At 48.3% G+C, this 64,501-nt stretch overlaps 1 protein-coding gene across 2 annotated transcripts; it reads left to right on the top strand.

Moving 5' to 3' along the window:
• The first annotated feature begins 7,048 nt into the window (after positions 1 to 7,048).
• Positions 7,049 to 54,243, top strand: LOC132383963 (heterogeneous nuclear ribonucleoprotein U-like protein 2). 2 transcript variants are annotated; one of them, XM_059955183.1, is made up of 15 exons: positions 7,049 to 7,777; positions 34,356 to 34,512; positions 36,646 to 36,722; positions 37,142 to 37,281; positions 38,667 to 38,766; positions 38,858 to 38,970; positions 41,096 to 41,359; positions 42,399 to 42,521; positions 43,667 to 43,795; positions 44,878 to 45,046; positions 45,902 to 46,087; positions 47,602 to 47,702; positions 48,508 to 48,615; positions 50,232 to 50,331; positions 52,682 to 54,243. In XM_059955183.1, the coding sequence occupies exons 1-14, from the start codon at positions 7,204 to 7,206 to the stop codon at positions 50,319 to 50,321; spliced, it is 2,331 nt and encodes a 776-aa protein (XP_059811166.1). In that variant the 5' UTR covers positions 7,049 to 7,203; the 3' UTR covers positions 50,322 to 50,331; positions 52,682 to 54,243. The 2 variants fall into 2 exon arrangements, with proteins under 2 accessions (XP_059811166.1, XP_059811165.1); XM_059955182.1 differs by having other exon boundaries at positions 7,050 to 7,777; positions 50,232 to 54,243.
• Positions 54,244 to 64,501: the final 10,258 nt, after the last annotated feature.

The raw sequence follows: 64,501 nt of genomic DNA, 5'->3' as shown, positions 1-64,501 counted from the left end.
CCCTACAGTCTGAACACAGGAACTCCACAATATCATCACCCCTACAGTCTGAACACAGGAACTCCACAATATCATCATCCTGACAGTCTGAACACAGGAACTCCATAATACCATCACCCCGACAGGCTGAACACAGGAACTCCACAATATCATCACCCCAGTCTGGACACAGGAACTCCACAATACCATCACCCCAGTCTGAACACAGGAACTCCACAATACCATCACCCCTACAGTCTGAACACAGGAACTCCACAATATCATCACCCCAGTCTGAACACAGGAACTTCACAATATCATCACCCCTACAGTCTGAACACAGGAACTCCACAATATCATCACCCCTACAGTCTGAACACAGGAACTCCACAATATCATCACCCCTACAGTCTGAACACAGGAACTCCACAATACCATCACCCCAGTCTGAACACAGGAACTTCAGAATATCATCACCCCTACAGTCTGAACACAGGAACTCCACAATATCATCACCCCAGTCTGAACACAGGAACTTCACAATATCATCACCCCTACAGTCTGAACACAGGAACTCCACAATATCATCACCCCAGTCTGAACACAGGAACTCCACAATACCATCACCCCTACAGTCTGAACACAGGAACTCCACAATATCATCACCCCTACAGTCTGAACACAGGAACTCCATAATACCATCACCCTGACAGGCTGAACACAGGAACTCCACAATACCATCACCCCTACAGTCTGAACACAGGAACTCCACAATATCATCACCCCAGTCTGAACACAGGAACTCCACAATATCATCATCCTGACAGTCTGAACACAGGAACTCCATAATACCATCACCCCGACAGGCTGAACACAGGAACTCCACAATATCATCACCCCAGTCTGAACACAGGAACTCCACAATATCATCACCCCGACAGGCTGAACACAGGAACTCCACAATACCATCACCCCTACAGGCTGAACATTGGAACTCCACGATATCATCACCCCAGTCTGAACACAGGAACTCCACAATATCATCACCACTACAGTCTGAACACAGGAACTCCACAACACCATCACCCCAGTCTGAACACAGGAACTTCACAATATCATCACCCCTACAGTCTGAACACAGGAACTCCACAATATCATCACCCCAGTCTGAACACAGGAACTCCACAATATCATCACCCCTACAGTCTGAACACAGGAACTCCACAATATCATCACCCCTACAGTCTGAACACAGGAACTCCACAATATCATCACCCCAGTCTGAACACAGGAACTCCACAATACCATCACCCCTACAGTCTGAACACAGGAACTCCACAATATCATCACCCCTACAGTCTGAACACAGGAACTCCATAATACCATCACCCTGACAGGCTGAACACAGGAACTCCACAATACCATCACCCCTACAGTCTGAACACAGGAACTCCACAATATCATCACCCCAGTCTGAACACAGGAACTCCACAATATCATCATCCTGACAGTCTGAACACAGGAACTCCATAATACCATCACCCCGACAGGCTGAACACAGGAACTCCACAATATCATCACCCCAGTCTGAACACAGGAACTCCACAATATCATCACCCCAGTCTGAACACAGGAACTCCACAATATCATCACCCCAGTCTGAACACAGGAACTCCACAATATCATCACCCCAGTCTGAACACAGGAACTCCACAATATCATCACCCCAGTCTGAACACAGGAACTCCACAATATCATCATCCTGACAGTCTGAACACAGGAACTCCACAATACCATCACCCCGACAGGCTGAACACAGGAACTCCACAATATCATCACCCCAGTCTGAACACAGGAACTCCACAATATCATCACCCCAGTCTGAACACAGGAACTCCACAATATCATCATCCTGACAGTCTGAACACACGAACTCCATAATACCATCACCACTACAGTCTGAACACAGGAACTCCACAATATCATCACCCCGACAGGCTGAACACAGGAACTCCACAATACCATCACCCCTACAGGCTGAACACAGGAACTCCACAATACCATCACCCCAGTCTGAACACAGGAACTCCACAATATCATCACCCCAGTCTGAACACAGGAACTCCACAATATCATCATCCTGACAGTCTGAACACAGGAACTCCACAATATCATCACCCCTACAGACTGAACACAGGAACTCCACAATATCATCACACCTACAGGCTGAACACAGGAACTCCACAATATCATCACCCCAGTCTGAACACAGGAACTCCACAATATCATCACCCCGACAGGCTGAACACAGGAACTCCACAATACCATCACCCCTACAGTCTGAACACAGGAACTCCACGATATCATCACCCCAGTCTGAACACAGGAACTCCACAATATCATCACCCCAGTCTGAACACAGGAACTCCATAATACCATCACCCCTACAGGCTGAACACAGGAACTCCACAATATCATCACCCCTACAGTCTGAACACAGGAACTATACAATATCATCACCGCTACAGTCTGAATAGAGGAACTACACAATACCTTCAGCTCTACAGACTGAACACTGGAACTTCACAGTACCATCTTACATTCACATCTACTGTTGAACGCATGAATTTGACAATACCATTGCTCATTCAGACTGAACACAGGAACTCCACAATATCATCACCCCGACAGGCTGAACACAGGAACTCCACAATATCATCACCCCTACAGACTGAACACAGGAACTCCACAATATCATCACCACAACCGTCCACTCTGCTTTTGACTGTAGGGGCAATTGGCTCATTTGCTGATAAAATTGGAGGTCATTGGTCAAAGTGGAAATGTGATAGGAGACTCCTGGCTAAAGGAAAGGAGTGGTTTGAAACTATTTTCTGAGGGGAAGGAGTGATTGGAGACCATTGGTCCAATGGGAGATGTGATAGGAGACTATTGGCTGAGGGGATGGAGTGAATGGAGACCATTGGTCCAAAGGAAGATGTGATAGGAGACTATTGGCTGAGGGGATGGAGTGAATGGAGACCATTGGTCAATGGGGAGATGTGATAGCAGACTGTTGGCTGAGGGGTAGAAGTACATGGGACATAGAACACAGAACAGTACAGCACAGTACAGTACAGGCCCTTCAGCCTGCGATATTGTGCCGACCTTTTAACCTACTCCACAATTATTCCAACACTTGCCTTTGACACAGCCCATCACCCACCATGTTCTTTACTCCCCTGAGATTCCCTTTCTTGCAGGCATTCACAGTAGAACAAAGAAACACAACAGAATCAATGAAAACCTACACTCAAAGAGTGACAGACGACGTGCAAGAGAGGACAAAACCAGCGGAGACACCAATAATAAATAAATAAATAATGTTGACGGCCTGAGTTCAACATGAACTTGAAAGAGAGTCCAAGAGCAAACATGAGGAAATCTGCAGATGCTGGAAATTCAAACAACACACACAAAATGCTGGTGGAACGCAGCTGGCCAGGCAGCATCTATAGGGAGAAGCCCTGTCGACGTTTCGGGCCGAGACCCTTCGTCAGGACTCACTGAAAGGAAAGATAGTAAGAGATTTGAAAGTAAGAGGGGGAGGGGGAAATGCGAAATGATAGGAGAAGACCGGAGGGGGTGGGGTGAAGCTAAGAGCTGGAAAGGTGATTGGCGAAAGTGATACAGAGCTGGAGAAGGGAAAGGATCCTGGGACGGGAACCCTAGGGAGAAAGAAAAGTGGGGAGCACCAGAGGGAGATGGAGAGCAGGCAGAGTGATGGGCAGAGAGAGAGAAAAAAAGGGGGGAAATAAATAAATCAGGGATGGGGTAAGAAGGGGAGGAGGGGCATTAGCGGAAGTTAGAGAAGTCAATGTTCATGCCATCAGGTTGGAGGCTACCCAGCCGGTATATAAGGTGTTGTTCTTCCAACCTGAGTGTGGATTCATTTTGACAGTAGAGGAGGCCATGGATAGACGTATCAGAATGGGAAAGGGACGTGGAATTAAAATGTGTGGCCACTGGGAGATCCTGCTTTCTCTGGTGAACACCCCCAACTTTGAGGGAGCTTTGAATGCGAACTCCAAGACCCCTCAGTTCCTTTACACTGTTAAGATCCCTGCCATTCATCCTGTCCTCTTGCCTTCAAGTTTGTCCTTCCAAAGTGGGTCTCTTCACATCTTTCCAGATCGAACTCGGTCAGCCAGGTCTTGGCCCATCTCTGCACTCTGTCGAAGAGCAAAGTTCAAAGTAATCAGAGTACGTACACGTCACCACATCCAACCCTGGGATTCATTTCCCCGCGGGCATCCTCAGCAAATCTATAGAACAGTAACTGTAAGCAGGATCAGTGAAAGATCAACCACAGAGTGCAGAAAACAACAAACTGTGCAAACGTAAATATAAATAAATAGCAATAAATAATGAGAACACGCGATAGAGTCCTTAAAGTGAGATCCACTCAATTTAGGCCTCCAAATATTCAATATGGTTCAATGAGATCCTCTCTCATTCTTTGAAACTCCAGTGAGTGCAGGCCCAAAGCCACAGGTTGATTGGTCATTTATAGGTGCACCGTAGAAAGCATTCTTCTCGGGTGCATCACAACCTGGTATGGAAGTTGTCCTGTCCAAGACCGGACGAAGCTGCAAAAGATCGTGAACACAGCCCAGCCCATCACACAAACCAATCTTCCATCCTCGGACTCACTTTACACCGCACGCTGTCGGAGCAGTGCTGCCAGGATAATCAAGGACACGACCCACCCAGCCAACACACTTTTTGTCCCTCTTCCCTCCAGGAGAAGGTTCAGGAGCTTGAAGATTCATACGGCAAGATTTGGGAACAGCTTCTTTCCAACTGTGATAAGACTGCTGAACAGATCTGGGTTGTACCTTCCAAATATCCGGACCTGACTTGCACTACCTTACTTTCCCTTTTCTATTTTCTAATTATAATTTAATTTTTTTATTATATTTACTTCGATTTGTACGTCAGGAAGCGCGAAGCACAGAAACAACTATCACTGTGATGATTGTACGCTCTAGTATCAATTGTTTGGTGACAATACAGTAAGTAAGTAAAAATTAGGCTGTGATTAGGCCTGGATTCGATCGGTGGTTGCTTTCCACCCTGTATCTCAATAATTTATTCGCTTCCTCCTCCTTCCACTTCCACATCCAAGTTTTTTTTTAAAAATCACAAAGAGCAGGTGTCCCAGAATGGATTTAAAAGAAAACTAGAGAACGTCTGCAGATGCTGGAAATCAAAGTAACACGCACAAAATGCTGGAGGATTAACCCCCACCCCCTCCCCTACTATTCTTCAATGGTTTTCCCAAACTACATCATGTTTAAGCTTAGAAAAAAATCAGAAGCGTCACTTCTGACCATTCGGTTAAATTTGAAGAAACTTGGAGACCACTTATTCAACATTTTCATATGATGTAACTTGATCTTTCTGAATTCCTTTGTCAACCTTAAATATATGGATAGAGGAGTGGAACTAACGACATTAATGATCCTACCCAATGTAATATAATAGCTCAGCTTTCTTCAGTTTAGTTTTGTTTAGTTCAGTATACTTTTTTTTTGCCTTTTTTCCGTTTCGGTTTTTTTTCTATTGATATGTTTTCACGTTATCTTATCATGTTTAATTACAGTAAGAATTTGGGAGGCTTAGTAAACTTCTGTTCCTTCTAGTTTATATCTGCATATGCTATTGTCAATGCTGTAATCCCAATCTCTTTGCACTATTACTGTTGTTATGTATATGAATTTGAAAATTAATAAAGCGATTGAAAAAGAAAGAAAGAAACAAAAGTTCTGGAGGAACTCAGCAGCCCGGGGAGAACTTATAGAAATGAGTAAATATTCGACGTTTCAGGCCGTGGGCCTTCGTCAGGACTGGAGAAAAAGATGAGAAGTCAGTGTAAGAAGGGGAGGGGAGGGGAGGAAGAAGTACGAGGTGGTAGGTGAAACTGGGAGAGGGGGGTGAAGAAAGGAGCTGGGAGGTCCATGGGTGAAAGAGATACATTGCAGGAGAAGGGGGAATCTGACAGGAGAGGACAGAAGGCCATGGAAGGAAGGGCAGGGGGAAGGAGGAGCACCGGAGGGAGGTAGTAGGCAGGTGAGGAGATAAGGTGAGCGAGGGAAACGAGAATGGGGGGTGAATGTTGAGGGATGGAGGCAAATATCGGAAGTTTGGGAAACCGACGCTCATGCCATCTGGTTGGAGGTGACCCAGACGAGTGGTGGCCCCATCGCGGCAGTAGAGAAGGCCGTGAACTGACCTGTCGGAATGGGAATGGGAAGTGGAATTGAAATGGGTTGCCACTGGGAGATCCCGTTTTTTTTCGAGGTGATCCCAATCTACATTGGGTCTCTCCAATATACAGGAGCACGGGACACCGTAGGTGACGTCAACGGACTCACGGGTGAAGTGTCACCTCACCTGGAGGGCTGTTAGGGCCCTTGGATGGTAGTGAGGGAGGAGGTGTAGGGGCAGCTGTAGCACTTGTTCCGCTTGCTAGGATGAGTGCCAGGAGGGAGATGGACAAATGGACAAGGGAGTCACGTAGGGAAGGCACAATGTAGGGAGGGGGAAGGGACTGGTGCTATCCCAGGGGGACAATAACTATAGAGATTGGGCTACAGTTCTCCCTGCCCATTGGCCGAGAGGGAGAGGTGTCGCATACCATTGGCCAAACGGCAAGGACTAGTCTGAGACCATTGGCCGAGAGTGAGAATTAGATAGTGACGATTGGCCAAGTGAGGAGAAATAGTTGGGGCCGATTGGGCGAAAGGGGAGAAGCAGTCGGTGTCTTATTGGTCAAGAGAGCAGGTACGGAGGCAGCCAGTAGGCGAGGGAGAAAAGTGGCGCCCACGGTGCCCATTGGCCGAGCCGCAGAGGCGGGCAGGAGGGACGGATGGCATTAGCGGGGACTGAGAAAGGCGGGCGGGCCGCGTCGCAGGCGATTGGCGGAGCTGGACAGAGGCGGTGTGGAAGGGCGCAAAGCCCATTGGCGGAGGTCGGGGGAGTGACAGGCAGCGCAGCCAACGGCGGCGAGAGGAGGAAGAGGGCCCGGGGAGCGGAGCGGGAGCTGGCGGCGCCATTTTGTTTTTTTTGAAAGTTGGGCCGTTAGCGGCGGTTAGGATTTGAACCTTTTCCCTCTTCCCCCCCCACGGGCCGGGCGGCAGAGGCCGGCACTCGGAGGCGAGGATGAGCGGCCTGGACGTCAAGCGGTTGAAGGTGGCCGAGCTCCGGCAGGAGCTGCAGGAGCGCGGGCTCGACACCCGAGGCCTGAAGGCCGAGCTGGCGCAGCGGCTGCAGGAGGCCCTGGACGCCAAGATGCTGAACGACGAGGCGGGCGGCGACGAGCCCAGGCCCAGCAAGACCTACGGGCCGACCCCGACCGACGGCGACGAGGAAGCGGGCGACGACGACAAGCTGCTGCTGGAGGAGGACGAGGACGAGGAGGAGGAAGAGGAGGAGGAGGACGAGGAGGAGGAGGAGGAGGAGGAGGACGGGCCCGAGCCGGCGGCGGCCCCACAGCCCGGCAGTGAGCCGCGGCCTAGCGAGGAGGAGGAGGAGGAAGAGGGGGCAAGGGTCGGCGAGGAGGAGCAGGAGCAGCAGCCCGAGGCCCCGCGGCAGGAGGTAACGGAGGCCGAGGCGCACCAGCCGCTGAAGGCCGGCCCGGAAGAGGAGGCCATGGAGCAGGAGGCCGCGCCGGAGCAGCAGCAGCCCGAGGCCGAGCAGCAGAACGGAGACAAGCCGCATGCTGCGGCTCAAGCCGGTGAGTACAGCCGGGACTGGGAGCTCGGAGCGGGCACCGAGCCGGAGTGTGTAGTCTGAATACGAATCCCAGTCTGGATTCAGAGTGTGTACTCTGAAACTCGTGTCAGTGTGAATCCCAGTCTGGATTCAGAGTGTGTACTCTGAAACTCCTGTCAGCGTGAGTCCCAGTCCGGGTCCAGTCGAGTTCACTCTGAAACTCGTGTCAGCGTGAATCCCAGTCCGGGTCCAGTCGAGTTCACTCTGAAACTCGTGTCAGTGTGAATCCCAGTCCGGGTCCAGTCGAGTTCACTCTGAAACTCGTGTCAGCGTGAATCCCAGTCCGGGTCCAGTCGAGTTCACTCTGAAACTCCTGTCAGTGTGAGACCCAGTCTGGATTCAGAGTGTGTACTCTGAAACTCGTGTCACTGTGAATCCCAGTCCGGGTCCAGTCGAGTTCACTCTGAAACTCCTGTCAGTGTGAGTCCCAGTCCGGGTCCAGTCGAGTTCACTCTGAAACTCGTGTCAGTGTGAGTCCCACTCTGGATTCAGTAGTGTGTACTCTGAAACTTGTGTCAGTGTGAGTCCCAGTCTGGATTCAGTAGTGTGTACTCTGAAACTCGTGTCAGTGTGAATCCCAGTCCGGGTCCAGTTGAGTTCACTCTGAAACTCGTGTCAGTGTGAGTCCCAGTCCAGGTCCAGTCGAGTTCACTCTGAAACTCCTGTCAGTGTGAGTCCCAGTCCGGGTCCAGTCGAGTTCACTCTGAAACTTGTGTCAGTGTGAGTCCCAGTCCGGGTCCAGTCGAGTTCACTCTGAAACTCGCGTCAGTGTGAGACCCAGTCTGGATTCAGAGTGTGTACTCTGAAACTCGTGTCAGCGTGAATCCCAGTCCGGGTCCAGTCGAGTTCACTCTGAAACTCCTGTCAGTGTGAATCCCAGTCCGGGTCCAGTCGAGTTCACTCTGAAACTCGTGTCAGTGTGAGTCCCAGTCCGGGTCCAGTCGAGTTCACTCTGAAACTCGTGTCAGTGTGAATCCCAGTCCGGGTCCAGTCGAGTTCACTCTGAAACTCGTGTCAGTGTGAGTCCCAGTCCGGGTCCAGTCGAGTTCACTCTGAAACTCGTGTCACTGTGAATCCCAGTCCGGGTCCAGTTGAGTTCACTCTGAAACTCGTGTCAGTGTGAATCCCAGTCTGGATTCAGAGTGTGTACTCTGAAACTCGTGTCAGTGTGAATCCCAGTCCGGGTCCAGTTGAGTTCACTCTGAAACTCCTGTCACTGTGAGTCCCAGTCCGGGTCCAGTCGAGTTCACTCTGAAACTCCTGTCAGTGTGAGTCCCAGTCCGGGTCCAGTCGAGTTCACTCTGAAACTTGTGTCAGTGTGAGTCCCAGTCCAGGTCCAGTCGAGTTACTCTGAAACTTGTGTCAGTGTGAGTCCCAGTCCGGGTCCAGTCGAGTTCACTCTGAAACTTGTGTCAGTGTGAGTCCCAGTATGGATTCAGTAGTGTGTACTCAGAAACTCGTGTCAGTGTGAGTCCCAGTCTGGATTCAGTAGTGTGTACGCTGAAACTCGTGTCAGTGTGAATCCCAGTCCGGGTCCAGTCGAGTTCACTCTGAAACTTGTGTCAGTGTGAGTCCCAGTCTGGATTCAGTAGTGTGTACTCTGAAACTCGTGTCAGTGTGAGACCCAGTCTGGATTCAGTAGTGTGTACTCTGAAACTGGTGTCAGTGTGAGTCCCAGTCCGGGTCCAGTCGAGTTCACTCTGAAACTTGTGTCAGTGTGAGTCCCACTCTGGATTCAGTAGTGTGTACTCTGAAACTCGTGTCAGTGTGAGTCCCAGTCTGGATTCAGTAGTGTGTACTCTGAAACTGGTGTCAGTGTGAGTCCCAGTCCGGGTCCAGTCGAGTTCACTCTGAAACTCGTGTCAGTGTGAGTCCCAGTCTGGATTCAGTAGTGTGTACTCTGAAACTGGTGTCAGTGTGAGTCCAAGTCCGGGTCCAGTCGAGTTCACTCTGAAACTCGTGTAAGTGTGAGTCCCAGTCTGGATTCAGTAGTGTGTACTCTGAAACTCGTGTCAGTGTGAGTCCCAGTCTGGATTCAGTAGTGTGTACGCTGAAACTCGTGTCAGTGTGAGTCCCAGTCCGGGTCCAGTCGAGTTCACTCTGAAACTTGTGTCAGTGTGAGTCCCAGTCTGGATTCAGTAGTGTGTACTCTGAAACTCGTGTCAGTGTGAGTCCCAGTCTGGATTCAGTAGTGTGTACGCTGAAACTCGTGTCAGTGTGAATCCCAGTCCGGGTCCAGTCGAGTTCACTCTGAAACTTGTGTCAGTGTGAGTCCCAGTCTGGATTCAGTAGTGTGTACTCTGAAACTCGTGTCAGTGTGAGACCCAGTCTGGATTCAGTAGTGTGTACTCTGAAACTGGTGTCAGTGTGAGTCCCAGTCCGGGTCCAGTCGAGTTCACTCTGAAACTCGTGTCAGTGTGAGTCCCAGTCCAGGTCCAGTCGAGTTCACTCTGAAACTCGTGTCAGTGTGAATCCCAGTCCAGGTCCAGTCGAGTTCACTCTGAAACTTGTGTCAGTGTGAGTCCCAGTCCGGGTCCAGTCGAGTTCACTCTGAAACTTGTGTCAGTGTGAGTCCCAGTCTGGATTCAGTAGTGTGTACGCTGAAACTGGTGTCAGTGTGAGTCCCAGTCCGGGTCCAGTCGAGTTCACTCTGAAACTTGTGTCAGTGTGAGTCCCAGTCTGGATTCAGTAGTGTGTACTCTGAAACTCGTGTCAGTGTGAGTCCCAGTCTGGTTTCAGTAGTGTTTACGCTGAAACTCGTGTCAGTGTGAATCCCAGTCCGGGTCCAGTCGAGTTCACTCTGAAACTTGTGTCAGTGTGAGTCCCAGTCTGGATTCAGTAGTGTGTACTCTGAAACTCGTGTCAGTGTGAGACCCAGTCTGGATTCAGTAGTGTGTACTCTGAAACTGGTGTCAGTGTGAGTCCCAGTCCGGGTCCAGTCGAGTTCACTCTGAAACTCGTGTCAGTGTGAGTCCCAGTCTGGATTCAGTAGTGTGTACGCTGAAACTCCTGTCAGTGTGAATCCCAGTCCAGGTCCAGTCGAGTTCACTCTGAAACTCGTGTCAGTGTGAGTCCCAGTCCAGGTCCAGTCGAGTTCACTCTGAAACTCCTGTCAGTGTGAGTCCCAGTCCGGGTCCAGTCGAGTTCACTCTGAAACTCATGTCAGTGTGAATCCCTGTCCGGGTCCAGTCGAGTTCACTCTGAAACTCGTGTCAGTGTGAGTCCCAGTCCGGGTCCAGTCGAGTTCACTCTGAAACTCGTGTCACTGTGAATCCCAGTCCGGGTCCAGTCGAGTTCACTCTGAAACTCGTGTCACTGTGAATCCCAGTCCGGGTCCAGTCGAGTTCACTCTGAAACTCGTGTCACTGTGAATCCCAGTCCGGGTCCAGTCGAGTTCACTCTGAAACTCGTGTCAGTGTGAGTCCCAGTCCGGGTCCAGTCGAGTTCACTCTGAAACTCGTGTCACTGTGAGTCCCAGTCTGGATTCAGTAGTGTGTACTTTGAAACTCGTGTCACTGTGAATCCCAGTCCGGGTCCAGTCGAGTTCACTCTGAAACTCGTGTCACTGTGAATCCCAGTCCGGGTCCAGTCGAGTTCACTCTGAAACTCGTGTCAGTGTGAGACCCAGTCCGGGTCCAGTTGAGTTCACTCTGAAACTCGTGTCACTGTGAGTCCCAGTCCGGGTCCAGTAGTGTGTACTCTGAAACTCCTGTCAGTGTGAGTCCCAGTCCGGGTCCAGTCGAGTTCACTCTGAAACTCGTGTCAGTGTGAGTCCCAGTCCAGGTCCAGTCGAGTTCACTCTGAAACTCGTGTCAGTGTGAATCCCAGTCCGGGTCCAGTCGAGTTCACTCTGAAACTTGTGTCAGTGTGAGTCCCAGTCCGGGTCCAGTCGAGTTCACTCTGAAACTTGTGTCAGTGTGAGTCCCAGTCTGGATTCAGTAGTGTGTACTCTGAAACTCGTGTCAGTGTGAGTCCCAGTCTGGATTCAGTAGTGTGTACGCTGAAACTCGTGTCAGTGTGAATCCCAGTCCGGGTCCAGTCGAGTTCACTCTGAAACTTGTGTCAGTGTGAGTCCCAGTCTGGATTCAGTAGTGTGTACTCTGAAACTCGTGTCAGTGTGAGACCCAGTCTGGATTCAGTAGTGTGTACTCTGAAACTGGTGTCAGTGTGAGTCCCAGTCCGGGTCCAGTCGAGTTCACTCTGAAACTCGTGTCAGTGTGAGTCCCAGTCTGGATTCAGTAGTGTGTACTCTGAAACTCCTGTCAGTGTGAGTCCCAGTCCGGGTCCAGTCGAGTTCACTCTGAAACTCGTGTCAGTGTGAGTCCCAGTCTGGATTCAGTAGTGTGTACTCTGAAACTCCTGTCAGTGTGAGTCCCAGTCCGGGTCCAGTCGAGTTCACTCTGAAACTCGTGTCAGTGTGAGTCCCAGTCTGGATTCAGTAGTGTGTACTCTGAAACTCCTGTCAGTGTGAGTCCCAGTCCAGGTCCAGTCGAGTTCGCTCTGAAACTCGTGTCAGTGTGAGTCCCAGTCCGGGTCCAGTCGAGTTCACTCTGAAACTCCTGTCAGGGTGAATCCCAGTCCGGGTCCAGTTGAGTTCACTCTGAAACTCGTGTCACTGTGAATCCCAGTCCGGGTCCAGTCGAGTTCACTCTGAAACTCCTGTCAGTGTGAATCCCAGTCCGGGTCCAGTCGAGTTCACTCTGAAACTCGTGTCAGGGTGAATCCCAGTCCGGGTCCAGTCGAGTTCACTCTGAAACTCGTGTCACTGTGAATCCCAGTCCGGGTCCAGTCGAGTTCACTCTGAAACTCCTGTCAGTGTGAATCCCAGTCCGGGTCCAGTCGAGTTCACTCTGAAACTCGTGTCAGTGTGAATCCCAGTCCGGGTCCAGTCGAGTTCGCTCTGAAACTCCTGTCAGTGTGAATCCCAGTCCGGGTCCAGTCGAGTTCACTCTGAAACTCGTGTCACTGTGAATCCCAGTCCGGGTCCAGTTGAGTTCACTCTGAAACTCCTGTCAGTGTGAATCCCAGTCCGGGTCCAGTTGAGTTCACTCTGAAACTCCTGTCAGTGTGAATCCCAGTCCGGGTCCAGTCGAGTTCACTCTGAAACCCGTGTCAGTGTGAATCCCAGTCTGGATTCAGTAGTGTGTACGCTGAAACTCGTGTCAGTGTGAATCCCAGTCAGGGTCCAGTCGAGTTCACTCTGAAACTCGTGTCAGTGTGAGTCCCAGTCCGGGTCCAGTCGAGTTTGCTCTGAAACTCCTGTCACTGTGAATCCCAGTCCGGGTCCAGTCGAGTTCACTCTGAAACTCGTGTCAGTGTGAATCCCAGTCCGGGTCCAGTCGAGTTCACTCTGAAACTTGTGTCATTGTGAGTCCCAGTCCGGGTCCAGTCGAGTTCACTCTGAAACTCCTGTCACTGTGAATCCCAGTCCGGGTCCAGTCGAGTTCACTCTGAAACTCGTGTCACTGTGAATCCCAGTCCGGGTCCAGTCGAGTTCACTCTGAAACTCGTGTCACTGTGAATCCCAGTCCGGGTCCAGTCGAGTTCACTCTGAAACTCCTGTCAGCGTGAGTCCCAGTCCGGGTCCAGTTGAGTTCACTCTGAAACTCCTGTCACTGTGAGTCCCAGTCCGGGTCCAGTCGAGTTCACTCTGAAACTCCTGTCAGTGTGAGTCCCAGTCCGGGTCCAGTCGAGTTCACTCTGAAACTCATGTCACTGTGAATCCCAGTCCGGGTCCAGTCGAGTTCACTCTGAAACTCGTGTCACTGTGAATCCCAGTCCGGGTCCGGTCGAGTTCACTCTGAAACTCCTGTCAGCGTGAATCCCAGTCCGGGTCCAGTCGAATTCACTCTGAAACTTGTGTCAGTGTGAATCCCAGTCCGGGTCCAGTCGAGTTCACTCTGAAACTCGTGTCAGTGTGAGTCCCAGTCCAGGTCCAGTCGAGTTCACTCTGAAACTCGTGTCAGTGTGAGTCCCAGTCTGGATTCAGTAGTGTGTACTCTGAAACTCATGTCACTGTGAATCCCAGTCCGGGTCCAGTCAGGTTCACTCTGAAACTCGTGTCAGTGTGAATCCCAGTCCGGTTCCAGTCGAGTTCACTTTGAAACTCCTGTCAGTGTGATTCCCAGTCCGGGTCCAGTCGAGTTCACTCTGAAACTCGTGTCAGTGTGAGTCCCAGTCCGGTTCCAGTCGAGTTCACTTTGAAACTCCTGTCAGTGTGATTCCCAGTCCGGGTCCAGTCGAGTTCACTCTGAAATTCGTGTCAGTGTGAGTCCCAGTCCAGGTCCAGTCGAGTTCACTCTGAAACTCGTGTCAGTGTGAGTCCCAGTCCGGGTCCAGTCGAGTTCACTCTGAAACTCGTGTCAGTGTGAGTCCCAGTCCGGTTCCAGTCGAGTTCACTTTGAAACTCCTGTCAGTGTGATTCCCAGTCCGGGTCCAGTCGAGTTCACTCTGAAATTCGTGTCAGTGTGAGTCCCAGTCCAGGTCCAGTCGAGTTCACTCTGAAACTCGTGTCAGTGTGAGTCCCAGTCCGGGTCCAGTCGAGTTCACTCTGAAACTCGTGTCACTGTGAGTCCCAGTCCGGGTCCAGTCGAGTTCACTCTGAAACTCGTGTCAGTGTGAGTCCCTGTCTGGATTCAGTAGTGTGTACTCCGAAACTTGTGTCAGTGTGAATCCCAGTCCGAGTCCAGTCGAGTTCACTCTGAAACTCCTGTCAGTGTGAGTCCCAGTCCGGTTCCAGTCGAGTTCACTCTGAAACTCCTGTCTGTGATTCCCAGTCCGGGTCCAGTCGAGTTCACTCTGAAACTCGTGTCAGTGTGAATCCCAGTCCGGGTCCAGTTGAATTCACTCTGAAACTCGTGTCAGTGTGAGTCCCTGTCTGGATTCAGTAGTGTGTACTCTGAAACTCATGTCACTGTGAATCCCAGTCCGGGTCCAGTCGAGTTCACTCTGAAACTCGTCTCACTGTGAATCCCAGTCCGGGTCCAGTAGAGTTCACTCTGAAACTCGTGTCAGTGTGAGTCCCAGTCTGGATTCAGTAGTGTGTACTCTGAAACTCATGTCACTGTGAATCCCAGTCCGGCTCCAGTCGAACTCACTCTGAAACTCGTGTCAGTGTGAATCCCGGTCCGGGTCCAGTCGAGTTCACTCTGAAACTTGTGTCAATGTGAGTCCCAGTCCGGTTCCAGTCGAGTTCACTTTGAAACTCCTGTCAGTGTGATTCCCAGTCCGGGTCCAGTCGAATTCACTCTGAAACTGCTGTCATTGTGAGTCCCAGTCCGGGTCCAGTCGAGTTCACTCTGAAACTCGTGTCAGTGTGAGTCCCAGTCCAGGTCCAGTCGAGTTCACTCTGAAACTCGTGTCAGTGTGAGTCCCAGTCCGGGTCCAGTCGAGTTCACTCTGAAACTCGTGTCACTGTGAATCCCAGTCCGGGTCCAGTCGAGTTCACTCTGAAACTCGTGTCAGTGTGAGTCCCTGTCTGGATTCAGTAGTGTGTACTCTGAAACTTGTGTCAGTGTGAGTCCCAGTCCAGGTCCAGTCGAGTTCACTCTGAAACTCGTGTCAGTGTGAGTCCCAGTCCAGGTCCAGTCGAGTTCACTCTGAAACTCGTGTCACTGTGAATCCCAGTCCGGGTCCAGTCGAGTTCACTCTGAAACTTGTGTCAGTGTGAATCCCAGTCCGAGTCCAGTCGAGTTCACTCTGAAACTCCTGTCAGTGTGAGTCCCAGTCCGGTTCCAGTCGAGTTCACTCTGAAACTCCTGTCTGTGATTCCCAGTCCGGGTCCAGTCGAGTTCACTCTGAAACTCGTGTCAGTGTGAATCCCAGTCCGGGTCCAGTCGAGTTCACTCTGAAACTCGTGTCAGTGTGAGTCCCAGTCCAGGTCCAGTCGAGTTCACTCTGAAACTGGTGTCAGTGTGAATCCCAGTCCAGGTCCAGTCGAATTCACTCTGAAACTCGTGTCAGTGTGAGTCCCTGTCTGGATTCAGTAGTGTGTACTCTGAAACTCATGTCACTGTGAATCCCAGTCCGGGTCCAGTCGAGTTCACTCTGAAACTCGTCTCACTGTGAATCCCAGTCCGGGTCCAGTCGAGTTCACTCTGAAACTCGTGTCAGTGTGAGTCCCAGTCTGGATTCAGTAGTGTGTACTCTGAAACTCATGTCACTGTGAATCCCAGTCCGGCTCCAGTCGAACTCACTCTGAAACTCGTGTCAGTGTGAATCCCGGTCCGGGTCCAGTCGAGTTCACTCTGAAACTCGTGTCAGTGTGAATCCCAGTCCGGGTCCAGTCGAATTCACTCTGAAACTCCTGTCAGTGTGAGTCCCAGTCCGGGTCCAGTCGAGTTCACTCTGAAACTCCTGTCAGGGTGAATCCCAGTCCGGGTCCAGTTGAGTTCACTCTGAAACTTGTGTCAATGTGAGTCCCAGTCCGGGTCCAGTCGAGTTCACTCTGAAACTCCTGTCAGTGTGAGTCCCAGTCCGGGTCCAGTCGAGTTCACTCTGAAACTGCTGTCATTGTGTGTCCCAGTCCGGGTCCAGTCGAGTTCACTCTGAAACTCGTGTCAGTGTGAATCCCAGTCCGGGTCCAGTTGAGTTCACTCAGAAACTCGTGTCACAGTGAGTCCCAGTCCAGGTCCAGTTGAGTTCACTCTGAAACTCGTGTCAGTGTGAGTCCCAGTCTGGATTCAGTAGTGTGTACTCTGAAACTCCTGTCAGTGTGAGTCCCTGTCTGGATTCAGTAGTGTGTACTCTGAAACTCCTGTCAGTGTGAGTCCCAGTCTGGATTCAGTAGTGTGTACTCTGAAACTCCTGTCAGTGTGAGTCCCTGTCTGAATTCAGTAGTGTGTACTCTGAAACTCGTGTCACTGTGAATCCCAGTCCGGGTCCAGTCGAGTTCACTCTGAAACTCGTGTCACTGTAAATCCCAGGCTGGATTCAGTTGAGTTTCCTCTGAAGCTCATGTCAGCTTGAATCCCAGTCCGTGTCCAGTCGTGTGTGCTCTGAAACTCGTGTCACAGTGAGTCCCAGTCCAGGTCCAGTAGTGTTTCCATTGTAACCTGTGTCACTGCGAGTCCCAGTCTGGATTCAGAAGTGTTTATACTGTAACTCGTGTCAGTGTTAGTCCCAGTCTGGATTCAGTAATGTGTACACTATAACTTGAATCACTGTGAGTCTGAGTCTGAATTCAGTGGTGTTTACACTGTAATTAGTGTCACTGAGTTCCAGTCTGGGCTCAGTAGTGTTCACACTGTAACCTGTATCACTGTGAGTCCCAATCTGGGTTCAGTAATGTTTACTCTTAAACTCGTCAGTCTGGATTCAGTAGTGTAACTCGTATCACTGTGCATCCCAGTCTCGATTCAGTAGGGTTCCTTCCAACCTGATGGTATGAATATCGATTTCTCCTTGCGGTAACCAAATGCCCGAACCCCAATTCCATTCCCCACTCCGACCTCCTTTCACTTGCTTATTACTTTCCACTTCCTTTTCTCCCATGGTCTGCTTTTCTCTCCTGTCAGATTCCTTCCTCTTTCCAACCTACCTATCACTGTAACCTGTGTCACTGTGAGTCCCAATCTGGGTTCAGTAATGTTAAATTCGTCAGTCTGGATTCAGTTGTGTAACTCGTATCACTGTGAGTCCCAGTCTCAATTCAGTAGTGTTCACACTGTAACTTGTGTTACTGTAAGTCCCAGTCTGGGTTCATTGTGTTTACACTGAAAATCGTGTGTCTGTGAATCCCAGTCTGGGTTCATTGTGTTCACACTGAAACTCGTGTGTCTGTGAATCCCAGTCTGGGTTCAGTGTGCTCACACTGAAACTCGTGTGTCTGTGAATCCCAGTCTGGGTTCAGTGTGCTCACACTGAAACTCGTGTGTCTGTGAATCCCAGTCTGGGTTCAGTGTGCTCACACTGAAACTCGTGTGTCTGTGAATCCCAGTCTGGGTTCATTGTGTTCACACTGAAACTCGTGTGTCTGTGAATCCCAGTCTGGGTTCAGTGTGCTCACACTGAAACTCGTGTGTCTGTGAATCCCAGTCTGGGTTCATTGTGTTCACACTGAAACTCGTGTTTCTGTGAATCCCAGTCTGGGTTCAGTGTGCTCACACTGAAACTCGTGTGTCTGTGAATCCCAGTCTGGGTTCAGTGTGCTCACACTGAAACTCGTGTGTCTGTGAATCCCAGTCTGGGTTCAGTGTGCTCACACTGAAACTCGTGTGTCTTTGAATCCCAGTCTGGGTTCAGTGTGCTCACACTGAAACTCGTGTTTCTGTGAATCCCAGTCTGGGTTCAGTGTGCTCACACTGAAACTCGTGTGTCTGTGAATCCCAGTCTGGGTTCAGTGTGCTCACACTGAAACTCGTGTGTCTGTGAATCCCAGTCTGGGTTCAGTGTGCTCACACTGAAACTCGTGTGTCTTTGAATCTTAGTCTGGGTTCAGTGTGTTCACACTGAAACTCGTGTGTCTGTGAATCCCAGTCTGGGTTCAGTGTGCTCACACTGAAACTCGTGTGTCTTTGAATCCCAGTCTGGGTTCAGTGTGCTCACACTGAAACTCGTGTGTCTGTGAATCCCAGTCTGGGTTCAGTGTGCTCACACTGAAACTCGTGTGTCTGTGAATCCCAGTCTGGGTTCATTGTGTTCACACTGAAACTCGTGTGTCTGTGAATCCCAGTCTGGGTTCATTGTGTTCACACTGAAACTCGTGTTTCTGTGAATCCCAGTCTGGGTTCAGTGTGCTCACACTGAAACTCGTGTTTCTGTGAATCCCAGTCTGGGTTCAGTGTGCTCACACTGAAACTCGTGTGTCTTTGAATCCCAGTCTGGGTTCAGTGTGCTCACACTGAAACTCGTGTTTCTGTGAATCCCAGTCTGGGTTCAGTGTGCTCACACTGAAACTCGTGTTTCTGTGAATCCCAGTCTGGGTTCAGTGTGCTCACACTGAAACTCGTGTTTCTGTGAATCCCAGTCTGGGTTCAGTAGTATTTACACAGCGACTCTTATCTCTCTGAGTCCCAGCTTGAATTCAGTAGTGTTCACACTATAAGTTGTGTCACTGAGAGTTGCAGTTTTAGTTTACTATTCCTTCTATTTAGCCTAGTTAGTAACATCATCTTGGATTCTGGGAATGTTTTTACCTTGTAACCAGTGTTGTGAAGTTTGGTTATGGTAATTCCCATGTCATGCCTGCTGTAATCAGCATGGTTGTTACTTTGGGTGTACTTAATATGGTTGGTGTCAGAACAACGAAGTGTGAAACACGTCCTCAGAGTCGTCGTGTGTTTGGGTGTCAAGCTGCTGCATGTCTGTAATCAGTGCACGTCCACAGAATGTGGGTAAAGTTCACACCGTATTGGTGCCGTTGAGAAATTCCAGGTGCATGTAGAGTACAATTAATTTCATTTCAATTTTGCAGCATGGTAGAACTGTTAATGTGGACTTCAGGAAAGTTTTGGACATGTTTACAATGTAACTGTTGTCATAATGAACGGCTGGTGCCTCTGACTGCTGTCATAGTGAATTTCAGAATGTGTCAAAGTGTAAACACTGTCTTAATGAGTGCCTTTGTGTTTTTGCAGCTTGGCTATGTTACACCGCCCATGTGCTCTCCCCTCTGGTCAACTTGTGTTTGTACACGTAACTGGTGTTATGAAGTTTGAATGGAGATGTTGATTTGGAAACACACTGGGGCTATATTTACACTCTAGCCACTATCCCAGTGTATTCAGGCTGTTTACGCTGTCGTGACCCATATCGTGTTTTCACCCTCTGCTCTACAATTTTTAGTATCCTATTCTTTATCTCCCTGATGTATTTATTTCACGCTTCCCAAAAGCAAGTGGCGGGCGGGGGGAAGAGTTTGTTATTTGGCCCATTGAGTGGATGCTGACTCCAGGCAATCCTCTCTCCCACGTTACGGTAACCTGTTCTCCACCTCATCCCCATCAACACACCTCACGCGCACACATACAAAAGGTGAACCGGAGAAGTGACAGGGAGAGTGTGTCAACTCCACCCACGGAGGCATTCCCATGGAGTTTGTGTTGCTGGAGTTGAGGTCTCAGAATGACTTGCTTTGTGTGCCTTTCTCAAACTCACTTCAGTTTTGCCAGATCAGTTGCTTTTGTGATTGAGAACCAGTTCATTAAGGGTTTCTTGGACCCCAGAACTAGTCACTTTCAGTAACCCTGCCAAGTTTGGGGAATCATCAGCTTGCTGCGTAATAGAACAAATGGACTGGGCATCAGGGCTCTGCAGAGAATATTCCGATCACTAAAATTGCTGCTGGTCATTAACCTTTCACTGATTTGTACTTACAGGCGTGGGGGATAGGTGAGCCTTTCAGCCCATTGAGTTTATGCTAATTACCACATTCACCTTTTTTTAATTCTCCCAGCATTATCAAATTTACTTACTGTGGCCAAATAAACCTACCAGCCTGTATGTCCTTGGTATGTGGCAGGAACCCCACAGTCCCTGGAGGAAGCCCAGACAGGATCTTGAGCCCTGCAGTGCTTGTTAGAATTTTGACTGCTTACTCCGCCCTGGGCTACTGTTTGTAAGATTAACTTTACTTGTCACCTAGAATGTAGAAGAGTACAGTACAGGAACAGACCCTTTGGCCCACAGTGTTATGCCGAACCAGCAAAAAAGTAATTTTTAAAAAAAAAAGCACACCTACCCATTGTCCATATCAGCCCATCTTCTTTATATTCAAACGTTTCTTAAAATCCTGTAATGCATTTACCTCTACCTACATACCGGGCAGCGCATTCCAGGCATCCTCCACTCTCTGAGTAAAAAAACTTGCCCCTTACCCCCTTGAACCTCCCCCCCCCCCCCCCTCACCTTCAATGCGTTGCCCTCTGGTATTAGACATTCTCCCTCTGGGAGAAACGATGCCTCTCATAATCCTGTAAATCTCTATCAGATCTTTCCTCAGCCTCCAGTGCTCCAGAGAAAACAACTCAAGTTTATCCAGCCTCTCGTGGTAGCACACACTCTCTAAACCGGACAGTTTCCTTGTAAACCTCTTCTGCACCCCCTCCAAAGCCGCAACATTCTCCCTATAGTGGGTGACCAGAACTGTACACAATACTGTGGATGTGGCCTACCGCAGAGTTGTATAAAGTTGCAACATAGTCTCTTGACTTTTGAATTTGATGCTGCGACTAATAAAAGTAAGCATTCCATAAGCCTTCTTAACCAGCCCATCATCCTGTGCAGCCACTTTCAAGGAGCTGTAAACTTGGATCCCAAGATCTCTCTGCTCAGCAACACCTGTACATCGAAACACACAATGAAATGCGTCGCCTGCATTAAGTACAAACACAAACAAGGGTCGCCTTGCTTCCAGCATCAACGTACCACGTCCAGCACTTGCTAAAACTGACGCTGCTGTTCATTTCATGACAGGGTTAATAAAGATGTATTATCATTGTCCCCCAGAGCTGCTGAATACTTCTAATTTCCCGTCCATCTGCTTTTCCATTTCTCACACTTCTGCCTTCACTTCCTCTGATACTCGGATTGAATGCTTTGCAGAACTTCTTTTCAGAAGTGGGGTGAATATCGGCGCTGATGTTACCAAAGAGTGGGGTTTATCTTCTTTAAATGTAGATAAATCACCAGTCCTGGCTAAAGTCGTTGGCTCTGTGTGACTGAGCTGCTAGTTTTTAATCAATTTGCCAATTCCCTTTTGATCTTTTACAATTATAATCAATCAAGTGGTTAAAAAAAATCCACTTGCATGTTGCCCTTCAGAGTTCATTTATTATCAGAGTATTTTGTCACGTACTCTGTGACCGGGTTAAAGAAGTGGGAAACACTTTGGAGTTTGGTATTGCCAATAACTAATAGTGTTTATTAGTAACTACGCAATACAGTACTATAAATGCAAATATATCAAACAGGTTAGCAATGATATAGAAATAGGAGCAAGACTAGGCTCTTTCAAACCTAGGGGTAAATGGATAGAGTCTTACGATGATGAAGAGAGTTCAGTTCAGTTCGAGGTAGTTGAGTAATGTTGGAGAGAGTGAGAGGTGAGCTGATGCCGTTGATCTTCCCGTTGTCTTCCGAAATCCTGTTGTAGTCACCGACTGTGACCATAACACATACGACCGTTCTTCAGTGGTGGAGTTATCACCCAGGCAAGGATGGACCCACAAATAATTCCCCACCGGTCGCACCTTTTCACACTGTGAGCTGCTGATCGGTTTCCCCGATTCGATCCTCCAAAAACCCCACCTTCTTGTGGGTGCAGCGAAGCTCGTTTAATGTCTGAAACTGCGTGTCTCATGGTGTCTCTCTCTGTGCAACAGCAGACCTGGTTTTTATCTCCACATGTTGGACACCAGCTGTCCATCAACCTGCTCTGTCCTCCTCTCTTTGCAGGAACTTTAACAAGCAGGGAAGTGTCCCTGCGGAAAGGTAAACAACTTTCAGAGAAACCATAACACCAATCTTTTGAGCAATTCCTGTCTCTCTTTCTCTCATTGTGCGATGCCTCCCTCTATCTCTCTCTCTCTTAATAGCAGCACAGTTCATAGGGTCAATTCTGGACCCCGTTCCCAATTAGGGTTACCTGTGACAATGTAAACTCTGAAATTCTTCTCCAGATAGCTACAAAACCAAGAAAGAAAAGAATGGCAGGATCACCCTTCAGATCCCCCTCCCGGCACATTCTCCAGGCAGAGCAGCAGTCAATACACTCTCCCCTCTCTGGCAGCAGAACGGTCCCAGCAGCAATCAACCTCCTTTTTCCTCTCTTTGACCCTTCTTTAACAGACTCGCATTTGCTGCCTTTGATTAACCTGCTTGGCTTGCAAACTGCTGATTTCTGCTATGCATCCAATTTCTCTTCCCCCCCCCCGTATGAAAACCATGCTGGCCAGTTTATAGTCATTGACCTGCCAGCAAATCATCACCTTCTAGCCATCTGTGGCCAAGAACTTTTGGTAATTGATCCAATCTCGAGCTATTATTTCCTCCCTTAGACTTGGGCCGAGAGCTGGGCCTGGTGATTTTCCTGCGCTTAACAATGTTAGTCTCACTAATTGGTTCTCTTTTTATTCCAAGCTGGGTCTGGAAGACCTGAGTTATATGGAAAGATTAAATAGGTTAGTACTTTATTCCTTGGAATGTAGAAGATTGAGGGGAGATTTGATAGAGGTATACAAGATTATGAGAGGTATAGATAGGGTAAATGCAAGCAGGCTTTTTCCACTGAAGTTGGGTGGGACTACAACCAGAGGTTATAGGTTAAGGATGAAAGGTGAAAAGTTTAAGGGGGCACGAGGGGAAACTTCTTCACTCGGAGGGTGGTGAGAGTGTGGAATGAGCTGCCAGCACAAGTGGTGCATGCCAGTCTGATTTCAATGTTTAAGACAAGTTTGGATAGGGACATGGATGATAGGGGTATGATCAATGGGGGTTGGCGGTTTAGTTTGGTATGGACTAGATGGGCTGAAAGGCCTGTTTCTGCGCTATACTTTTCTCCTATGTATTACCATAAGTTCTGGGAAGATAGATTCATTGTTGTCATTCGCAACATGATGTTTTCCACTTTTTCGCTTGGACATCGCTAGTAGGAATGTGGGAAATGGGACAGGTGAGGTTGAGAGTCCTGTCAGCTATGTTGTACAGGAGGGCAGAAGTATTCAGCAGGAGAACATTTGAGACTGCAGTGATCCCTTTCCTGTTTTAATCTTTCTTCATAATACCCCCTTTGCATTCCTAATTTCACTCTGTACAATTTGTGTGTGCAGAGCTGGGCTTCCCTTTTCCTACACAGGACATTCTGAAGAACAACCCTTCATGCTGATGAAGGGCCATGGGATCTTGGTCTGAAATGTTGACTGTTTATTTCTCTCCATGGATGCTGCCTGAGTTCTGGGATTTCGGGTGTCTTAGTTTGCTGGCATATTCTTCAATGTCAATGAGTGCCTACTAACCTCCCCTTTTTTATTGGGGAGGGACTGAAGCATTTCAATGTCTTGTTCTAATGCCTCTCGTTGCTCTGCTCCCTTTGTGCTCTTCCTAAACCAAATCTGGGCTCGTTAAAACTTAGTAGTCTCAAATGTTCTCCTGCTGAATACTTCTGCCATCCTGTACAACATAGCTGACAGGACTCTCAATCTCATCTGTCCCATTTCCCACAATCCTCCCATTGAGGGCAAAGATAGGTTACCTACACTCTGTGCTCATCTTCCATATGGCCAATCTCCATGTTCAACAGGTCATCTTTCCATTGATAACATCTCCAACATGATACCGCTACCACACGTTCCCTCCTGCCTTTGTTCTCTCTCTGACACCTCATTGGCTGCCGTGCACTCCCCTTCCTCTTAGCACCTTCCCACACAACCACAGGAGCTGCAGCATTTTATGTTTTAACCGATTCTCTTCCCTCCTGCCTGCAGTGCAGGTAAAAGTAATGAGCAACTTGTATTGTTCCCAATTTAGTATCCTGCATTTGGTGCTCATGATGCAGTGGCCTATTTGTTGGGGAATTCCTCCGTTTGCAGGACAATCCTGAGCTTCGGATAATTTCTACTATTTTTCCATTCTGAATGCGCTGGAGGCCGAGGAAGATGCTTCGATAACTGTATGTGCATGGGAGGGAGGAAAGGGACTTGTTTCTCTGTTGTTTCATCACTTCTGTTTGGTGGTGTTCTGCCAAGTGTTGAGGCTCTGCTGGCCCCGGAATGTGTAGTGACACTTGCCAGAAGCCCCCAGCACATCCTTGGCTTGTGTTATTTGTTAATGCAAATGACACATTTCACAGTATGTGTCGTAACCCCCGATTCTGAATCTCATTGACTCCGACCACACCCTTCCCCACCCCCAATCTATAGCCATCCGCTCAGCTCTTCAACATGCTCAGGCAAGCTAAAGGTGGGGGCTCACCTCCTGACTGGACTGATTTGAATCTGGCCATTTCAGATAATTGCTCTTTCCAAATGAAAGCTCAGTTCTTGTCTCCGCGGACGCTGCATGACATTGGGGTATTTCCATAACAACAATGAACTATATTTTACCCAGTGCCAACTTTTATTTTCTCTCGCCTCCAACAACTCGTACACCTCCTGTCAGATCAGCAAGCCTTCACCCTCCCTTGGCTGGTTCGTTACTCTCGGTCACCGACATCCCCATTGTTTCCTCTGTTCCTCCATCTTCTCGGCGACTTAAACCTGCTGGAATTCCTAGTTGTGATTGAAAAGTGTTTGACCTGAAAAATCAACTCACTCTTTTTCCTCGGGTCTCCAGTATTTTGTTTCATACTTCCAACATCTTCAGGTTTTCCTTGTTTCTCATTTTCCCTGACATTCAGTGAGGCCCTAGTCAGCACGAGGTCGTCATTAACTCTCGCTGACAAATAACAGCAGATGAAAAGGCTGAGTGTCCTGCAGCAAGTGTCTTCGATAATACCCACTTAACAGGCATCCCATTCTAAAATCCATTCCCCCTGCCGCCAGCAAACTGTGACTTCAGTCTGCGTTGTCTGCAAAATGCCCTGTGGCAACTTGATGGGGCCTCTTTTAAACCCGCGACCTTTTACCGCAACGAAGGGCATGAACCTCAGATTTGTTCACGCACTCTGACTTGCGAATACATTCCCTGGAATGCAGGGGAGCTTTGATAGGGGTGTACAGAAATGAAAGGTAAAGATAGGGTAACTGCAAGCAGTCTTCTCCCACTAAGGTCGGGTGGGTGGGACTAGAACTAGGGGCCGAAGGTTTAAGATGAAAGGTGAAATGCTGGGAGCATATGAGGGAGTACTACTTCACTCAGATGAAGGTACAAGCTGCCAGCGTAAGTGGTCGATGTGATTGCAACATCTAAGAGAATTCTGGTTAAGTAACTTAATTTTGGTGGATGATTAGATGGGAGGCCTACGGTGCAGGGGTGGGTTGATGGGATGAGGAAGTTTAACAGTTTGACGTGGATGAGACAGGACAAAAATTTCTGTGCTGTACCCTGTATGACTGTGTTCCTTGATCATTTCTGGGTAAAGTACTGTAAAATAATGATAAAGGGACTTCCTTATCCTTTTCTCTGTGACTATTGGCGGCTGAAGATGTGCCTGCCACATCCAGGTATTGTTGAGGAGTTTTGATTTAACTCTCTATGCTGCGTTTCCAGTATCAGTTTAATGAGTTTTGTGACTCCTGATTATGCCAGAAGTATTGTTTGCCCAGTTATCACAGCTCCCTCGAGGAACATGAGGCCAAGCACCCCAACTGACTTGGGTCCTCTTCTGGAGGAAGCAAACAACTTGTTTAAACAAATGTTTGGGAGCAGCTTCCCGATGATATAATGGTGTAAATTACCTGCTTTTTTTCCCTGACCGACTACTTTAACCTCCAAAACACCAGCAAGCATAAATCTGTCATTGTTGAGAGTAATCTGATTTGTTTTCAAAAATGTAGTGCCAATTTGGTGTTTTTTTAAATGCTCCCAGTGACAATTCTGACATTGAGAGACCCTGTGCAACAATAATAAAATAGTGACATTAATCACAAATGTTAGATATAATGATCAAACACTTTACTTCTGACTCCTGTTCAACATGTTGGTCCGTGGCCTCCCCTTGTACCAAGATGAGGCCACCCTCAGGTTGGAAGAGCAACACCTTATATTCCGTCTGGATAGCCTCCAACCTGATGGTATGAACATCGCCTTCTCCTTCAGGTTTAAAAAAAATCCCTCTCCCCTTCTCCTATTCCCAACTCTGGCCTCTTGCCTCTTCTCACCTGCCTATTATTTCCCCCTGGGGCCCTTTTTTCTCTGGGTCCACTCTCCTCTCCTATCAGATTCCTTCCTCTTCAGCCCTCGACCTTTCCCACCCACTTGGCTTCACCCATCACCTTCCAGCTGTCCTCCTTCCCCTCCTCCCACCTTCTTATTCTGGTATCTTCCCCCTTCCTTCTCAGTGCTGAAGAAAGGTCTTGGCCTGAAACGCTGACAGTTTGTCCATCTCCATAGATGCTGCCTGACCGGCTGAGCTCCCCCAGCGTTTTGAGTGATGTTGATACCATGCGTGAGGAATGATACCAAGCTGCATTTTCCTATATTTCTGCTTCAGAGCCCACAAACTCAGATTTTTGAACAGGTTATCTCTCAGAGGGAGCCTGCCCCTCCCATTTTTCTTTGGTTTGAGCTGTTTGTCTTGGTTTGCACATTATTTGTTTGTCATCCCTTGGCATAGAAAAGTACAGCACGAAACAAGCCCCTAGTTGGTACCGATCCATTTACTGCCTGCACTGGGACCATAGCCACTGCCATCCATGTAGCTATCCAGCCTTCATGTGTCATTTTTCATTGATTCTATTGTACTTCTCTGTTCTGCTGTGAATGCCCACAGAAAAGGAATCTCTATTGTATCTGGTGATATAGATGTACTTTGGTAATAAATTTGAGCTTGAGAACTGAAACAACAGGCCATTTATGTCCTTGCACCTTCTCTGCCAGCAAGATCTCAGATAGTCTTTAGCTCAGCTCCCCTTTCCTACATTAGGCCTACATCCCTTTGTTACCTTAATATCGTAGGATCTAACACCTTAAATATGCTGTTGTTTGTATAATGGATTCCAAAACTCCATACTTCAGTGAAGTGGTTTCTTCCTTATCCTTGATTATTAAAATTTAATAAATAACCTTTTGAATCTGGTTCCTGTATGGTGGCATAGTGGCTAGCATAACGCTTTACAGTACAGTAGACCCGGGTTGAATTCCCAATGCTGCCCTTAAGGAGTTTGTATGTTCTCTCCCCTGTGTCCGCATGGGTTTCCTCCGGGTGCTCAGGTTTCCTCCCACAGTCCAAAGACGCACCGGTTGGTAGGTTAGTTGGTCATTGTAAACTGCCCCCTGATTGGGCTGGGGTTATTGGTGGATTGCTGTGCAGTGTGGCTCAAAGGGCCTAATCAAAGTTCAAAGTAAGTTTTATTATCAAAGAACAAAAATGTCACCTTGAGGTTCATTTTCCCGTGGACACACTGAACAAGTATATAAAATATTAACTCATCCAGAGTATGGAAGACAACAAACTGTGTAAATGTAAATATAAATAAATAGTAATGAATAATGAGAACATGAAATAACGATAATGAGTCCTTAAAGTGAGATTATTAGTTGCGTATCTCAATAAAGAAATTGATAAACATTCCCAACACTTTGCATCTACCCCAAGTAAAGATGTTGTTTGCTTCAGCCAGATCAGATTCTTCCAGGCTCCAGGGAGTACAGGTCTAGTCAGCTTAATCTCGTCTTGTACAACAAGCCAGTCTGGTGAGCCCTGACTGCAAGTATACCCTCTCTCTCGCCAGGGAGGACAGATCTGTACACAGTAATCCACATGTGGTCTCACCAGGACTCTGTGTAATTGGGGTAAGGTTTCTTTGCTGTGGTACTCAAATCCACTTGTAATAATGACCTTCCTAATTAGCCAGTGAGCCTGCATAATTAATGTACAACAGCTCCCTCTGAGCACCAAGGCCTTTCAATCGCTCTCATTTAAAGGATACTGCACCTTTTAATTTTTCTCCTACCAGGGTGAGTGGCCCCACTTTATTTTTCCATATTACAGTCCTAGCCCTGTCCTTGCAGTCACACCGCCACCTAGCTTTGTAGCGTAATCCCAAAACACTTTAGCAGCTGCATAACAACACTGGATCCACTGGGAGGCTTAAGACAAATAAAACCAGCACTTTGCTGAAGTCTCTGCAGCGTCCAAGTACCAGAGGGAGTCTCCTGAAGGCAGCCACCTGTGTAGAGCTCCTTTATGTGAAATAAATTAACATAATTTTGTCTCCTTTTAGTTCTGTTGTTAATATTCCATTCTATTCTAATGAGGCTGTGGCGGGTTGGTGCTAATTTAATTAGATTTCTGATGAGATTTATAAACGACGCGGGGGCTTTTCCCTGCAGCGAGTGACTTCGGTGGAGCCCCGAGCACCAAGCAGCGACTGACCACTTCGCTCAGTGATGTCATGACTGAGTGTTGTAAATCTTCAATAGCCTGTCCAAGTGACTGCATTGTGAAGTGTCCTCAATGTCCTGAGCTTGGCAGAGGCACTTTCAGCCGAGTCACTTTTGCCCATCCGTTGGGTCTGGCCAGCTTGAGGTATTGGGGAATGCAGTTCTAGTCGTAGAATAGCACGGCACAGATACAGCCCTTTAAGCTTATCTGGTCTGTGCCGAACCATTTAAACTACCTACCATATATTCCATACTTCTACTATCCATGTACCTATCTAAATTGCTTTTAAATGTTGAAATCGACCTCACGTGCACCACTTGTGCTGGCAGTTTGTTCCACTCTCTCACAGCCCTCTGAGTAGAAAAAGTTTTCCTTCATGTTCCTCCTTTCACCCTTAACCCATGACCTCTAGCTCTAGTCCCACCCAACCTCAGTGGGAAAAGCCTGCTAGCATTTACTCCATCTATACCCCTCGTAATTTTATATACCTCTATCAAATCTCTCAATTTTCTACATTCCTAACCTGTTCATTCTTTCCTTATGGCTCAAGTCTTACAGTCTCAGCAACATTCATGTAAATTTTCTGTCTCAGAAAGGCAGCGTCCATTTTTAAGGACCTCCTGCACCCAGGGCTTGTCCTTTTCTCACTGTTACCATCAGGGAGGAGGTACAGGAGCCTGAAGACACACACTCACCAATTCAGGAACAGCTTCTTCCCCTCTGCCATCAGGGAGGAGGTACAGGACCCTGAAGGCACACACGCAGCAATTCAGGAACAGCTTCTTCCCCTCCGCCATCAGGGAGGAGGTACAGGAGCCTGAAGACACACACTCAACGATTCAGGAACAGCTTCTTCCCCTCTGCCATCAGGGAGGAGGTACAGGAGCCTGAAGGCACACACTCAGCAATTCAGGAACAGCTTCTTCCCGTCTGCCATCTGATTCCTGAATGGACATTGAACCCTTGAACACTACATCACTTTTTTTTAAATACACAGTATTTCTGTTTTTGCATTTTTAAAAAATCTATTCAATATATAATTGGTTTACTTATTTTATTTTTTTGCTAGATTATGTATTGCATTGAACTGCTGCTAAGTTAACAAATTTCGCATCACATGCCAGTTTCTGATTCTGAATTTCCTCTGTACTTCTCCAACCTTATTACATCTTTCCTGTGAGTAGGTGACCTAAATACTCAAGTTAGGCCTCACTAATGTCTTATACAGCCAAACCTTCTTGACCAACCTCCCATGTAAGACCTTGTCACATACTTTGATGAAGTCCCTGCTGACAACATCCACTGCCTTGCCTTCTTCCACTTTCCTGGTAACTTCCTCAAAACTCTACCAGGTTGGTGAGACATGACCTCTCACACATGAAGCCATGCTGACTGTCCTTAATCAATCCACGTCATCTGATCAATCCAGTCCCTTAGAATACCTTCCAAAAACTTTCCCACTACAGTCGGCCCTCCTTATCCACGGGGGATTGGTTCCGGGACCCCTCACTGATACCAAAATTCACGGATGTTCAAGTCCCTTATTCAACCTGTCTCAATGCGCTGGACCTTAGAACGCTGACCTTATTTAACCTGTCTCAGTGCAGTGGACGTTAGGACCTGGCGGCAGAGATCTGAATCCGCAGTGTTTCTGTTCGCAAAAATAATCACGAACACGATTGAAAATAAAGTGGAAATAATAAAACAATCGGAAAGAGGTGAAACGTTAGGCTACGTCAGTCAGCATTCGGAACAATTTTAAAGGATAAAGTGAGAAAGGCTCTGCCCCGATGAAAGCTACAGTTATTACTAAGCTACACAGTGGTTTAATTATTGGGTTTTGGGTTTTTGATTCTCCACATCAACCCGGCACGGTGGAGAGTGTACTCAGGAGTGATCTGTCCTGAGAACTACCGTTCCCAAGCCTGGTGCTGAAACATACGTTCTTAAGTGTTTTATGTGGATAAAAAGGTAAAATATATACTGTATACCAAGACAAGCGTTTGACTAACTGACGCTAAATAATACCGGATGTACCCGTTCCAACTTACTTAGTAAGAGAACTTCCAATTTTTTTCGATCCTGATCCGCGGTAACCTATGCACATCCTCCCGTATACTTTAAATCATCTCTAGATTACTTCTAATACCTAATACAATGTAAATGCTATGTAAAATAGTTGTTATGCTGCATTGTTTAGGGAATAATGACAAGAAAAAAAAGTCTGTACATGCTCGAACAACAAGTGTCGGAAGAGCACTTCCGGGTTTTCACAATTCACGGTTGGTTGAATTCACGGATAAGGAGGGCTGACTGTACTGACGTTATAACTAGCCTGTGGAAACACAGTGAAGAGTAGGTGGCCTGTGGCGCTCACAGTGTTGACGAAGTGAGTGAGATGATCGGCTTTATGTGAAGCGTGCCTCCAGCCTGAGGGGTCTTCCCATTGACATAATTCTTACTGCGAGTCTTCAGTGGTTTCTGGGTGATTTTATTTTGTTCTTTCCCAATCGTAGATGGGAACATTAACTGCCCTCAGGCAATTTGGTTAGAGATACGGCTAGTTCTGAAGCGTGGGTTTTCAATGCTGCAGTTGGAGTGTTGTCTGGTCGCACGGATATCAAAAGCACCTTTTCTTAAATTTCATTGGCTAAAGAAAGGCTTCAGGGATGATGGGGACTGCAGGGACCATGGCAACTTCAAGAGGAGGGTGAGGTCATAAATTAGTTGTGGATGTGAACACTTTGAGGATGAAAGCATTAGAAGAAGAGTTTAAATCAGCGATATATGTCTCTCTGTCACTGATATGCAGGGTGATTTGGGGCTCGATTAAAGTCAGCTGGGAAAATAATGAACATGGTGCAATGCTCCTTGGAAGGATGAATGCGTGCAGCGGGCTATGGAGACCTGTACTCGTGGGCTGTTGTTAATGACAGTGCCCAGTGAACAGATATGTCACCTTTCCTTATATAAGGCATTGCTGTTCATATTTAAAGTGACTCTCCCCTCCACATTAAATGAATCAGACTAAGTAGAAAGGCATTTCTGCTGTTATTTGTGCTAGCTTGCCAGTGTAGTACTGTACATGGTTCATACGATCCAAAATCAGTTTTGGTCCTGATCCTGGTGGTGGTCAGGGCTTTCATTAGCTTCCTTGAAGACTTCTCTTCCCCCTAATTTGTAAAGACCAGTGTGTGTAAAGATCTTGAGCTGTGCAGTTTTTGTTTGCCCAGTGACAACAACATGTGCGCACTGAATAATTTCTTCAATAAGAACAGTATAAATAAGCCAATTCTAAAATCTGTAGACAAATCATCCAAAACACCACGTTGTCAAGATTGTCCACATCAGAAACTGGAAAAGGAAATGAGATTGTGTTCAATCGCGCAATATACTTGACATGCTGATGGGGTTGAGGGTGACAACCTTTTGTGTGCAGTCTAAATTCCTTTGTGCACTAGTAGCAAAAGATGTGTGCACGAACACACCTTAGAGTGCAAGTCCTGGCTGTCAACTTGGGAATACAGATCTCACAGATAAAGATGCTGTTTCCATAGCAAAGATTTTTTTTGACCGGTCAGAGTTGTTAGCCCTGAGCTAGAGGACTGGTGGGCCACTCTTAGTCTCTCTTACTCTTTGACCTGTCTACAATGAGTGACCATAGCAAGAATCAAAGCACAAGGCCCTGATGTTAGCAAACACAGTTCTCTGGGTCATTGAGACACGCAAGCCTCCAAACCCTATGGCAAGATTGTGGTCCTCTTGGAAGTAACAGGATTATACAGTAGTTTAGATTTGGAAGGGCAGAAGATAAACCATTTCAAATGCAAACATAAGCCTGGGTTCATTTTTGAAAGGATAACGGGTGTTGGGTTACAAGAAATGCACAGCCAAGGTCATATGTCCAGAATTTAGAGCAGGAGTTCCCAACCTTTTTTATGCCATGGACCAATACCATTGGGAACCCTTGATTTAGAGGGTCGTAATTTCATTAAATCTAAGCATACAGCTTTGTTAACTAGAATACTTAGAGCTACGTGTTAGATTAGCTATGATTTCATTAAATGCCAGCCCACTGCTTTCCTTCCAACTGTTTCCAAACCTACACCAATGTAAACACCTGCTGTTCGGTGAAGCAAGTCCCAAATATAATTGGACTGTGACTGGCTTATGCTGGCTGACCAGCGTTCAGATTGTCATTGGGACTGATTGCCGTCAGCCTTAATAATAAAGCTGCTCAGTTTGTGTAGATTGAGCTATGATAACAAATTACTGGAGTCTTCATGGTTTTGAACTGCTACTTTGAAGGCACGGGTCACTTGTCATCGAATCGAACGGCTTGTGCTCGATGCCAGCAAGGCCAAGGAGCTGATTGTGGACTTCAGAAAGTGTAAGATGAGGGGACACACACCAATCCTCATTGTGGGATCAGAAATGGAGAGGGTGAGCAATTTCAAGTTCCTGTGTGTCAGTATCTCTGAGGATCTAACCTGACGCCACATATCGATGCAGCTATAAAGAACGCAAGACGGTGAAGGGTTTCAGCCCAAGACATTGACTGTATTTGTTCTCCAGGTGCTACCTGGCCTGCTGAGTACTTCCAGCATTCTGTGTGTGTGTCTATACTTCATTAGGAGTTTGAGATAACACTTGAAAACTTCTACAAATATACTGTGGAGAACATTCTGACTGGCTGCATCGCTGTCTGGTATGTTGGGGTGGGTCGCTACTGCACAGGATTGAAATAAATTGCAGGAACTTGTAAACTCAGTCAGCTCCATCATGGGTACTAGCCTCCGTAGTATCCAAGACATCTTCAAGGATCGTAGCCTTAGGAAGGCATTCCTAAGGGTCCCTGTTAAGGGCCCCCACTGCCTAGTACATGCCCTCTTCTCATTGTTACCATCAGGGAGGAGGTACAGGAACCTGAAGACACACACTCAGCGATTCAGGAACAGCTTCTTCCCCTCTGCCATCAGGGAGGAGGTACAGGAGCCTGAAGGCACACACGCAGCGACTCAGGAACAGCTTCTTCCCCTCTGCCATCAGGGAGGAGGTACAGGAACCTGAAGGCACACACTCAGCGACTCAGGAACAGCTTCTTCCCCTCCGCCATCCGATTTCTGAATGGATATTGATACGTATTTTGTGTGTGTGTGTGTGTGTGTAAAGTATAACAAATTTCACAACATGTGCCAGTGATGTTAAACCTGATTCTGATTCTGATTCTAAACTGTCTTGAGGACCTAATTCGCTTCGTTATCCAGAGACACAAGACTGAAGTTGCTGGAACCAGGAGCAGCAACCAATCTGCAAGAGGATTTCAGTGGATCGCTGCTTGACCTGCTGAGCTCCCCCAGATTGTTTGTGGCTTCTTTTTCTTATACTCTTATCTTAATGTATTAGTTATCGATCTGTCCTTTTCGTGCTTTTTCCAAAATCAGTTGACAGATAGTAGAGGTGTAACTCCAGGATGTGCTGGAGCTAACTTCCACTGAAACTCTGCAGTTGATTCAGAAGCCCTTGAGCAGTAACTTAGAACCCTTATTCTTGTTGCCAGGCAAACAGAACAGCGAAGCTGGAGAGGGTGCGAGTGAGCAGCGCGCCTCGGGCAGCGAGGGACGGCCACCCGAGTCTGAGCGCCGGGGACAGAAGCGGCGCCACGAAGACCGTGGTCGTGGCTACTATGAGTTCCGGGAGGAGACAAACTACAACCGGTGAGAGTTCGCGGTCGGGGTTAAGTCGCTGCAATTGCTGCCTTTCCTGGCCCAAAGGTTAATCCCCAGTTGTGGTTTGTATCGTCTACTGCACTGACGATTTAAAAGCCATTTCTGAGGCTCCCCCACCATAGAAACATCCGCTCTATCGAGGCTTTTCAAATGTCTAATACTAGAGGGCGTGCATTTAAGGTGAGGGAGAAGATGTGCAGGGTAAGTGTTTTCTTCAACACAGTGTGATAGGTGCCTGGAATGTGCTGCCAGGGGTGGTAGTGAGAGAAATACCATTGGGCATTTCAGAGGCTCTTAGACTGGGGGAAGTATGGAGACAGAAATGATAAGTTAAGTTAAGCATTTAATTAGTTTTGTATAATCTCATAGACAGAAGGCGTTGTTACTGGACGGTGCTGTTCTGAGGTTCACTGGATAATTTGTGGGACGAAGGGGATTTTCTTAGGGGCAGCTGAGTGTCTCAAGCCCGTATTGTAACTGCTCGAGACACTCAGCTTGAATGTGGGTTGGTTGCTATTGTTTCCCCTAGCGATGATATCTAGAACCGCCAGCCGTAGCTTCTAGATCCTAATAAGGAGACAGGTGTTTAAGCCTGAGGAGGGAGGGAATTTCTTTCTCTGAGGACCATCGTAGCTCTCTGGAGTCGATGGAGTCATTCAAGGATGAGAGTGACAAACACCTGAACTGCAGGGGAGGCTTGGGGGTCCTGGGAGAGAAGGTGGGAAATCATCGAGACCAAAATTGGATCAGTCACAGTCTTACCAATTGCTACAAAAGTTTTGGGGGGGGGGGGTGCAGATTGGGTGGTGTCTATTTTGAGCAGGGTTTTTCTGGAGGGTTTGGAGTGTAGCGAATTGACACAAGTTGGCAAACGTAACTTTGATTTGCTTCAGTGTTCTGTCTCAGGCTTTAATCTGATTGTCCGGAAGCGATGGCAGCAACCCGTTGAGGCTTTGGGTCAGGTGTTGGTAACTGACACATACACAGATACTGTAAAAGGGTTTTGTTCTCTTGTCATTCATTCTGTATGTGAGTATGTTGGGATGGTACAAACGGGAACAAAAGCTCAGTATAATATTGAAGTGCAAGGGGTATGGTGAGGCTGATTGAAAAATTGAGTTTCTTTTTATCTTACAAGAGGGCTTTTCGAGAGTCTGCTGACAGTCTCCTTGAGCATGGTGGTACATGCTTTGAGGCTTTTGTATCTTCTGCCCATGGGGGGGCAGAACTGGGCTGGGAGAGGTCCTTGATTGTGTTGGCAGCGAATGTGTAGACGGGGTGGGGAGGTCTTTCTGTAATGTTGTCACACCTGCCTGTTCCAGATTTGAAAACAAATGACACAACAGAGGGATCTGGGAATATAGGGCCAGAATTCATGTGACCACAGCATATTGGCCTTCATAAATCAAAGTACTGAGTACAGGAGATGGGATGTTATGTTGAAGTTGTATAAGACGTTGGTGAGGCCTAATTTGGAGTATTGTTTGCAGTTTTGGTCACCTCCCCACAGGAAAGATGTAAATAAGGTTGAAAGATGCAGAGAAAATTTACAAGGATGTTGCTGGGCCAGGAGGGCCTGAGTTATAATGAAAGATTGAATAGGTTAGGACTTTATTCCTTGGTACATAGAAGATTGAGAGGAGGTTTGACAAAGGTATAGAAGATTATGATGGGTACAGATAGGGTAAGTAGGCTTTTACCTCTGAGGTTGGGTGGGACGACAGCTAGAGGTCATGGGTTAAGGGCAAAAGGCTGAAAACTGTAAGGGGAATGTGAGAGGAGACTTCTTCACTCGGAGGGCCACAAGGGAGTGGAACGAGCTGCCAGCACAAGTGGTGCATGCGAGCTCGGTTTCAGTGTTTAAGAGAAGTTTGAATAGGGGTATGGAGGGCTATGGTGCCAGTGCAGGTTGAGGGGAGTAGGCATTTTAAATGGTTTTGGCATGGACTAGATGGACCCAAGGGTACTTTTGCTGCACTTTTCTACGACTGACCCTCTTAACTGCGAATGTTCCTTTTGTTGAATGCTGAAATTCAGTTCTCACCAAAGTCTGTCCACTTTGTTGCTGCCCCATGCCCTGTTTTGCTACTCTTTCTAAGTTACGTCTGTTCATCCCTACAGGGGCAAGTCCCCCGTGCCTGCGGCAAATGAGGAGGCTGAAGAAGAATTCGATGACAGTTTAGTTTGTCTCGACACCTGTAAGTCTAATGTTCTGAGTAGGACTCTAATATTTTTAACTGTCTCTTAATTGTGTCATTGAGTCTGGAGAACAGATGCTGCAGGGTGGGATCGGGGTTTGTATTTGTTTGTGTAACCTGAAGACATGACGATGATTTGCCTTGCTGGGTTTGCCGCTAATTTTCCCCGGTAGACCCAGGCTATTTTACTGGCACGTCACTCATCGTATGTACCATTTGTCGCTGCATGATAAATCTCTTGTCAGAGCTTAAAACTAACTTCTTGGGTTTACGTTGGTCGGCAGAACAGACTTTGTACCTTACTGGTTCTGCAGTGGGGAGCAGCTTGGGTTGATTACAGTGTGGCTAGTTGTGTAGTTACTGACTAGCAGCTCAGCCAATGCTGATTACTTGTCTTGCATCTCCTTCCTTTTGAACAGATAACTCCGATCTTCACTTCCAAGTGTCGAAGGACCGCTACGGTGGGCAGCCTCTCTTCCCTGAGAAGTTTGTCTACCTCTGGGGCGGTGCACGGGCGACCTATGGCGTGTCGAAGGGCAAAGTCTGCTTTGAGGTGAAGGTGAGTCCTGACTGGGCCCCCGCATCAGCTGTGACTTGCAGTTGACTCTTGGATGTGCTCAGGCCCCTAACACTGCTTAAACATCAGAGCAACAGCTGGCTCATGCTGTTTTGTTCCAACGTTATTCTTCGCAGATGCGTAAATGTGCAACTAATTTGGTTTTATACCAGTCTTGTGTTGACGGCTGACAGGGTTCAAAAAGGATTCAAAGTACATATATTGTCAAAGCACGTATGCAGTATACAGCCCTGAGATTCATCTCCCCACAGACAGTCACAAAACAAAGAAAACCATGGAACCCGTTCAAAGGAGTAAACATCCACATGCAAAAAAACGGATCAGGCAAACACGACGAGCAGAAGCACAGAAAATAAAACACAAAATTGAAAGGAGGCCATATTCAGGGCAGCTCAGTGTTCATTATCTACAGCATCCCTCAATTCAAAGTCGAACAAAATAGCAGCAGACAGTCAGGAACCAGGAACGACAGTCAAATCCAGAAGTCGCAGACCCGGAACTTCGGTGCAATCCTCTGGCATTGAGGGAGAGACCATTCGAACGCAGTGGCCTTCCCTCGGGAGCAGAGAGACCATCATGCAGGCGCCTTCCCCTCGGCAGCAGAGAGTGAAGGCTGGTGGATAGTGCTGAACACTCGCTCACCTTCCACACTCCCCTTGAAGGTTTCAGTCTTCCTCAAAAATTTTTTCGGCGGAAAGTGGAATCGATCCTACATGGGTTGTAGGTAGATGCAGTGCCTTTTCTTCTGGGTAACTCTGCATAAGGAGTGAGCTCAGGTTGAAGATGGGTTGCATGTTGCTCAATAACATCACCTGAGAGTGATCGCCTTTCCGATCTCTGCCATAGGAATGGCTGAAACCCTGTATTCTCTGCTGGAAATTGTGTGCCTGTGGACTGCCTCCGTTGTCAAGCAGGTTGCAGGCACGTGCAATCCTGCCCCAGAGTCACAGAGCTGCTGCTAAATTGACGTAGTAGTCATAGCAAATGCCAAGAGGTCGGTGCTATCTTTAGGGAAACAATTATCACTCTTCAACCATCAGAGCTGACTTTACAACCTATGAACCCTCTTTTGAATAACTCTACACAACTCGTGTTGTCAGCATTATTTATTTAGTATTTATTTATCATTAATAAGATTTTTTTTGTATCTGGACAGTTTGTCTTTTGCATGTTGGTTGTTTGTCAGTCTTTGTAGTTCTATTGTATTTCTTTTGCTGTGAAGAGAATGCATCTCTGGGTAGTATATGGTGACAGGCAGACTTTGAAAATAAATTTGCTTTGAACTTGGTTTGGTTTCAGGAAATATTGATTGCATTAGCAGCCATTGGAGTCCATATTAACCAGCGTTGTATTGTATTTATTCACAGATGACCCAAAAGTTTCCTGTGAAGCAGGTGACTGAGAATGAAAGTGAACGACACCTTGTGCGTGTGGGCTGGTCGCTGGATAGCTCCTCACTACAGCTGGGTAAGCTGCTGTGCTCTCCTGTTCCATTATTGGGCTGCTGTCTCGGCTCGTTTCTTCATTTACACATTTACCTTTTTTTTAAACACTGCAGGGGATGGAGAGTTTTCCTTTGGCTACGATGGAGCTGGGAGGAAGTGGAGAAACTCCGTGTTTGAGAAGTACGGAGAAAAGTTTGATGAAAATGATGTCGTCGGTTGTTTTGCTGTAAGTACTGATATCCTTGAGCTGTGACCTATCACAGCATTAGGAACGAGCTTGTTCTGTCATCTGAATTTCTCAGTACTGAGATCCATCCCAGAAATGAACAACAGTCAGTGGGAGAAGCAGGCGTTGGTAGAACAGCCCCCCAATAATAGCAGCTTGGAGTTCAAGTTTAACCGTACACATTTTTATTTATTGTTCGAGATGTGGCGTGTGAACAGGCCTTTCAAGCCACACTGCCCAGCAATTCCCCGATTTAATCCTAGCCTAATCACAGGAAAATATATAACCACCAATTAACTTCCCAACTGGTAGGTCTTTGGACTGTCGGAGGAAACCGGAGCACCTGGAGGAATGTACAATTACAGGCAGTGTCGGGAATCGCACCTGGGTTATACTGTTTATCATTGTGCTACCATGACATATGTATGCAACCAAATGAAAGCACGTTCCTCCAGGACCAAGCTCAAAACACAGTAGGTGTATCACAACATGTAAAATATTATTAAAGGAGTGCTGAGATGCCTCATTCCCACCCATCCCGCCCCGTCTCCCTAACATTCAGTGATATATATATATATATGTCTGTCCTGTAAGTTGGCTGTTGGAGTCTCTGCTGTCCACCATTATTCAACCCCAAGAGCAGTAGTGGGATTAGCTTAGATGCAGAGTAAAGCCCCCTGTGCATTGCCTAAGCCGGTCATCTTGTGGTTGTGGTAGCACCCTGGGGAGAATTGGTGAACAGAAGGACCATGTGGCTTATGTCCCTCACTCCCCGAGAGTAACAGTGCAAGTGGATAAGATGGTAAAGAGATGCGCGCCAGGGCAGAGAATGCCAGTCGGGATCAATGTAGACGGGTGATGCACATCGGGGAGTATCCTAACTGGTTGCATGACGGCCTGGAATGGAAACACTAATGCCCAGGAGGGGACAGAGCTACAGAGAAAGAGATCCACCATTAAACACATTTACATGGAGCGTTGCCACAAGAAAGCAGCGTCCGTCATCGAAGAACCGCACCATCCAGGCCACTCTCACCCCTCTCTAGAATTCAGAAGCCTTGGGTCCCACGGTTATTAACATGTAACAGGGGTTCCCAAACTTTTTTTTAAGAAATGGACCAGTGTGAAAGAAGGGACCCCAGGTGGGGAACCCCCTGACCTAAACTCCTTGGGTTTCTGGACCAGTTTCATTCCCCGTTACTCTGGACAAGCTGCAGACTCACATTCAAGGACTGTACACCTTGTGTTCTGAATATTATTTTTATTTGCAGCCATCTTCTGTACATTGGTTGTTTATAGCCTTTCATATTCAGTTTTGTTTTATACCTGTAAATGTCTGCAGGAAAGTGAATCTCAACTTAGTACCTGGTAACAGTGGTACTCACTGGAATTCGGATGAATGAAGGGGGGATTTCATTTGAAACTTATCAAATATTGAAAGGCCTAGATAGAGTGGGTGTGGAGGGGATGTTCCTAAAATCAGGGAGTCTATGACCAGAGGGCACGGCCTCAGAATTGAAGGACCTCCCTTTGGAACAGAGGTGAGGAGGAATTTCTTTAGCCAGAGGGTGGTGAATCTGTGGAATTCATTGCCACAGACAGCTGTGGAGGCCAAGTCATAGGGTATTCTTAAAGCAGAAGTTAAAAGGTTCTTGATTAGTGAGGGTGTCAAAGGTTATAGGGAGAAGGCAGGAGAATGGGGTTGACAGGGATAATAAATCAGCCATGATGGAATGACAGAGTGGCCATGATGGGCTGAGTGGCCTAATTCTGCTGTTTCTATGGGCTTTGATAATAAAATTAACTGGACTTTAGCGTGGATATGATGGACTGAAGTGTCTGTTTCAGTTTTCTGTGCAGTACAACTCAACGTTGCCTTTCCCCATACCAGCTCTCTTCTGATCTCTGAGTGAGAGAGCCAGTTTTCCATGTTGACCAAGGCTTGTATTGAGCCTGCAGCCCTTCCCTTCTCCTCCTCAATCTGAGCTTTGGTTAAACTGTTCATGTCTGGGAGATCAGAAAGACTGTGTGTGGGAGGTAACATGACCAGTCTAATTGGGAGCAATAGAACTAGCTGGGCTCCTGGCAAGTCCGTTCTAACAGGATTCTTACTTTGGCTTCACAGAACTTTGACGGCGAGGATGTGGAGCTCTCTTTTTCGTTGAACGGTGCATGTCTTGGGGTTGCCTTCACAGTCAGCAAGGAGTCTTTGGGTGACAAGGCGTTGTTCCCACACGTCCTGACTAAAAACTGCGCGTTGGAGTGTAACTTCGGTCAGAAGGAGGAACCGTTCTTCCCTGTCCCAGAGGATTACACTATCATCCAGAACGTTGCCCTGGAGGACAGAGTTCGTGGAGCAGTTGGGCCCAAGACCAGGGATGCGTGTGAGGCAAGTACTGAAAATAACTATTACTCTATCGGTACCAACCCATAGAGAGCAGTAGTTTCTTGTGTTAGTTCCCAGCCCTGACTTAAGATGGACATAGAAAGGGGATGCTTCCTTTTGTAAGAGAATCTAGGACTTCAAGACCACTGTTTGAAAGTAATGGCCCCTTCATTTAAGACTGGTAAGACCATGCCTTTTTCTTTCTGAGGGTCCTGAGCCTTCAGTACTTCATCCTCTGCTTTAAAAGGTCTCCATCACCTTTCCAAGAAGGCAGGGGTGAGCTTGCAGTCTCATCGCACAGCTATTCAATCTGTTAATGATGTCTATTGACTCCGATAGAAATCAAAAGATGCTGCCAGACCTGATGGATATTTCCCAGCTCATTGCTTTTAATTTACTTCCCAGTATCTGCTTTTTTATTTCCCCCACCCCAGCTACAATCTTACTTTAATCAGAGACCAGGCATGAACAGCCTCTTTGTTCTGCTCGTTGAATCGCGGTTGTGGTTGGTCCCCCTGATCTTTGAGAAAGTAGCTGCCACTTCTGCCAAAGGTGTCCCATCCGATTACAATGCCTGATGAAACAATAGATTGTAATTCATTGGTATTTAACTCGATGCTGTGAAATGGGTAACTGTGCTCGTTGGACGAGGACATTGGCAGGTGGGCACCAGTTGGTGTTGGATGCTTGACCGTATTTTGAGAAGTAAAAGCCTCGCTATTCTTCTGCTCCAAGAATCTTCCCGGATAAATTCTGCTACTAAAGGGTGAGCACTGACAGCCCACTTAGAACCGGAGCGCCCGGAGGAACCCCACATGGTGAGGGGGAGAACGTACAGACTCCTTATGGGCAGCGGTGGGAATCGAACTCCACAGTGCGCTACCGTGCTGCCCACTTTTGCAAACTTTTTTCCCCCTTTTTGTCACTGTGATATTGGGAATGTAACAGTGTTGAATGCAGGATCTTTAGGACTCTGAATTGAGTTCACGTCCCGTGTTGAGATGAATACTGGTCGTTAAAATGCCGCTCTCTTCTCCTCCAGGTTCTACTGATGGTTGGCATGCCAGGGGTTGGTAAGACCACCTGGGTGAAGAAGCATGTGGCTGAGAACCCAGACAAAAGATACAACATACTGGGAACCCTCAACATGCTGGATAGAATGAGGGTAAGAAATACTAGGTTTCAGTTTTCCTCCCCAATCAAGACTCTAATTTTGTAGGATCTGGGCCTGTGCTCAAATGAATTCAGGAGAATGGGGCTTGGGGGGGGGGGGGGTGGCGGCCTCAGTAGAATGGATGCGTTGTGGATGTTTCCTATGGTGGGGGTGTCTTAAGACCGGAGGATGTCCAATTAGAATGGAGATGCAGGATTTCTCTAGCCAGGGAGTGGTGAATCTGGATTTCATTGCCGTAGGCGGCTATGGAGGCCAAGTTTGTATGTATATTTAAGGAGAGGGTGATAGGTTCTTGATTAGTGAGGGGATGAAGGGGGAAGGCAGGAGATTGGGGCTGAGAGGAAAAATGGATCAGCCATGACAAAATGGTGGAGCAGACTCGATGGGCGGAATAGCTTAATTCTGCTTCTGTATCTTACAGTCTTACTGCATTTCAAGAAAGTTTGCTGACTAAAATTCATGCCTCAGGTCAAGGGCAGAGTTAATCCCCAGTTTAGTATCTTGTCTTCCACAAGATAGCCTTCTCTACAGAGTCTATTGAGCTTACTAAAAGGACTGGCCTGACATTAATAGCTAGTGCTGATACCCCAGGGCTCCAGTGACCTGTGGGGCTTACATATTTCTATCGCGACCACTTAGGTTTCCTCTGGGTGCTTCAGGAATAAGAATTTATGGAGTCAACTCTTTGGTCCGGCAGGCATCGTGTGTCAAGGTTGTTGTTTGGATCGTATTTTAGGATGGGCAGTGGACAGGCAGTCAGTTCAGCGGGTTGAAATGCAAAGTGTATTGGGGACAAGGGCTGTGAGCAATGGAACTACGACGTTGTGGCTACTGCATGTTTCAAAGGGAGGAAGTTAAAGGAGGTGGGGTAATGGCATTACGTGGAGGGCTTGTCATTGGTGTGTTTTATTTTTACAGAATGGTGGGTGTGTGGAATACCCTGCCAGGGGTGGTGGTAGAGACAAATACCTTAGGAATATATAAGAGACTCTTACTTAGGTGCATGGATGAAAGAAAAATGGAGGGCCATGTAGGAGGGGAGCTCTAGATTGATCTTGGGGTTGGTTGAAAGGTGGTGAAGGGCCTATTCTATGTTCTATGTACCTCACGGTGGTGCTCTTTGGATTTTTTAATAGGTCAAGGGGCAGGATGGTCCCGAAATGAGCGTGGCACTTCGGAACACTCTCATCCAGCAGGCGACCCAGTCATTGAACAAGCTGATCCAGGTCGCTGCTTGCAAGAAGCGCAACTACATCCTCGATCAGGTACTCCTCGTCCTCCTGTCCCGGCAAGGGCCAGTTAGTCAGGGAGCAGGCTTTACTGGAATCTTGTTTAAAAAGTCTGTAAACACAACGTGTGACCAGCACTTGATAAGAGTAAAATAATTTATTGGAATAGCTAGTAATGCAAATCTCCAGACACAGTACATTAGCAAGCTAATAGAGCCACTTGCTTGCAGCTCCGGCAAGCAGGGTTCAAGTCTGACCTTCGCATATTCTCCCTGTGGCTGTGTGGTTGCCCCTTGGATGCTCTGTTTCCTCCTACATCCAGAATAAAAATCAGGATTACTATCACCATCATGCGAAATTTGCTGTTTAGCGGCAGCAGGACAGCAAAGTGCATAAAACACACTCTATGTTATAGCACGCACGCAGAGATGTAAATAAACGGTACTGAAAAAGAGCAGAATGGTGAGATGATGTTTGTGGGTCTTCAGGCCCCTTACCTCCTCCCTGGTGCTAGTAATGGGTTGAGGGCTTGTCCTGGGTGGTGGGGGTCTTTGATCATGGACGTCGCCTTTTGGACATGTCCTCAATGGTGGGGAAGCTAACTGCCCGTAATTGAGCTGGCCGGGTCTACGACCAGCTGTAGCTTTTTCCAGTTCTGTGCTTGGCTCCTGGCGGTCCTAGAAATAATCAGTTGGTAGTTAAATTGGCTATTAAGTTATCTCTTGGGTAGGCTGTAGAAAACAGCAAGCTGTTGCTGAAGTGGATTTTGGGAATATGGGTTTTAGGGGAAATTGGTGGGTTGCTGGGAATTCCCTGCGCCAGTTCAGTGGGCTGAATGTATGCTGTGTGGAAGTTGGAGACCAAATTGACAGAAGTTGCCCAATCATCTCCAGCTGAAGCTTCACAGACGCTCTGAATCAGCCGTTCCCCTTTGTGGTCTCCCTTGAGCAGAGCTGCTGTCTCCACCCCTTCCCTCAGGAAACTCTTGAGTGAAGTTTCCTTTCACTTGGAGTGGATCACAAAGTGGCAATGGCTCTGGGTAGCATCCGGAGAAGGGGCAAGTGCAGAGGGTAAGAGGTAACATTCGTGAACAGCTCCTGTGTCCTCCTCTCCTTCAGAGCAACGTGTACAGCTCGGCCCAGCGGCGGAAGATGATCCCGTTCAAAGGCTTCTCCCGCCAGGCGGTGGTGATCTGCCCGAGCGACGAGGACTGGAAGGTCAGAATGAAATTGCGGCTGACGGAGGAGACTGAGGACTTGCCGGACTTCGTGCTGCATGAGATGAAAGGTGAGGGGGACAGTTGGGGTGCGTTTGTTGTGGTTCGCTGGGCTGTGCTGCTCCTTCCTGTCTCCGCTGTACCCAGGAGATGCAGCTAGTGTGCCAAGTCCGTGTGCCAATGTTGATTGCTTCCTGATTGGTCAGGAATTCAAGGGATTTGGCGAGAAGGCAGATGTATGGGGTTGAGTGGGATCCGGGATCAGCAATCAACCATGCTGGAATGCAGAGCAGACTCGATGGGCTGAATGGCCTAATTCTGCTCCAGTGTCTTATAGTCTAAGCTGCCTGGAGCCAGGTCTTCCTGGGCTGAATGAAGAAGTGTGGGGAGTGGGCTGGTTGTGGGAGTCACTGCAGGGTGTGGATGGTTGGTCAGAAGAACTGTTGAGGTTCACTCTGTTCGGAGGGGGAGGCCCTTGGGTTAAGGATGAGGAGTGGAGAGTGGAGATCCACTGGTAGAGTAGTGTGTCAACTCAAGGGTCCATGCCTAATGCCCCTCCCCAACTCAGAGACCCCTCTCTACCCGCCCGCCCACCATCTCAGTGACCCATATGTTCATCGCTCTCCCTGTAATCCCCTTACCCGTAACATCCCTGATCCAACCCTACCTCTGGCGTCTACAGCCCGTACATCACTACCTAATTTTATAACCCCGACAGTCTGTCTCGCCCTCCGGTCTCCTACTAACATAACACCCTTGGCCCCTGAACAAGTGCCCTGTCCCATGAAAGAGCAGGCCAACAATGGCCCTTCAGATTTTTTATGATATCCTATGGTTTATCTCACACTATAATGCTGCCACAAAGCAACAAACTTAATAAACCTGATCCTGATTCTGACTTGCTGGGTTTTGTGTGCTGCTTCCAGTGAACTTTACATTTCCGGAGACAAGTGACTTCCTGGACAAGGTTACTTATGTGGAGCTCGAGAAGGAGCAAGCCAGCAAGCTGATGAGCAAATACAAGGAGGAGGCGAAGAAAGCCCGGCCACAGCAGGAGAAGCGGCAAGATCGGCGTAATTACCGTAACCGCAATGACCGCGACAGGAACTACGGTGAGATTCGGGAAGCCCAACTGCACTTCTGGGCAAAAATCAGTGTCCTGATCTGCAAATCCAGGATCGGGGGCGAGAAACTGTCCTGGGCCAAAACTCTCCATGGGTTGGAGTCTTCTTGTCTCACTAAAGAGAGTGTGGCTGTCAGGGGTTCCTCGAGGCGTTGTCCTCGACCAGGCCACCTTCTGCAGCCTCCTAAGGTCAGAAGAAGGGGCTGTTTGCTGGTCTCACCCCTTCAACCCCTGCCTGAATGCTTCAACACCTGGACAACATGTCCTGAGAAATGACAAGTGTGGTGAGCAGGTAGCATGACTCTTTACCAAAGTGTCAACAATCGATCTGAAGATCGGAGTTCAATTCCCGCCACCGTCTGTGAGGAGTTTGTCCATTCTCTGGGTGCTCTGATTTCCTCCTGCATTCCAAAGACACGTGGGTTAGGTGTAAGTAAGTTGTGGGCATGTTGGCCCTGGGAGTGTGACAATACTTGCGGGTTGCCCCCAGCTTACGGTGTTGGTCATCGAGGCCAACGACGCATTTCACTGTGTTTTGGTGTGCATGCTAATCTTTAAGTGCCGGGCAATAACCGGATCAGACAAGGTGCCTAACTATGTTAGACCATACTTGGTGTATTGTGTTCGTTCTGGTCACATCCTTGTAGGAGGATTTAGCAGGATGCTGCCTGGATTTAGAGAAGATGTCTTGTGTGGCATGGTTGAGCAGGACTTCCTAGAGGTGTATAAGATAAGAAGAGGAATAGATTGAGTGGGCAGGCAGGACCTTTTTCCTAGGGGTGAAATAGCTAATATGAGAGGGCATAATTTTAAGGTGATTAGAAGAAAGTATAGGGGATGTCAGAAGTAATTTTTTTTTCACAGAGAGCGGTGGATGTGTGGAATGCCCTGCCAAAGGTGGTGGTAGGGTAGACACGTTAGGAGCATTTAAGGAACCTCGCATTAGATAGGCACATGGATGATAAAAAATGGAGGGCAATGCAGAAGGGAAGGGTTAGGTAGGTGTTGGCCTGCACTACATGGTGGGACCATCTGCCTTGGCATTGCTGAAACCAGAAACTCAGTCTGGGCGGCTGGAGCAGATGTGGGTATGCAGTGAGTCTCCTGGCATTCCAAAGCACAAAGGAAATGGAGACCCAGTGGCTGGAATGTGGAGCAAACTCGGTGTCAGGCAGCGTTGTGGTGAGAGGGTGGTTTCCTGAAATGTCTACTGTCCATTTCCCACCACGGATGTCTGACCCAGTGAGTTCTTAAAGACTTTTTGGTTTGTTTCTCTATAAAGTACACATTCAGAATTGTGATTTAATGCCCCTCTCTTGCCTCCATGTCCACAGCATCAACATCCTAGGGTTCAGCATCTTCCAGGGTAAATGTAGCTCTCTATTCTCTCCCCACCCCCCACTATTTTTGTGCAATTGTGAGGACTTAAGCCTTTGTTCTTACTCAGTTTGTTTAGCATGTTGGTGTAGTACCTACCCTACCCTAACCTCTGTTTCGCTGCAGGTGGCAACCGCATGGCCAGATGGGACAACAGGAACTACGATCGGTCGCCATATGGTCAAGGCTGGGGTCAAGCCTATGGCAACAACCCGGCATACAGGGAGGTAAGAGGCAAATCGAAATCCCCTCAAGCTCATTCCGCCATTCTGTTACATCTTATTTGGTCTGTATAGTAACTCCCTTCAACTGTTAGCTCCACAGTGTGCACAAGGCCAAAAGAACCAGGGGCAGAATTGGGCCATTCATCCCATCAAATCTGCTCTGCCATTTCATCACAGCAGATTTATTACTTCTCAACCCCCTTTTCATGTCTGCTGGTAACCTTTGACACCCGTACTAATCAGGAATCTTATCAGCCTCCTCTTTAAATATACCCAAAAACTTGGTCTCCAATGAATTCTGTACTCTTTGGCTAAAGAAATTCCTCCTCGTCTCAGTTCTAAAGTGGCGTCCTATTCTGAGGCTGTGCTCTCTGGTCCTAGACTCCGGTATTGAAAATATCCTTCCCACATCCATTCTGTCTAGGCCTTTCAATACTCAATAGGTTTCAGTGAGATTCCACACCCCACCCTATTCTTCTAAACTCCAGCGAGCACGGGTCCACAGTCATCAAACTCTCCTTGTGTTATCCATTTCATTCCTGGGATCATTTTTGTGAACAACATAGATGCTCCCCAATGCCAGCACATCCTTTCTTAGATATTGGGGCCAGAAGACAAGCAACCTGAGAGTCTGGTGTAAGTGTAACCTGTGGCCCAGTAATTTCTTTGGTGTCACCTTGAAGTCCAGTGAGATGAATTGCAAGTTCCATTGTGCAGGCTCCCACCCTTTGGTTAGCAATTTCCCCACCCACGTCACAGCAGGCGGCCAGTGCTGAACTGACTCACTGAATGTTTCTTGTTGTCGCAGGATTACCACAAAGCCTACGACCGCTACAGGCAGCAGTATGACCGGGGTTACACGCAGGCCTACGACTACCCCAGATATCGGGACTATTATCGCGAATACACTCGTGAGGTAGGTTCCCATTTCTGTTCATTGAGGTTCACGCTGCACCATAGGGCTGCGTGGGACGGAAATGACTTGTCCTTGCTGACCAAGATTCTAGTCCCATTAGCCTGCATTTGACCGACCTCCCTCTCTATCCGTGCACCTGTCTTTTTAAACATCATAATTGTACCCAGCTCTACTGCTTCAACTGGGCAGGTCGTTCCATAAATTGTGTGTGAGAAACCTACCCCTTGGGCTGGGCCCCCTATAAACTTTTCCCCTCTCACCTTAAAGTCCCAAGTACATGTACGTCACCAAATACCGGAGATTAATTTTCTTGTAGGCATTCACAGTAAAACAAAATAAAATAGAATCAATGAAAAACTACACACAAAGACTGAAAAACAATGTACAAAAGACAAACTCTGCAAATACAAAAACAGAAACTAACAATAATTGATAAGTAAATGATAAAAATAATGTTAACATTATGCTCTTTAATGTAAATACAGATTTCCCCCGCTACCCGAAGGTAGAGCGTTCCTGTGGAACTGTTTGTAAGCCGAAATGTCGTAAAGTGAAGAGACAATTACCATTCAGTTATATGGGAAAAATTTTTGAGCGTTCCCAGACCCAAAAAAATAACCTACCAAATCATACCAAAACACTAACATGTAGTAAAAGCAGGAAAGATATGATAAATATACAGTGTTATATAAAATAGAAATATTGTATGTATGGTGTAGTTTCACTTACCAAAATCAGGAAGACAGCAAGCCAAAATCGATTTGGAGGGAAAAAATTGGCACGTACACGTATGCGCACACAACTGCCCACACAAGGCTTCACGGTCGTGGTCGTCTTTCTCGGGGTAAGCACATGTATAAAGTGGTCGTCTTTTTCTCGTAAAAGTGAAAATCCTCTTTGGTTAGCAAAAATGGGTACTAGTGTAGGTGTTTTGTAACAGCGAGCTGTCGTAAAGTGAACGTTCGAAAATGGGGGCCACCTGTAATGCTCTTTAATCTTAGATTCCTTTACCACTGGAAAATGACTGTGTCTATCTACCTTATCTGGGCCTCTCCTGGTTTTATAAACTTTGATAAGATTACTGCTCAGCCTCGTGTTTCAGGGGAGCAAGGTCCCAGTCTTATCTACCCAGTCCTTCTAACTCAGGCCTCCTGTACTCAATGCATCTCCTGCTCATTTTTTTTTAAACATTTGCAGAGTTTGTCTTTTGCACATTGATTGACAGTCTTTCTAGTTTTCATTTGTTCCGTTGTATTTTTGTTCTGTGAATGCCCGTGAGAAAATGAATCTCAGGGTGGTATATGGTAACGTATGTGTACTTCGATAATAAATTTACTTTGAACTTTGTTCTAGCAAACTTTGGCCACAGGAGAGCGTTGTGACACCACTTGGCTGGAGAGGGTCACCGCTTCCCCTGTCTGGTGCTGAATTTGTGTGTAGGGAAATGGGGTGGGGGGGGGGGTTGCAAAGACTTGGGATGCATCTTTAAGCTGAGAAAACCCAGTGTCCCCAGGCATGTGCATGGTGAACGTCGGGCTAAAGTAACGGGTGGGGGGGGGGGGGGGCGCGATACACCAAGCCCAAACTAATGTCTGCCTTGTTTGCCCTGTCTCCAGTGGAACCGCTACTACGACGATCGAAGCCGCTACTACGATGATCGAAACCGCTACTACAACAACTACAACAACTACTATGGCTACCGATGAAAGTGTGACTGTACGCGTGCGTCCCTAGCCCGTCTCCGACATAGTTTCATTCCAGTGGAGCGCCAGGTGGCTGTGGGGCTTTTACTCATCCTTTTTGGCTAGTGTTAGATGTTCTGTTTTTAATTTTATTTTTTACTCCTTTTAACAAAGTGAGTGCCTGGCTTTACGGGGCATTTCAGCTTCTTCTTCAGCAGACAAACCGCAGTATCTAATCTGGAATGTATAAAACAGGCTGGCCCACTTCCCCTGATTGTGCACATGCCTACGTTATTACTCTCTCTCTCTCACACACACACCACACCCACACAGTCTCCCCCTCATACATATAAATCCTTCATTGACTCTCCCTTTGTCCTGCTCTGTGGGTGAATTATCCCCCCCCCCCCCCCCACCACCCCTTTCCCTGGGAGTGACGTTCCACAGCACTGGCAGATTCCTGATTTCTGGGACGGGATGATGGAGGTTCAGTGGGTGGGGGGGTGGTCTTTCCTGTGCTCACTTCTGTGATTATCATTGGCTTTGGATCCTTGGGTGGGAAGCGGCCCCCATCCTGTGCCAGCGGGCCCCGTGGTACGGAGCCAGGCGGACAGCTACCGCCGAGTCAACCTGGCTTCCGGTGAAGAGGGCATGCCGCGGCTGGGAAGCCGCACAGGCCTGCCTGACCTTCCTGTGCCGTCACTCACCCCAAAGGTTTTCAGGTTGGCAGCCCGAGGCCTCCACCTCACTGGGACGGTCCGGCAGCTCTGCTGGGAATCCTGAAGCCAGGGAGCCGTTTTTCTCCTTTTGGTTTGCAGCGTGCCCTGAGGCAGGCTGTGGAAATCTGCTGGCCTCTCTTCACCACCACCCCATCCACATACCCCCCCACCCCATTCCAAAACCACATCGAGCTTCCAGAAACAGCAGAACCACCCCCCCCCCCAACCCCAAATTCCCAGTGGGGTCTACTCAACCAGCACTTACACAGACCGTCTCTAACTCTGAGTCTGGTCTCACCAACCTGCTCAGGTTTAGCTGAACCTGACGCTGGCACCTCCCCCTAAAGCCGGCACCCCCTGCAGCTCACGGCTCGGAAAATCCAGAGCTTCCCGTGTGAGCCCGTCACAAGATGGCAACATCTGTACCCCTTCACTGGCGGAGCAGATCGGGGGAGGGGGGGGTGGTTAGCGCACTGACTGCTTTGTTGTTGGGACTTAGTACTTGAGCTCAAGTTTGGTGGCAAGTGGAGAGGGGTCTTAAAAATGGCCGGTCGTGAGAACGCACTGTCAGTTTGCATGTCTCCGCTCGCTAATAGATGTGGCTGTAGAGGCGCCGAGGTTTTTTCTTGAGTAGCCAGTACTCAAGTAGTCAAGATCAGGGTGGAAGGGATTCAGATTTGCCCCCTGCCAGTTTGGGATGGGTTTGTTTCCGGTTGGTAATCATAGGACTTGGACAGGGAGATGGGGGGTGGTGCGGTTTCGTAGGCAGGAGGAGATCCTCTCTTAGTTTTAGTCTGGTTCTTCTGTTCTTTGTCGCAGTAACTGTTAGGCTGCTTGCCTCCCGAGCGAGCCGGGGGGGTCTCGACAGGCCCCGGGGCGCAGCGGGGGGTCAAGCACCACAGTGCACTCGCTTTGGCTATTCACAGCGCTTTGAACTTTGTACAGTCTCCTGCCATGGCCTTCCAGCAAGCTTTTTTTTTTGATTCGTCTGCGTGTGTTTCTTAATTTTTACAGAAAATTTTGCTTTACAAAACTCGAGTGATGTTTTCCAATCATCAGCGTGCAGGTTATTAATTGTATGATGCAGCCTTTTTAATGTCCAGTTTAGGGGAGTTTAGGGAGGGAGGGGTAGAAGGGGTGGGGCATGGTGGGAGGGTAGAGATGGGGCTGTTTTTGGTTAAATAAGTTCACCATTCCTTCTGATTTCCTTTCCTTCCAATCACCGCGCCGTGTGGTGGTGCTGGAGGGAGGGTTCTATGGCTGGGTTGTGGCATAAAACCAACCTTGCTTCCGACAGCTATGGTCTTCTGATCTGCGACCGCACTAACCGGCCTCCTTGGTGTGCTAACCAGGAATGCTTCCCATCGATAGCAGTCCCGTAGGGGAGGAGAGCACAGTAGGCAAGTAAAACAAGACTGATAGAGGCAAAGCACTACTTTCTGGGCTCCCTCCTCAGTCAGTACCCACGTGAAGTGTCCTTTCTAATCATAGGACTTGGCAGAACCTTTTAGCCTTTCAAAGGATATTTGGAAGTGGGCGAATGGAAGCAGAGAGAGTCAAAGTGTTTAGCGCAATGGTTTGGCTCCTTATCCTGTGGTTATAGTCTTTTAAAAATTCTCAAATTCTGCACAGGTTGTATACAGATACTGTACATATCTTTTCTAGAGTTATTGGGAGTCACACGGAAGACACGGCGAGAGAGAGAACGCTGTGACCTGGCAGCAGCCGCCGTCTCCCGCGTGCGTGTGAGAGAGAGAGAGAGCTGCAAGGAACGCAGGGCTAGATCCCGTAGCAGAAACCTGGCCCCTCGAACATCACAAAATTTGTGCTTTCTTGGGCAATTTCCAAAAGGCTGCTCGGGCGTGTGGATTGTACCAGTGCAGTTCCCTGTTCTTAGCTGCTTTGTGTGCCCTTATTGTTCACCGCCGGGTGTCGCGTGTGTGGTCCCCGAAAGCACAGGTTGTCCCATCCCACAGTCTCCTGCGGCCTTCATGTCCCTACGCCTTTCCGCTCCCCCTCCCCCCTCCTGTGGAAGTGACCAGTCCTCCTCCGGCGTGACTGTAATGGGTGTCTTCCTTATCGGTGGGAGGGAGTTGTTCCCCCCCATGCACCCCAACTTTCCCTGTGCCTCCTCCCCCAGCCATCTCTCCCCACTGCCCAAACAGAAGTTGGTGCACTCAGTCTGTAATAAACCTCCAACTAACTCTGCCTACTGTTGAAGCACTTGCTAGATTTGACACGGCAATTTGCTCCTGGATCTGTGTTTGTTTCTTCTTTCCCCACCTCCTGAACAAAGGTCCTCTATGTCCGTCCCCCCTGCACCGTCATTCCAAGACACCAAACCCACTGAGCTGCTCTCTGTGATTGAGTCAGTGTTTAGCACAAAATGAAGTGTACATTTACGTTCAAACTGTCTGTTGTCAGGTGTCATTCGTTCAGTTTTGTGTGGGACACAATTTATTTTTAAAAGAAAAGCCTATCTTTGTGTAATGTGTAGGAAATGCTCACAGCAACAGAGAATGTCTCCGTGAATTGTGTTTTCAAAAATTGGAAAGGTAGTGCTACCACTTAATTGACCCCAGGATCTGCTTTGGAGCATTTGTGATACGTCACTGATTGAGCCAAGGGTCGCTGGGATATTTGGCCTTTGAAAGACACCTTGTCACAAGAGGGACAGGATTACCCCCAGCTGGAATATAACACCAGGATAATGAGCTGAACGCAATCTAAGACAGTCGCCCAGGCTCCCATCTACCTGAGCAGTACCACTGGGCTGCGGCCAATTCCACACACACACACAGAGAAAGGCATTTAAAAGCCAAATCTGACCACCGTCCTAAAACTGAGTCCTATAATTACAACTGACACTTCACCATAGCTCTTCCATCGGGTGTGAACAGACTATGTCACCGACCCGGCTTTACAGAGTGAGACCCTGAAGACCACACTCCCACCTTGACCCCAGTTCAGTCTTCTCAATTTCTAATGCTGACTTGCATCTGTTTTTAACTCTGGGTGGGACGGAGCGAGGGTGGGTGGGGGGGAGGGGAGGGAGAGCCTATTGGCGATGCAGGCAAACGGGACTGTCTGGTATAATAAATGTGTGTACAATGGAGTTTGTGTCTGTAATTGGGCACAGCGCTGCCTAGCGGTAGTGAAATGTTAAGGTAGTATAAAACTGAGAGATTTTAAATGAAAAAACTCAGTAAATAAAAGGATTTGCTGTACATTGCCTGTCAACAGTTATGTTATACTTCCTGATGCACCTACCCTATAGAGGTGCCATCACCTGAGCCACAGGCCTCCCCCAGCAGCACTGAGTGACCAGCTGGTGCGAGAACTCATCCCCAGTTTGGATTTCGGATACAGTACAGATAAAGCAGTATTCCTTCGCCCTGCAAAGTCTGCACTGCACATGATGCCAAATTAAACTTGATCTCTCTTACCTGCATGTGATGCATACCCTTCTATTGGTGTCTACATAACGGCTTCTTAAATGCTACTATTGTATATGCTTCTACACACTTTCCAGGTTATTTTACACTGTTCTTAAAAAAGAAAACTTGCCCTGTCATCTCCTCCAAACTTTTCCCCCTATCATCTGTATGTCCTCTTGTACTTGACATTTCTACCCTGGAGGCAAAAAGACTGTCTGCTTAGCAGAACCACAACTGATTCAGCAGATGCTGGAAATGCAGAGCAACACAGACACAAAGTGATGGAGGAACTCGGCAGAGCCGGCAGCATCTACAGAACAAGGGTTCATTTTACAGTCAAAGTATGCAGGTACAGTACAACTCTGATATCTGTCTTCTCCAGATGGCCGTGAAATACAGAAAGACCATGGGATATCTTGAAAGAAAAGACATCAACTTTCCCTCCACACCAAAAATAAGCAAAACTTAGACATCAAAATCCTTCCTCCCTGCAGGAAAAAAAGGGACAATAACAATCCCCAACCAACTCTCGCAAAAAAAGTGAGAATATCAATCATTGATCCCTCTCACTCACAGACAAACCAGTGACAGTAACATAGTAGTAACAGAATAAACAGTCGACATTTTGGGCTGAGACCCTTCATTAGGACTGGAAAGGAAAGGGGAAGACAAGATAAGGAGGGGTACAAGATGGCAGGTGATAGTTGAAGCTAGGTGAGTGGGCAAGGGGATGAAGTAAGAAGCTGGGAGGTGATAGGTGTGACAGGTAAAGGCCTAAAGAAGAAGGAATCTGATAGAACAGCGTGCACCATGGGAGCAAGGGAAGGGGAGGGGGATCATAGTGAGAATATGGGCGATTGAGAAGGGTAAGGGGGAGTCAGAATGGAGAAAGGTGGGAATAACTGGGTTGCAGAAATTAATATTCATGCTGTTAGGTTGGGGGCTACCCAGATGGAGTATGAGGTGCTGCTGCCTCTAACCTAAGTGTGGTCTTGTGGTAGTCGAAGAGGCTATAAACTGATGCTGGAATGGGAAGTAGAATTAAAATAGGTGGCCTCCAGGAAAAGTACAGTGAAGGTATTCAGTCTTATAAATGCCTCTTATAACCAGGTCTTCCCGCGGCCTCAAACTCAGAGAAAACAATTCCAGTTCATCCAACTTGCTCATACAAAACCCTCTCCACAAAAAAAATGCTCTCCCATAAAGGACGTTACTCTATTGGATGACTTATTACGGTAACTACCCCAATTCCAGGCCTGTTTTGGTGAGAATATTTATGGATATGCTGTGTGATGCAGCGAGGCATTGTGGGTACTCTCTCCCCCACCCATTTTACTGCCTACAAAACATTTTGGAGTGGCCTGGCATCGTGGGGCATCCTTTCTACATGCAGATTTATCAGGATGCTGCTGGACTAGAGAGCATGTCTTACGAGGGAAGGTTGAGTGAGCTGGGGCATTTTAGGGCAGGGGATGAGAGCTGACTTGATCGAAGTGCACCAGATGGTAAGAGGCATAGATCGAGTGGGCAGCCAGAGACTTTTTTCCAGGGCAAAAATGGCTAATACGAGGCAGCATAATTTTAAGACGATTAGAAGAAAGCGTGTGGAGGTTGTCAGAGGTAAGTTTTTTTTAACACAGTGTTGGGAGCGTGGAACACACTGCGGGGGCAGCAGGAGTGACAGACCCATTAGGGACGTTTAAGAGACTCTTGGAGAGCAAGTGGAAACAGAGGGCTAAGTAGGAGGGAAAGGCTAGTTAAATGTTGGAGTAGGTTCAAAGGTTAGGACAACATTGTAGGCTGATGTCCTCTTGTAATGCTGAATGTCCTATTCCCTTGGCAAATCAGCTAAGGATGGGAGATGTCTTTTGCTTGCTCCTGGTGACGAGGAACTCTGCCTGGCAGAGCTGCTCAGGAATTGAATTGTTCCATGATTCGATGTGGCCTTGATGGGTGAAATTTCACCCTTGGTAGTCAGATAGGATGGCAGCTTCATTTCTTCATCTCTGCAATACCAACCAGCGCTGCCTCTCCTCCCTGCCTCCTTATTCACTAATTACGCACAACCAGAGGCTGAGCTTGCAAATTTGAAAGGGTTTTGAAAAAAACATACACACACACACCTGAGTATAAACCAGCTGTGAACAAAACAGCAAAAGCCATGATTATATATAAAAAGAGAATAAACATCGGTCCCTTAGATGCAGAGACAGGGAGAATGGAAAAACAAGGGACTGAACAAACATTGTTTAGCTGTTCCCATGGTAGAAGGGCAGGAGACACTCAACGGATCAATTCAATATCAGAGAGAGTTCACAACCTGAAATTCTTCCTCTTCCACAGACACCCACGAAACGGAGGGGGCAAACTCCGGAAGAACGAATGACAGAAAAGGAACCCCTAAACCCCTCCCTCGCACAAGCAGCAGCAAAAACATCATCCCTCATCCTCCCTCCTCCCACTCACTCCAGCAAAAAGCATCAACCTCCCCTTGCCCACACAAGCAATAGCAGAGCCCTCAAGAGACTCATGATCAGAAACTACCGTCCACACCAACACTTTGACATCTCAGGCAGGCGCTCTCTCATTAGAAAGGGAGAGATAGAGATCGTTCCTGCCATAGTGAGGGGGTAGGCTAACAGCTCGCTCTTTCAATGTTACCATCTGGCGTGTCTCTTGTCTAAGCCCCCCTGACTTGGAGGACCAACAGACTTGCTCTCCGTCGAGGGAGATTGCTCGAGTTCAGGGGGGCTTTGGGCAACTGCATCCCCTACCCGCCGTCTCGATGTTTCAATCTCCCGCAACGCCCCTGTGGGTGACATTGGCGAGGAATCGGGTTGTCCTTATAGCTGCACCTGGAGACACCGTAAACACCCGGCCACTCGGCGAGTTCTATATCTAGAACCCACCGCCTGTGAAGAACATAGTTTGAGTGCAGCTGTAGATCACAGACTCCTCACCATTCAGCAGTGCAGTGGGCCTTAAGGGTGATGTTTCCCTCCCAATTCCACATCCCTTACTTCCTCTGCTATTGTCTTCCTCGAAATACTCTACAAGATTGGTTAGACATGACCCACCACACACAAAGCCGTGCTGACTACCACTAATCAGTCCATTTACAAACAAAATCTGCAGATGTTGGAAGTACAAACAGCAGACACTCGGGAGGAACTCAGCAGGCCAGGCAGCATCTACAGAAGAGAGAAGACAGCTGATGTTTGGGGCTGAAGATGAGAAGGTCAGGGAGGGGAGGAAGAAGTACAAGGTGGTAAATGATAGGTGAAACCAGGAGATTGGAGGGGGGGTGTTGGGATTGGTGAAAGAGGTACAGGGCTGGAGAAGGGAGAATCCGAAAGGAGAGGCCAGAAGGCCATGGAAGGAAGGGAAGTGGGAGGAGCACCAGAGTCTTGTTGTTGTGAAGTCATTAGGTCGAGACCGACCCTTCGTGACCTCATGGCACGATATGCAAGTAGATTGCCCGGCCCTTCTTCCGCGCAGATACTGCTACTGCCCAGGTTGGGATCCAGTTGGGTTTCAACTCAGGACCACCTGCCTTGAAGACCAGTGCTGATGCCACTACACCACCTATCCAAATACTTGTATATCCAGTCCCTCAGGATAACTTTCCCACTACTGACGTCAGGCTCACTGGCCTATAATTTCCTGGTTTATTGTTAGAGCCTTTCTTAAACAGCGGAATAACATTGGCATCCTCCAGTCCTTCAATACCTCTCCCATCGCTGAGGATGATTTAAATCTCTCTGCTAGGGCCCCGGCAATGTCTGCACTTGTCTCCGATGTGGTAGGAGGGAAGATGTCGTCTAGCCCCGGGGATTTACCCACCCTAATTTGCTTCAGATTTTCCCAATGTTGCTCCATTTTATTCCCAGTTTCCAACCAGCTCCACCCCCAGATTCTATCCCTCACTCACACACTGGGGTGGGTGGGGAGCAGTTCGCAGCAATCTGCACTTCAGTGAAATGTTGGAGGAAACCAGAGCACCTAGGGGTGGGGAACTACACCATTGCAGGAAGAACATGCAGTTTGTCACTCTCTCTCTCCCGATCCCTCCCTCTCCAGCTACCTGTCCCACTCTCTTACTCCTCCCTCATTCTCTCTCTCCCTGTCGCTCTCTGTCTCCCCCTCCTCTTTCTCCCTATCCCCGTTACCCTCCATCCTGCTCTCTTCCCCCTCCATCATTCCCTGTCCCTTCTGTCACCTCTTCTTGCTCTCTAACCCCCTTTCCCTCCCTCTTCTGCTCCCTGTCCCACTCTCTTCCCCCTCCAACATTCCCCGTCTGTCCCTCTTGTCTCTGTCTTCCCCTCTTCTCTCACTGTCTCTCTCTACCCCCTCTCCCTGTCTCCATTTCCCCCTCTTTTCTCTCACCCACTCTCTATCCCCTTTCCCTCTTTCTCTCCTGCTTCCTGCTCCACTTACCCCCCCCATTTCCTGTCTCTGTGCCTCCCTCCCTGTCTCTCCCTACTCCCTCCCCCTCCCCCTTCTCACACAGACAGTGCTAAAGAAATTTGTTCTATTAAACAAACAGGAACAGCATTGGACAATTTTCTACCTTTGTGAATCCAAGTGTTAGAGTGGATGTAACTCGCAGTGGGAATAAAATGGGAATCACCAGAAGGAATGGCGATATGTTTCCAAGTCAGGATGGGGAGTGACTCGGAGGGGGATTTCCGAGTGGTGGTGTTCACAGGTATCTGCTGTTCTCAGCCTAGACGGTGGTGGTCATGGGTCTGGGAGGTGCTGCCTGAGGAACGTTGGTGTGTTGTCGCAGTGCGTCTTGTAGATCGTACACACTGTGGCAACTGTCCGTCCATGGTGGGGGGCATGGATGCTTGAGGAAGGGGTACCAATCGAGAGGGCTGCCTCGTACTGGATGGTGTCGAGCTTCTTGAGTGTTAATGGAGCTACACTCATCCAGGCGAGGGGCGAGTATTCCATTACACCCCTAACCTGAGCCTTGTCGATGGTGGACGAGCTCTGGGGAGTCGGGAGGTGAGTGACACAGGATTCCGAGCCTCTGACCTGCTCTGGTAGCCATGGTGTTAATAATACTCAACGTAGGACTGCCTTGGGGACTCCAGCTCCAGATTTTCCCCTCAGGGTTTACTCCCAAAACCACAAGGCAGCAGAGGTTTGAGATCAGTTTTCCTTCTAAATGAGCTGCCAACCATGACTGATGAAACCTATCTGCCCAATGACAGGTTTTAAGGCACCGGTAACCTGCCTTTGCCTCTTCTCCTGTCAGCAGAAACAGTTTTGCCGGGCTGAGGAGCTAAGCCACACGTGAAGGCCAGGAGCCGGACTTGGTTGTCAGAGACTATTCGAGATGCAGGCCATTGGGAGCATTTAATAGGCAGTGGGAGCTTGCACCCATTACCATCCTCTGGCTATGACAACCTTAAGGAACCAGGCAATCACAGTAGAACAGAAAAAAATGGATAGGATTGATAAAAACTAGAGAAAATCTGCAGATGCTGGTAATCAAAATAACACAGAGACAAAATGCTGGAGGAACTCAGCTGGCCAGGGAGAACCCGTGGAGACTGTTGACGTTTCGGGCTGCGAGCCTTCATCGGGGTGGGAAGGAAGAGGAGAAATCAGAGTGAAAAGGTGGGGAAGGAAGAGGATGAAGAAGTACAAGGTGGTAGTTGATGGGTAAAACAGGTAGAGGGGAGGTGTGAAGTAAAGGAAGTTGATTGGTGAAAGAGATAGTGGGCTGGGGAAGGGGGGAATCTGATAGGAGAGGACAGAAGACCATGGAAGAAAGGGAAGAGGGAGGAGCACCAGAGGGAGGTGATGGGCAGGTAAGGTGCTAAGGTGAAAGAGGGAAAAGGGGATGGGGAATGGTGAAGGGGGGCATTATGAGAAGGTCAAGGAATCAATGTTCATGCCTCCAGGTTGGGGGCTACCCAGACAGAATACAAGGTGTTGCTCCTCCAACCTGAGTGTGGTCTCACTATGGCAGTAGAGGAGGGCATGGACTGACGTGTCGGAATCAGAATGGGAGGTGGAATTAAAATGGGCGGCCACTGGGAATTCCCACTTTTTCTGCTGGATGGAGCGAAGGTGCTCGGCGAAGCGGACTCCTGTTGCACGTTGGGTCTCCCCGATATACAGGAGCACAGGAAACAGTAGATGAGCCCAACGGACTCACAAGTGAAGCGTCTCCTCCCCGGGAAAGACTGAACGGCAGTGAGGGAGGAGGCAGTAGCACTTGTTCTGCTTGCAAGGCTAAGTTCCAGGAGGGAGGAATGGACAATGGAGTCGCTGCGAGAAGTGTGTTTGTGGGGAGATCCCGTTGGAGATGGCAGAGGTTATGGTGAGTTATGTGCTGGATGCAGAGGGCTGGTAGGGTGGTAGGTGAGAACGAGGAAGCCTATCCCCGGTGGGGTGGTAGGTGAAAACAAGAGGAAGCCATTCCTCTGTTCAGACTCTACCTCAACTTCTATTAAAACGCACTCCCATTCACCAAGGGGGCAGATTGGTAAATGACTACAAATCCCATAATGCCATCCTGCAATCATGAGGTCTCTACGTCACTGCGATGATAACGGGGAGCAGGCGGGGTCAGCCTGTGAGTCACGTGGTCTGCGAATGGCGGCGGGAGATTCGAGGGGTGGCGCCGCGGTCGTCGAGGCCGACAGCGACCCGGGCCTGATCCCGATCCCGAGCGGCCTCCTCACTCAGCTCCCGGACGGACACACCGAGGCGGCCGTGCTCGCAGCTGCCCTGCGGCAGCTGACCGCCGTCACCCGGGCCCTGAGTCGCAATTTGCAGCTGATGAACGGCCGCCTGGAGAGGTGGGGGGGGGGGGGGAATCGATCGTTGAATATTCATGACGGGGTGGGGCGGGAGGTCATTAATATTCATATTACCGTAATAGACCGAGCGACTGTGGGTACCGTAATGCTCGGAGTAGAAACCGCCTCTTGCGTCATTGCAGCAGCAGCGCATGCGTAGATGCGGCGCCAGATCAGGGCTAAGGGGAGTCAACACACACAAAATGCTGGTGGAACTCAGCAGGCCAGGCAGCATCTATAGGGAGAAGCACAGTCAATAGGGTCTTTCACTCCACTGCTATCCCTCCCGGCTTGGGGAGATGGGGTACGATCGCCTGGCTGGAAAAGTTTGTACGCTTTAACTCTGTTCAAGAACCTCTGTAGCCAGAGTTACCTCCAGGAGATATAAGAGTCTGCAGATGCTTGAATCTGGTTAGCACACGAAGGGCTGCAGTAACTCGGGGGTCATTGAAAAGAAACAGGCCCTTCAGCCCTTCTAGTCCTAGGCCGAACCATTCAATCTGCTTGACCCTAACCTGCTGTTAATGTACCTATCCAAACTTGTTTTGAAAGCTGAAATCGAGCTCAGCAGGTCAGGCAGCATCTACGGAGGGGAAGATGCCAGAATAAGGAGATGGGGAGGGGAAGGAGTACAAGCAGGTGATAAGTGAAGGCAGTGGAGATGGTGTAAGAAGCTGGGAGCTGATAGGTGGAGGAGGTAAAGGGCTGAAGAAGAGGGAATCTGATAGGAGGGGAGAGTGGACCTTGGGAGAAAGGGGAAGGGGGAAGATTTTTGTTCTAACTATCCTAAGCTCGCTCACTTCGATTTGCAGGACGCTCCAGGATAAGGAAGACATCGATGAGCTGGAGGGAATGTTGGTAAGAGCTGGTTGAAAGAATATTCCAGTGAATTTACTGTGCCGATGCTGTCCCCTTGCCGGATGCTTGCTAACCGTCACGACGTCCATTTCTCCCAGAACAGGTTCCTGGAGCAGAAAGACCAGGTCTGGGCCGATCGCTAAGGGTCTGGCAATGCCCCGGTGGGACGCAGTGTTTTCCCCGCGCCTGGCACCAGGACTTTGGGTTCCTGCTGGCGGGGGGCCCCGGTGCAATGCAGCCTTGTCTGTCTGGAACCGTCGGCAGCTTCCTCCTCTTCTCAGCACAAAAAGGACACTCTCCCCTGTTCTCTGTAAATAAATAGCGCGAGGCGAATTGATGGAATAAAAGTGATATATGATATTGGTTCCTGAGCCTAGTCTCGTCAATCGTTTAAATCCGGGACTGAATTTACCCAGAGTTAAAGGAAAGAGTGGTAGCTACTACCATTGGGAAGAAGGTACAGGAGCCTCAGATCCCACACCACCAGGTTCAGGAGAAGTTATTATCCGTCAGCCATCAGGCTCCTGAACCAGTGTGGATTACTTCACTCACCTCAACTCTGAACTGAGTCCACAACCAAGACACCGACTTCAAAGAATTCATAATAAGTCCCGTTCTTTTTTAATTTGCACACTTTGTCCTCTTTTGCATGTCTGTTGTTTGCCAGTCTTTGTTATGTATGTTTTTTCCCCCATAAATTTCCTTGGAGCGACGGAGGATGAGAGGTGACCTGATAGAGGTGTATAAGATGACGAGAGGCATTGATCGTGTGGATAGTCAGGGGCATTTCCCCAGGGTTGAAATGGCCACAAGAGGACACAGGTTTAAGGTGCTGGGGAGTAGGTACAGAGGAGATGTCAGGGATAAGTTTTTTACTCAAGAGAGTGGTGAGTGCGTGGAATGGGCTGCCAGAAACAGTGGTGGAGGTGGATACGATAGGGTCTTTTAAGAGACTCCTGGATAGATACATGGAGCTTAGAAAATTAGAGGGCTATGGGTAAGCCTAGTAATTTCTAAGGTAGGGACATGTCCAGCACAACAATACAAGGGCCTGTATTGTGCTGTAGGTTTGCTATGTTTCTAATTTCTATTGTATCTCTTCATTTTCCTACCCAAGATGTAAATAAGATGTCAGCTTGAACCAGTGCAGAGCAAATTTTCAGGGATGTTGCCAGATCTGGAGGACGTGAGTTTTACTGAAAGTTTGAGTAGATTAGGACTTTATTCCTTGGAATGTAGAAGGTTGTGGGGAGATTTGATAGAGGTATTTGACGAGGGGCATAGATAGGGTAAACGCGAGCAGGCTTTTTTTCCACTGAGGTTGGGTGGAACTGTAACCAGAGGTCATGGGTTAAGGGTGAAAGGTGAAAAGTTTAAGGGGAACATGAGGGGAAACTTCTTCACTCAGAGGGTGGAACGAGCTGCAAGTGGTATGAGCTCGATTTCAATGTTTGAGAGAAGTTTGGATGAGTACTTGGATGGTAGGGGTATGGAGGGCGACGGTCCTGGTGCAGGTCGATGGGAATAGGCAGTTTAAAAGGGTTGGCATGGACTAGATAGGCTGAATGGCCTGTTTCTGTGCTCTAATTTTCCCTGACTAAATGAATCTCAGGGTTGCACATGGTGACATGTATGTACTTCAGTAATACATTTACTTTGAGGTTGACCTTGAACAGGCAACCGGAGAAAGAACAAGTGGATTCGGAGACCAAGGGATAGAATCAGAATGGAGGTGGGGTGGGATTGTGAGGGGGGTGCAGAAGAGGCCAGTGTGAAATCATACGGGAACTTCTGCCGCAGGGGCCAGATCACCAGCGATTGCAGGCTCCCTAAGGCCAAAAGACCACAGCCCCAGGGTGTGGGGAACGAGGCTAGCCTTTGACCACCCCGAGGGGCTGCCTCAGAAGACGGAGATCCCCTGGAACCACCGAATGCTGGGAGATTCTTCAGCTTGGCAAACTATCTGCGGCTGCCTGCGCTCAATGTCACAACCCCCCCCCGCCGTCAGGGCTGCAAGGCCAGTTCTGGCGATACAGGAGGGTAATAGATGTTTGACTGGTATACCAGAGGCCCGGATGAACGATCCGGAGAGAGGGAAGTTTAAAACAGTGGCTGGAGCATTTAAGTACACACTCCCGTACTCAATAAAGTGGCCACTGAGTGTACGTTCGTGATCTGCTGTAGCCTGTCCACTTCAAGGTTCGACGTGTTGTGCGTTCAGAGATGCTCTTCTGCACACCACTGTTGTAACGTGTGGATATTTGAGTTACTGTCGCCATCCTGTCAGCTTGAACCAGTCCGGCCGTTCTCCTCCAACCTCTCTCATTAACAAGGTGTTTTCACCCACAGAACTGCCGCACACTGGATGTTTT

This window comes from Hypanus sabinus, chromosome 31, assembly GCF_030144855.1.
Source record: "Hypanus sabinus isolate sHypSab1 chromosome 31, sHypSab1.hap1, whole genome shotgun sequence".
Taxonomy (NCBI): Eukaryota; Metazoa; Chordata; class Chondrichthyes; order Myliobatiformes; family Dasyatidae; genus Hypanus; species Hypanus sabinus.
The sequence above is the reverse complement of the archived record's forward strand: the minus strand, read 5'-3'. Positions and strand labels throughout refer to the sequence as shown.

Bases quoted from the DNA above. Each gene is read 5' to 3' on its own strand.
- LOC132383963 (XM_059955183.1), top strand. From the start codon at position 7,204: ATGAGCGGCCTGGACGTCAAGCGGTTGAAGGTGGCCGAGCTCCGGCAG. The intron at 7,778-34,355 runs GTGAGTACAGCC...TCTTGTTGCCAG, and splicing joins GCATGCTGCGGCTCAAGCCG to GCAAACAGAACAGCGAAGCT. The intron at 46,088-47,601 runs GTGAGATTCGGG...GTTTCGCTGCAG, and splicing joins TGACCGCGACAGGAACTACG to GTGGCAACCGCATGGCCAGA.